This window comes from Rhea pennata, unplaced genomic scaffold (assembly GCF_028389875.1).
Source record: "Rhea pennata isolate bPtePen1 unplaced genomic scaffold, bPtePen1.pri scaffold_158, whole genome shotgun sequence".
Classification (NCBI taxonomy): Eukaryota; Metazoa; Chordata; class Aves; order Rheiformes; family Rheidae; genus Rhea; species Rhea pennata.
Genome location: NW_026907631.1, coordinates 1 through 57,026, shown reverse-complemented (window position 1 = coordinate 57,026; position 57,026 = coordinate 1). Strand labels below are relative to the sequence as shown.

The window sequence follows — 57,026 nt, the reverse complement described above, 5'->3', positions numbered from 1 at the left end:
CCAGTCCTTCCCAGTTGCTCCCAGTCCCTCCCAATTGCCCCTCAGTTGCCCCCAGCCTCTACCCTGTTGCCCCCAGTCCCTCGCAGTTCCCTCCCAGTTGCCCCCAGTCCCCCACAGTTGCCCCCTCAGTTGCCCCCAGTCCTTCCCAGTTTGCCCTCAGTCCCTCCCAGTTCCCTCCCAGTTGCTCCCAGTCCCTCCCAGTTGCCCCTCAGTTGCCCCCAGTCCCTCCCAGTCTTTCCCAGTCGCCCCAAACACCCTGAAGCACTGCAGAACCACCAAAACGCCTTTATTAGCCCCAAAAACAGGGGCCCGGACGCCTGGGTCCCTCCTGGCAGCGTCTGCAGGGCTGAGCCCCCCCCCCCCGGCCCCCGCAGGGACCCAGGCGTCCGGGGGGAGGGGGGGGGGGGAGCCTGGGACCCCCAGCCCTGCTGGGGGGGGGCAGAGGGGGTCCCCATGTCCCCAAGCGGGGGGGGGGCAGAGGGGGGTGCCTGTGTCCCCAGGGTGGGGGGAGTCAGGGGTCCCCGGGGGGGGTCAGAGGGGTTCCCCATGTCCCCAAGGAGGGGGGGGGCAGAGGGGTCCCCCTGTCCCCAGGGTGGGGGGGAGTCAGGGGTCCCCGCGGGGGGGTCAGAGGGGGTCCCCGTGTCCCCAAGGGGGGGGGGGCAGAGGCTCCCCAAGGGGGGTCCCAAAGCCCCACGGGGTCCCCATGTCCCCAGAGGGTCCCCTCACACTTCCCCCTGGGGGAGGGGGGGGGGGGAGGGTTTCCGGCTGTGTCCCCAGCACCCCTGGAAGGAGGGGGGGGGGGTCCTGGCACCCAGGGGGTGGGTGGGGGGTGCCAAGCCCCCCCCCCGGGGTGGGGGGGAGGGGGGGGGGGTCTCACCCGGCGCGGGCGGAGAAGAAGGGCAGCGAGCGGACGAAGGCGTCGAGGCGGCCCGCGGAAGAGCTCGCTCTGCACCGGCGCCCAGGGAGGCAGGGGGGGGGCTGCGGGGGGGTCCCAGCACCCAGGGGTGGCGGTGGGTGGTGGGTGGGGGGTCCCGACCCCCCACCCCCCCCCCCCGGGGGTTTTGGGGGGGGGGGGGGTCACCCTGCGCGGGCGGAGAAGAAGGGCAGCGAGCGGACGAAGGCGTCGAGGCGGCCGCGGAAGAGCTCGCTCTGCACCGGCGCCCAGGGAGGCAGGGGGGGGCTGCGGGGGGGGTCCCAGCACCCAGGGGTGGCGGTGGGTGGGTGGGTGGGGGTCCCCGACCCCCCCCCCCCCCCCGGGGGGTTTTGGGGGGGGGGGGGGGTCACCCTGCGCGGGCGGAGAAGAAGGGCAGCGAGCGGACGAAGGCGTCGAGGCGGCCGCGGAAGAGCTCGCTCTGCACCGGCGCCCGGGGGCCGCACAGCGGGTTCTTCACCACCAGCTCCACGAAGAGCTGCGGGCGGCGGCGGGGCGGCGGTCAGTTGCCCCCCCCCCCCCCCCCGCGACCCCCCAGACCCTTCCTGCCCCCCCCCCCCGGGACCCCCCAGACCTCCCCTGACCCCCCCAGGCCCTCCTTGCCCCCCCCCTGGGCCCCCCAACACTCCCTGCCCCCCCCAGGGCCCCAGACCCCTCTCTGCCCCCCCCTGCCCCCCCAGACCCCCCTCTGGGCTCCCCAGACCTCCCCTGACCCCCCTGGGCCCCCCCGACCCCTCCAGACCCCCCCCCCCACCCTCCAGGGACCCAAGTATCTGCCCCCCCCCCCACACTCCCAGTAGCCTCTTAACCCACCCTGGGGAGAGGCAGGGGGGCCCAGGCGTCCGGGTGGTGCCCTACCCCCCCCCCCCCTCGCCCCCACCCAGGGATCCGGGTGCCCCCCCCGCAGACTCTCGCCCACCCCAGGGGGCCCAGGCATCCGGAGACCCACCAACCCAAGGACCCAGGTGTCCAGGCACCCCCCACCCACAGGGGCCCAGGCGTCCCGGGAGCTCCCAGAGTGTCCCACCCCCCCCCCAGGGGGCCCAGGCGTCCGGGAGTGCCCACCCCGGGGCCCAGGCATCCCCATTCCCAGGGGGTTCCTCATTCCCGGGGGGGCGGTTTTGGGGGGTTCCTCGTTCCCGGGAGGGGGGTCCCATTCCTGGGGGGGGGGGGGGCGTTCTGGGGATGTCCCTGTCCCCGGGGGTGGGGGGGTTCCCCATTCCCAGGGGGCTGGGTTTTTTTTTTGGGGGGGGGGGTTCCCCGTTCCTGGGGCGGGGTTCCCTCTTCCCAGGGGGGGCAGGGAGGGTTTCCTTGCTCCCGGGGGGGGGGGAGGTTCCCCATTCCCGGAGGGGCTGGCTGGTTTTGGGGGGTTCCCCATTCCTAGCGGGGGTTCCCCGCTCCCGAGGGGGTCCCTGCTCTCTGGGGGGGGGGTTCCCCATTCCCGGGGCGGGTAGGGGGGGTTCTCCACTCCCGGGGGGGGGGTCCCTGTTCCTGGGGAGGGCACGGGGGAGTTCCCCGCTCCCTGGGGGGGGGGCTCCCCGCTCCCTGGGGGGGGTGGGGTCCCTGCTCCCTGGGGGGGGCAGAGGTGGCTTCCCACTCCCTGGGGGGGCTCCCCGCTCCCGGGGGGGGGGGGGGTGTGTGTGGTTCCCCGCTCCCTGGAGGCGGGTCTCCCCACTCCTGGGGGGGGGCTCCCCCGCTCCCTGGGGGGGCAGAGGGGGCTCCCTGCTCCCTGGGGGGGGGTTCCCTGTTCCTGGGGGGCAGGCAGGTGGCTCCCCCGCTCCCTGGGGGTGTTTCGTGTTCCCGGGGGGGGGGGCAGGGGGGGACTCCCCGCTCCCTGGGGGGGGCAGAGGGGGCTCCCCACTCTCTGGGGGGGGCAGAGGGGGCTCCCCACTCCCTGGGGGGCATACCCCGTTCCTGGGGGGGGCGGGCAGGTGGCTCCCCGCTCTCTGGGGGGGGGGGGCTCCCCGCTCCCTGGGGGGGCTCCCCGCTCCCTGGGGGGCGTACCCCGTTCCTGGGGGGGGCGGGCAGGTGGCTCCCCGCTCTCTGGGGGGGGGGGGGCTCCCCGCTCCCTGGGGGGGCTCCCCGCTCCCTGGGGGGCATACCCCCGTTCCTGGGGGGGCGGGCAGGTGGCTCCCCGCTCTCTGGGGGGGGGGGCTCCCCGCTCCCTGGGGGGGCTCCCCGCTCCCTGGGGGGCGTACCCCGTTCCTGGGGGGGGCGGGCAGGTGGCTCCCCGCTCCCTGGGGGGGGCAGAGGGGGCTCCCCGCTCCCGGGGGGGGTGTTTCCCGTTCCCGGGGGGGCTCCCCGCTCCCGGGGGAGGTGGGGGGGGGGGGCGCCGTGCTCACGTTGCTGTAGATGTGTGGTGCAGGGCGTCGCGGGCGGGAGGCGACGCCGAGGTCGGTGCTCAGCGCCAGGGCGCAGCCCCGTCGCCGTCTCGTAGTAGTGCAGCCGGTACTTGCTCGTGTGGAAGCACAGGAAGCCGTCGCGCCTGGCCGCTAAGGAGGAGCCGCCGCCGCCGCCCCCGGGACCCCCCCAAATCCCCTCGGGACCCCCCCACTGCCCCCCCCCCCACATCCCTGGGAACCCCCGGGGGGCCCCCCAAATCCCTGGGAACCCCCACGGCCCCCCCTAAGTCCCTCAGGACCCCCCCAAATCCCTCGGGACCCCCCCACTTGCCCCCCCCCACATCCCTGGGAACCCCCGGGGGGCCCCCCAAATCCCTGGGAACCCCCACGGTCCCCCTAAGTCCCTCAGGACCCCCCAAATCCCTGGGAACCTCCACGGCCCCCCCACATCCCTGGGAACCCCTGCGGGCCCCCCAAATCCCTGGGAACCCCCCACAGCCCCCCTAAGTCCCTCAGGACCCCCCACATCCCTGGGAACCCCTGGGGGCCACCCAAATCCCTGGGAACCCCCCATGGCCCCCCCCCCCACATCCCTGGGAACACTCCGGGGACCCCCCCCAACTCCCTCGGGACCCCCCAAATCCCTGGGGAACCCCCGGGGGCCCCCCAAATCCCTGGGAACCCCCACTGCCCCCCCACATCCCTGGGAACCCCCCACATCCCTTGGGACCTGGCACGGCCCCCCTAAATCCCTTGGGACCCCCCCTTGGCCCCCCACATCTCTGGGAACCCACGGGGGTCCCCCACATCCCTGGGAACCCCCCCCCACATCCCTCGGGAACCCCCGGCCCCCCCCAAATCCCTCGGGGCCCCCCCACAGCCCCCCCACATCCCTGGGATCCCCCACGCCCCCCCCCACATCCCTGGGCACCCTCCACGGCCCCCCTAAATCCCTCGGGACCCCCCGGAGCCCCCCCCCATCCCTGGGAACCCCCCGGGCCTCCCCCCAAATCCCTGGGATCCCCCACGGCCCCCCCCAAATCCCTGGGAACCTTCCACGGCCCCCCTAAATCCCTCAGCCCCCCCCAGGCCCCCCCCACATCCCTGGGAACCCCCCGGGGGCCCCCCAAATCCCCCCCAAATCCCTGGGAACCCCCCACGGCCCCCCCCCACATCCCCAGGGGGGTCCCCTGGCCTCCCTGATCCTCCTGGTCCCTGGGTTCCCCCCAATGCCAGGACGTCCCATGGGGGCCCCTCAGATCCCCCCCCCCAACCCCCAGCCCCCCCCCCAACCCCCCCCCCCCAAGGGTCCCCCCCGGGACCCCCGACCCCCCCCCTGACCCCCAGGCCCCCCCCCGGGACCCCCCCCCCCGCGAGGATACATGTCCGTGGGGCTCATCTTGGCGACGAAGGAGCGCAGCGAGAAGAGCATCCCGAACATCAGCTTGAACTCCTGCCGCACAGCGCTCGCACCCGGCCCGGCGCCCCACGGCGCCCCACGGCGCGCCCCATGGTACCCCACGGCCACCCCACGGGCCGCCCCACGGCCGCCCCACGGTACCCGCCAGCGCCCCACGGCCGCCCCACCGTGCCCGCCAGCGCCCCCACGGCCGCCCCACGGTACGTGCCAGCGCCCCACAGCCGCCCCATGGCCGCCCCACGGTGCCCGCCAGCGCCCCACGGCCGCCCCACGGTATGTGCCAGCGCCCCACGGCCGCCCCACTGTGCCCGCCGGCGCCCCACGGCCGCCCCACGGTATGTGCCAGCGCCCCACGGCCGCCCCACCCATGCCCGCCGGCACCCCACAGCCGCCCCACGGCCGCCCCACCGTGCCCGCCGGCGCCCCACGGCACCCGCCAGCGTCCTACAACTGCCCCACAGCACCTGCCGGTGCCCCCCAGCCGCCCCACCATGCCCGCCAGCACCCCACAGCACCCGCCAGCGTCCTACAACTGCCCCACAGCACCTGCCGGTGCCCCACGGCCACCCCACGGCGCCCGCCGGCGCCCCCCAGCACCCGCCAGCGCCCTACAACCGCCCCACAGCACCTGCCGGTGCCCCATGGCCACCCCACGGTGCCCGCCAGCGCCCCACGGCTGCCCCACAGCCACCCCATGGTACCTGCCGCCACCCCACGGCACCTTCCAGTGCCCCTCTGCTGCCCCACGGTACCCACCGTGCCCCATGGTACCTGCCGGTGCCCCTCTGCCACCCCCACAGTGCCCCATGATACCCCCAGCACCCCTCTGCTGCCCCACGGCCACCCCCCAGCACCCCATGGTGCCCCCCAGCACCCCTCTGCTGCCCCACAGTGCTCCGACGGTGCCCCCCCAGTACCCGCCCCGAGCACCCCTCTGCTGCCCCATGGTGCCCCCCAGCACCCCCAAGTACCCCCCCTACACCCCTCTACCACCCCACAGCCACCCAACAGTACCCCCCCACACGCCCCACAGCCGCCCCACAGCCGCCCCACGGCACCCACCTCCTCCTTGGGGATCCCGGCCTGCTTGCGCCGGTGCCACTCGCTGTAGTGGAGGCAGGTACCGTCGCGGGCGAAGATGTACAGGTTGTGCACAGTCATCTGGGGAGAACAACAACCGGACACCCATGGGTGCTGCCCCCGCGGCCCTCCCCGCTGCCCGCCGGCCTCCGGCGGGCGCCCCAACCCCCTCCCCGCCCCCTATTCCCAGTGCAAAACCAGTATGCCCAGGGCTGTTAGACCGCTAGTATTGCCAACCCCCCACCCCGTATCCTCCCAGTATCCCCCAGTACATCCCCAGTATGCTCTCACTATTCCTCAGTTCCCCCTACTATCCTCATTACACCGCCAATATTGCTCCAGTATCCCCAGTACACCCCCAGTATGTTCCCAGTATTTGCCAGTTCCCCCTACTATCCCCATTACACCCCCAATACTCCTCCAGTATCCCCAGTACACCCCCAGTACGTTCCCGGTATTCACCAGTTCCGCCTACTATCCCCATTACACCCCAATACTCTTCCAGTATCCCCAGTACATTCCCAGTATTCGCCAGTTCACTTTACTATTTCCTGTGCCCTCACAGTAACCCCAGTACATCCCCAGTATGCTCCCCGTATTCTCTAGTTCCCCCTACTATCCCCAGTGCTCTTCCAGTACACTCCCAGTACTCCCCAGTTCCCCCTACTATCCCCATTACACCCCCAATTCTCCTCCAGTATCCCCAGTACACCCGCAGTATGTTCCCAGTATTGTTCAGTTCCCCTTACTACCCCCAGTGCTTCCCCAGTACACCTCCGGTACGTTCCCAGTATTCCCCAGTTCCCTCTGCTATCCCCAGTGCCCTCAGAGTAACCCCAGTACATCTCCAGTAGGGCTCCCAGTATTCTCCAGTTCCCCCCTATTATCCCCAATATGCTTCCAGTACACCTCTAGTATTCTCCCAGTATTCCCCAGTTCCCCCTACTATCCCCATTACATCCCCAATACCCCCCAATACTCCCAGTACATCTCCAGTATACACCCAGTATTCCCCGGTTCCCCCTACTATCCCCAATGCCCCCCAGTACCCCCCAGTACACCCCCAGAATGCTCCCAGTACTCCCCAGTTCCCCTTATTATCCCATTACACCCCCAATGCTCCCCCAGTATCCCCAGCACCCCCCCAGTATGCACCCAGTATTCCCCAGTTCCCCCTACTATCCCCAGTGTCCCTCCAGTACCCCACCCATTATTACCGTTATATCCCCAAGATGCTCCCAGTCTCTCCCAGTTACCCCCATTACACCCCCAGTAACGCAGTACATCATCTGGTACCCCCCCAGTATGTCCCCAGTATCCCCATCACACCCTCAGTACCGCCAGTATATCCCCAGTACACCCCCAGGCACTCCCCAGTGTCCCCCCCCAGTATCCTCATTACACCCTCGGAGCCCCACCTACACCCCCAGCAACCCCGTTACACCCCCAACACAGCCCCAGTATCCCCCAGTTCCCCCCAGTATCGCCACTACGCTGCCAGTATCCCCCAGTAAGGTCCCTTTACGCTCCAGTATGCCCCAGTGCCCCCCATTACGCCTCCAGTACCCCGCTACAACCCCCCCCAAAGCTCCCCCAGTATACCCAAGCGCACCCCCAAGTAGCTCCCAGTACTGTCCCCCCCCCCCCCCCATACACCCCTGGGGTCATCCCAGTAACCCCAGTTACCCCCAGTACCTGCAGCCCCGTCTTACCTCGACCCCGCCGATCCCACTTCCGCCCGGCCCCGCCGCCACCGCCTCTTCCGCTTCCGCCCCGCCCGCGCCGCCCTCACTCAACATGGCGGCGGCTGCCCGGAGCGGAGGGGCGTGCCCAGAGGGGAAGGGGCGTGTCCAAGGGGAGGGGGCGTGTCCGTGGCAGCAGGGGCGTGTCCAAGGGGAGGGGGCGTGGCCCGAAGCCGTGACGGCCGGGCGAGCGGCGCCGTGACGCGCCTAGGGGGCGGGGCCTGCGGTTGGCGGGAAAGCGGCGGAGGGGCGGGGCCGGCGCCGGCCGCGTCACCATGGCGACCGGGGGGCCTGTGAGGGCGGGGGGCGCTGTGGGGGGCGGGGGAGAAATGAGGGGGACCAGGGGGAAATTGGGGCCTGGGGGGGGGGGTAAAAAGGGCCCTGGGGGGGGGGGAACAGCGGTCCTGGGCCGGGGGGGGCACCCAGGATTGGGGGGGGCAGAGGGGCGCTGAGGGAAAATGGCGCCGGGGAGGGGGGGGGAAATGGCGGCTGGGGGGGGGGCTCGGAGGGACCCCGGGGGTGCGGGGAGAGGGTTTGGGGTCCCGAGGGGGGGGGGGGTGTTGGGGTCCCCTATGGGGTGATAACCATGTTCCCCCTCCCACAGGGCCCCCCGCCCCGACCCAGAGAGCACCCCGGGGTGCTCGAAGGCGGCGCAGCCCCCCATGGAGCCCCGGTGAGTGGGGAGCAGGGCCGGACGCCTGGGTCCGTGGGGGGGCGGGGGGGGACACTCGGACGCCTGGGTCCGTCGGGGGGGGGCACTCGGACGCCTGGGTCCGTGGGGGGGCAGGGGGGACACTCGGACGCCTGGGTCCGGGGGGGGGGGGGCACTCAGACGCCTCGGTCCGGGGGGGGGGGCACTCGGACGCCTGGGTCCGTGGAGTGGGGGGTGCCCGGACGCCTGGGTCCGTGGGGGGGGGGGGGCGCTCGGACACCTGGGTCCGTGGGGGGGGGGGGGGGTGCCCAGACGCCTGGGTCCGTGGAGGGGGGGGCGCCCGGACGCCTGGGTCTGTGGGGGGGGGGGGGCGCCCGGACGCCTGGGTCCGTGGTGTGGTGGGCACTCGGACGCCTGGGTCCTTGGGGGGGGGGGGTGCCCGGACGCCTGGGTCCGTGGGGGCAGGGGGGACACTCGGACGCCTGGGTCCGTGGGGTGGGGGGTGCCCGGACGCCTGGGTCCGTGGGGGGGCGGGGGGGGACACTCAGACGCCTGGGTCCGTGTGGGGGCGGGGGGGGCCCTCAGACGCCTGGGTCCGTGGGGCGGGGGGTGCCCAGACGCCTGGGTCCGTTGGGGGGGGGGGGGTCACCCAGATGCCTGGGTCCATGGTGCGGGGGGGTGGCCCGGATGCCTGGGTCCGTGGTGGGGGGGGGGGCGCCCGGATGCCTGGGCCCCCAGCTGAGGGCAGCACCCAGACACCTGAGTTCTTTGGGGGGAGGGGGAGGGAACCCGGACGCCTGGGCCCCTGGGTGATGGTGGGTGCCCGGATGCCTGGGTCCGTGGTGAGGGGGGGGGCGCCCGGATGCCTGGGCCCCCAGCTGAGGGCAGCACCCAGACACCTGAGTTCTTTGGGGGGAGGGGGAGGGAACCCGGACGCCTGGGCCCCCGGGTGATGGTGGGTGCCCGGATGCCTGGGTCCCTGGGGGGTGGGCACCCGGATGCCTGGGCCCCTGGGTGATGGTGGGTGCCCGGACGCCTGGGCCCCTGGGTGATGGCAGTGCCTGGACGCCTGGGCCCCTGGGTGATGGTGGGTGCCCGGACGCCTGGGCCCCTGGGTGATGGCGGTGCCCGGACGCCTGGGTCCCTTCCAGGTGGCTGCAGGCGGCCGAGCGACGTCCTGGGCCTTCGGCACCACCGTGGGCCCTGGCCTGGGCCCTGCTGCAGGTGGGCGGGGCTTCCGGGGAGGGGCGGGGCTCCGGGAAGGGGCGGGGCTCAGGGGTGGGGCTCTGGGAAGGGGTGGGGGCTCTGGGAAGGGGTGGGGGCTTGGGGGCAGGGCTCCAGAAGGAGGTGGGGCTTAGGGTGGAGACGGGACACGGGAGAAGGTCCAGGGGGGGTGGAGCCTGCAGAAGGGGTGGGGCTTCAGTGGGGGGGTGGGGCTTCCAAGTGGAGGGAGGGGCTTCTGGAGGGGTGGGGTTTCCAGAGGGGGGTGGGTTTTGTGGGGCAGAGCTCAGGGATGGGCTCCTGGGGGTGGGGCTTGGGAGGGGGCGGGGCTTGGGGGCGTGTGGAGGCTCTGGGGGCGGAGCTCCTGATGGGGGGCGGGCCTTGGCTGGCACAGGCAGAGCCCGAGGACGGGGAGGAGCAGCCCGAGGCTGAGGGGCGGGGCCTGCTGGTGAGTGGGAGGAGCTTGTGCTAAAGCAGGGGTGGGGGTGGGGCTTGCTGCGGGTGGGTGGGGCCACGGTCCCCCCCAAAGGGGGTGGGGCTTGCAGGTGATGGGAGGGGCTCAGGATGGGGGTGTGGCCTGCCATGAGGGGGGTGGGGCTTGTTGAAAGGGCTGGGGTCCATGGGCGGCGGGGCTTGGTCGGGGGGCCAGCTGTGGGGGCGGGGCTTGGTGCTGTGGGTGGAGCCGGCAGCGGGGGTGGGGCCTATTGCCATTGGGTGGGGCTGGGGGCGGGGCTTGCGGTGGGGGGCGGGGCTTGTAGCTTGTGCCTGGGCGTGGGGGGGGGGAGGGGAGGATCCAGCCTGGAGCTGCAAGGTGGCCCCGGGGGTGGGGCTGCAGGGGGGGACGGGGCCTGAGGGTGGGGCGTGGCCTGCGGGGGGGGGCGGGGCCTGCGGGGGGCGGGGCTCAGCGGAGTGCCGGCAGGGTGAGCGGCGCCGGGGCGGCCGAGGTGGAGAGCGTCCGACGGCGGCTCCCCCAGCCTGGTATGGGGCAACTGGGGAGACTGGGGAAACTGGGAGGGCTGAGGGGAACTGGGGGCAACTGGGGGGGGCTGGGAGCACAGCAAAGGCTGTGGACTGGGGACAACTGGGGGAAGCGAGAGGACTCTGTGCCACGGAAACTGGGGGCATTTGAGAGAACTGGGAGGCAAGCGGAGGGAGCTGGGGCAACTGGGAGAACTGGGGGGGACTGGGGGTGATTGGGAGAACTGGGGGCAACCGCAGGGTGTTGGGGGCAGCTGGGGCTGGGGCCCGCTGGGGGGGCGTTGGGGAAGCTGGGAGTTTTAGAGGGCCAATGGGGGGGGGACCGAGGGGCTACTGGGGAGCAACTGGGGGGGGTTTGGGGACAGTGGGGGGGTGATTGAGGGGTGACCGTTGAGGGGGGGCAGTAGAGTGAGTGTGGGGGGGGCAGTTGGGGGGTGCCAGGGGGCAGCCGGGGGGGCTCTGAACTGTGTCCCCCCCCCCCCACCCCACACAGGGGACGGCGGAGCCCATGACTCCGGCGACAGCGTCTCGGCCCTGCTGCGGTGAGAGCACCCTGGGGTGCCCCCAGCCCCCTGGGGGACCCCCCCACCTCCCCCCCCCCAGGGGTACCTCCCCCCCTCCCCGAGATCCCCAACCTCACCCTGGGGTGCCCCAGCCCCCTGGGGACCCCCCACCTCCCCCCCCAGGGTACCTCCCCCCTCCCCGAGATCCCCAACCTCACACTGGGGTGCCCCAGCCCCCTGGGGACCCCCCACCTCCCCCCCCCAGGGGTACCTCCCCCCCTCCCCGAGATCCCCAACCTCACCCTGGGGTGCCCCAGCCCCCTGGGGACCCCCCACCTCCCCCCCCCAGGGTACCTCCCCCCTCCCTGAGATCCCCAGCCTCACCCCGGGGTGCCCCCAGCCCCCTGGGGACCCCCCACCTCCCCTCCCAGGGTACCTCCCCCCTCCCTGAGATCCCCAGCCTCACCCCGGGGTGCCTCAGCCCCCTGGGGACCCCCCCACCTCCCCCCCCAGGGTACCTCCCCCCCTCCCTGAGATCCCCAGCCTCACCCCGGGGGTGCCTCAGCCCCCTGGGGACCCCCCCACCTCCCCCCCCCAGGGTACCTCCCCCCTCCCTGAGATCCCCAGCCTCACCCCGGGGTGCCCCAGCCCCCTGGGGACCCCCCCACCTCCCCCCCGCCCCAGGGTACCTCCCCCCTCCCCGAGATCCCCAGCCTCACCCCGGGGTGCCCCAGCCCCCTGGGGACCCCCCACCTCCCCCCCCCAGGGTACCTCCCCCCTCCCTGAGATCCCCAGCCTCACCCCGGGGTGCCTCAGCCCCCTTTTTGGGACCCTCAGTGTTGCTCTTGGGTGCTCCAGGCCCCCCCCCCCAGCACCCCTTTACGACCCCCATTGCCACCCTAGGGTGCCCCCAGCAACCGCTATGGGATTCCCAGATCCCCCTTGGGATTCCTGACCCCCACCTCTGGGGGTCCCTGGGACCCACACGAGGACCCATGACCCCCTTGGACCCCCAAACCCACCTCTGGGTGCCCCAGGATACTTCACCCCCCCCAGGACCCCCATCCTCCCCACATAGCGGTGCTCCTGAGACCCCTATTGCTCCCTTGAGCCCCTTTGGGCCCCCCCCCAAGGTGCCCCCCCCCGCCCGCATCCCTGACCCTCTCCAGCGACCCACATCCCCTCTGGGTGCCCCCCAGGCCTCCCCCCACTCCCAGGACCCCTAACCCCCCCCCCAGGGTGCCCCCAGGACACGCCCCCCCCCATACCCCCACCCATGGGTGCTGGCAGGTCCCCAAAACCACCGTGTCGTCCCCCCCCCACACACACACTCCCCCGGGCAGGTCCGTGCCGGAGCCGCCCGATCCCGAGGACCTGCTGGAGCTGCCCTTTGACCTTGACCCTGATCCTGACCCTGACCTTGACCCTGACCTTGACCCCAGTCTTGACCTCAACCCCAGCCTGGCGCTGGCCCAGGCCTGGTCTGCCCTGCGCCAGGAGCGGGCGCGCCGCAAGGTGGGACGTGGCAGCGGGGGGGGGGGGGGGGTTAGGGGGTCGCAGGGGGGTGGGGACGGCTTCGGGGTCACCCGCCCCCCTCCTTTCGGGGAGCCCGTTTTGGGGCTAAACAAGGCGATTTGGGGTGCGCCAGCCCCAACCCGGGGTGCTGCCACTTGTGGCGTTCCCAGTTTAGGGGCAGTTCTGGGGACCTGGGGGCAGTTTGGAGGGCAATTTTTGGGGTCCCCAAGTAGGTTTGGGGGCAATTTGGGGGTCTTCCCCCCTTTTTTGGTCCCCATTTTGGGGTAAATCAGGGCAGTTTGAGGCAAGTAAGCCCCAAACCTGGACACTGCCACCCTGAGGTCTTTGCTGTGTCCCCCAGTTTAGGGGCAATTCTGGGGACCTGGGGGCAGCTTTGGGGGCAATTTTTGGGGTCCCCAGGCAGATATGGGGCAGTTTGGGGGTCTCCTGCCTTCTTCAATTCCCATTTTGGAGCAAAACGGGCCAATTTGGGGGTCATGAGTCCCAAACTGGGATGCTGCCGCGCTGGGGTCCTTGGAGCATTACCAATTTGGGGGCAGTTCTGGGGACCTGGGGGGCAGTTTGGGGGGGGTCAATTTTGGAGCCCCAGGTAGGTTTGGGGGCAGTTTGGAGCTCTCCCCCTTTTTCGGTCCCCGTTTTGGGGCAAAACAGGGCAGTTTTGAGCACGTAAGCTCCAAACCAGGACCCTGCCACACCAGGATCTTTGCAGCATCGCCAGTTTAGGGGCAATTCCGGAGACGCGGGGGCAGATTTGGGAGGCAATTTTGGGGTCCCTAGGCAGATCTGGGGCAGTTTGGGGGTCTCCTCTCCTTTCTTGGTGCCCATTTTGGGGCAAAACGGGGCGCTTTGGGGCACACAAGCCCCAAACCAAAGCACTGCCACCCCGGGGTCCTTGCGTCGTTGCCAGTTCGGGGGCAGTTGGGAGGCACCGGGGGTGGTTTGGGGGGGGGGGGCTGGGGGGCAGCCGGATCGGGGGGAGGGGCAGCCCCCACCCCCCAGCTCAGGCTGCCGTTTCGGGGTGGTTCGGGGCATTTTCAGGCCTGCGAGCGGCAGATCCGGGCGCTGCTGCTCCGCGTCGGGAGCCTGCGGCAGCGAGCGGCCGCCGCCGGAGCCGCCGAGAGGCGCCGGGAAGCCGTCGTGCGGCAGCTGGATCGCGTGAGCCGCCGGCGCGGGGCGATTCCCGGGAACGGGGCGATTCCCGGGAACGGGAACGGGGCGGTTCCTAGTATGAGACGATTCCCGGGGCCGTTCCCTGGTTAAGGCGTTTCCCAGGATGAAGTTCGGGATGAGACAATTCCCGGGAATAGGAACGGGTTGATCGCCGGGATGGGGCGATTCCTGGAAATGGGGCCAGGGCTTTTCCCGGGAATGGGGCCGTTCCCAGGGTGATTCCCGGAATAGGACGATTCCTGGGACAGGGCGATTTCTGGAAGGCGGATGGGGCAATTCCCAGGGATGGGGCAAGTCCTGGGACAGGATGGTCCCTGGGAATGGGGAGCCGTGGGGCAGCTGGGGGCCTTGGGCCGAACCGTGGGGCAGTTGGGAGACGCTTGGGGGGTCCGTGCGGCGGATCCATGGAGCAGTTGCGGGCCATGGGGCAGTTGGGGCATCTGTGGGGCAGTTGTGGGCCTGTGGGGCAGTCTGGGGATCCGTGGGGTAGATCTATGGTGCAATTGTGAAACCTGTGGGGGCAGTTGTGGGTTCCTTGGGCAGTTGTGCGTCCATGGGGCAGGTGCATGGGCCAGTTGTGGGCCCTGGGGCAGAGCTGTGAGGCAGCTGGAGCATCCATGGGGCAGATCTAGGGGGCAGTTGCGGGTCCATGGGGCAGTTGGGACATCTGTGGGGCAGATCTGTGGGCCCATTGGAGGGTCCATGGGGCAGGTGCGGGATCCATGGGGAAGTTGGGAGGCACCTGGAGGGTCTGTGAGGCAGATTCGTGGGGCAGTTTGGGGGCCTTATGGGGTGGTTGTGGGGCAATTGCAGGTCCGTGGGGCAGTTGAGGCATTCGTGGGGCAGGTCTCTGGGGCAGTTGCAGGTCTCTGGGGCAGCTGTAGCTCTGAGGGGCAGTTGGGAGATACCCGGAAGGGTCTGTGGGGCAGATCCGTGGGACAGTTGTGGGCTGTGGGGCAGTTGAGGGTCCCCATGGCGGAGTTGTGGGGCAATTTGGGGTTCCCTGGGGCGGTCGGGGGATCCCGGGGTGGAGCCATAGGGTGATCAGGGGTCCCCAGGGCGCAGCTGTGGGGCGGTTGGGGGTCCTGGGGGGTGGTCGAGCCTCGCGGGGGCGCAGCCGTGGGGCGGTCGGGGGTCCCTGGAGCGGTTGGGGCTCCCCAGGGTGCAGCCGTGGGGCGGTCGGGGGTCCCGGGGGTGGTCGAGCCTCCCGGCGGCGCAGCCGTGGGGCGGTCGGGGGTCCCTGGAGCGATTGGGGCTCCCTGGGGCGCAGCCGTGGGGTGGTTGGGGGTCCCTGGGGTGGAGCCATGGGGTGATCAGGGGTCCCCAGGGCGCAGCTGTGGGGCGGTTGGGGGTCCTGGGGGGTGGTCGAGCCTCCTGACAGCGCAGCCGTGGGGCGGTTGGGGGTCCCTGGGGCGGTCGCCCCGCCCCCCCCCCACCCCCCCCAGCGCGCAGCCGTGGGGCAGAGCCGCCGTGGGTCCGGCAGACGCTGGCGGCGGTGGCGCAGGGCTGGCGGCGGCAGGAGGCGGCAGCGGCCGCGGGGCTCCGGCGGCTCCGGGGGCAGCGCGAGGCGGCCGAGGGGCGGCGGCGGCAGCTCGCCCAGGTGGGGCCCAGGCGTCCGGGAGCCCCCCCCCGCAGGGGCCCAGGCGTCCGAGAATCCCCCCCCCAGGGGCCCAGGTGTCCGGGAGCCCCTCCCCCAGGGGCCCAGGCATCCAGGAATCCCCCCCCCCAGGGGCCCAGGCGTCCGGGAATCCCCCCCTCCCCCAGGGGCCCAGGTGTCCGGGAATCCCCCCCGCCCCCCCAGGGGCCCAGGCGTCCGGGAATCCCCCCCCCCCAGGGGCCCAGGCGTCCGAGAATCCCCCCCCCAGGGGCCCAGGTGTCCGGGAGCCCCTCCCCCAGGGGCCCAGGCATCCAGGAATCCCCCCCCCCCAGGGGCCCAGGCGTCCGAGAATCCCCCCCCCAGGGGCCCAGGTGTCCGGGAGCCCCTCCCCTAGGGGCCCAGGCATCCAGGAATCCCCCCCCCCCCAGGGGCCCAGGCGTCCGGGAATCCCCCCCTCCCCCAGGGGCCCAGGCGTCCGGGAGCCCCCCCCCGCAGGGGCCCAGGCGTCCGAGAATCCCCCCCCCAGGGGCCCAGGTGTCCGGGAGCCCCTCCCCCAGGGGCCCAGGCATCCAGGAATCCCCCCCCCCAGGGGCCCAGGCGTCCGGGAATCCCCCCCTCCCCCAGGGGCCCAGGTGTCCGGGAATCCCCCCCGCCCCCCCAGGGGCCCAGGCGTCCGGGAATCCCCCCCCCCCAGGGGCCCAGGCGTCCGAGAATCCCCCCCCCAGGGGCCCAGGTGTCCGGGAGCCCCTCCCCCAGGGGCCCAGGCATCCAGGAATCCCCCCCCCCCAGGGGCCCAGGCGTCCGAGAATCCCCCCCCCAGGGGCCCAGGTGTCCGGGAGCCCCCCCTCCCCCAGAGGCCCAGGCGTCCGGGAATCCCCCCCCCCCCCCCAGGGGCCCAGGTGTCCGGGAGCCTCCCAGTGCCCTCCCCCAGAAGGACCCAGGCATCCGGGGCTCCTCACCTATCCCAGCCCCCCCCCCCCAAGGGGGCCCAGGTGTCCGGGACTCTTTCCCCCCCCCCACCCCACTCCACCCCACCCCACCCGAGGGACCCAGGCATCCGGGACGCGTTCTCCCCACCCCCACCCAACCCCGGGCCCAGGCGTCTGGACGCTGGGGGGGGGACCCAGGCGTGCAGGACCCCTTTTCGCCCCCCCCTCCCACCCCCCAACTCTGAGGGCCCAGGCGTCCGGGTGCCCCCCCCACCCCGGGCCCAGGCGTCCGGGCGCGGGGGGACCCAGGCGTCCGGGCGCGCAGGAGGCCGCGTCGCTGCGGAGGCGCCTGGAGGCGGCAGAGGCTGAGCTGAGCCGGGAGCGGGCGGCCCGGGTGAGCCCCTTCCCAGCATGCCCTGGGGCCGCGGCGCGGTGACAGAGTGAGGGTGGGGCGTGGCGACGAAGTGGGGTGACAACGGTGCGGTGGCAAAGTGCGGTGATGTGGAAATACGGTGACAAAGTGGGGTGACACAACGTCACGGTGACAGAATGGGGTGACGCAGCGTGACGGAATGGGGTGACGTGGTGGTGCGGTGCCGGTGACAAAGCGGTGTGATGTGGTGGTGTGAGAGTGACGTGACGGTGACAAAGTGGCTCGACGCACTGACGTGACACAGCGCTCCAGCGAGGTGGTGACGGTGACAAAGCAGTGCGATGCGGTGACGCAGTGGCCTGGTGATGTGGTGACGGTGACAAAATGATGTGCGCTGACGCATTGACCTGGTGACACAGTAACATGGTTGTGCAGTGACACAGTGGCTAAAGGGTGTGGTGGTGCGGGGACACAGCGACGGGGTGGTCTGGTGACAAAATGGTGCGGTGACACGGTGACCCGGCAATGAGTTGACGTGGCGATGGGGTGACACAGTGGCGAGTGACACGACGCAGTGGGGAAACGTGGTGACGGACTTACGGGGCGAGGCAGTGACGTGGTGGGTGATGGGGTGACACAGTGTCGTGACACGGTGTTGGGGTGCAGTGCTGACATGGCAGTCAAGTGACAGTGACGTGGTGGCACAGCAACTTGGTTGGGTGACAGTGAAATTTTGTCCCGGTGTCACAGCAATCAGGTGACACAATGCTGTAGCGCTCGGGTGATGGTGGTGACGTAGTGATTGGGGTGACGTGATGACAGCGTGGCTGGGCGATAAGGTGACATGATATCACTGTATTGTCACAGGTGACAGGGTGAGACGGTGTTGCGGTGCTTGGGTGACAATGGTGATGTGGTGGTTGGGTGGTGGGGTGACACGGTGGCACAGTGTCACAGCCAGGTGATGCAACAGTGCTTTGATGCTTGGGTGACAATGGTGACGTGGTGATGTGGTTGGCTGATGGGGTGACACATCAGCACGGGTGGGTGACAGGCGACATGGTGACAACACCACGACTGGTCCAGACGGTGTCATGGTGATTGGGTGACGTGGCGACACTGTGGTTGGATGACGGGGCAGTCGGGTGATGGGGTGACGCGGTGATGTGGTTGGGTGACACGGGGACGGGATGGTCGGGTGACGGGGTGACGCGGTGACGCGGTGACGCGGTGGCCTGTCCCCAGGAGCAGGAGCGGGTGACGCTGCGGCAGGAGCTGGAGCAGCGGAGCCGGGAGCTGCGCGAGGCCCAGAGCCAGCACCAGGTCCCGGACGCCTGGGCCCCTTTTGGGGGGGGGGTGGGGATCCCCGGACGCCTGGGCCCGCCGTGCCACCCCCTCCCCCCCCCCACAGGTGGCAGCGGAGCAGCTCCAGGCCGAGGTGACGTCGCTGCGGCAGGAGCGGGACCGGCTGCAGCAGGCGCTGCGCGAGGTGACGCGGGGACACGGGGGGGACACGGGGGGGGACACACCAGGGCGAGGGGGGACACGGGGTGGCACGTGGCGGTGGCACGTCCCCATCCCGTCCCCGTGCCATCCCGAGGAGGGACACTGGGGCGAACTGGGAGGCGCTGGGGTCGCTGGTGTCCCCATGGTGATGACACGGGTGTCCCCTGTGTCTGTGATGGTGACACGAGTGTCCCTGTGTCCTAGTGGGGGGGTGACACAGGTGTCGCCATGGCAGTGACACGAGTGTCCCCGTGTCCCCACGATGGTGACGCTCCTGTCCCCGTGGTGGTGACATGCGTGTCCCCGTGTCCCTGTGGGGGTGACACAGGTGTCCCCATGTCCCCATGGCAGTGACACGAGTGTCCCCGTGTCCCCACGATGGTGACGCTCGTGTCCCCGTGGTGGTGACATGCGTGTCCCCGTGTCCCCGTGGGGATGACACAGGTGTCCCCATGTCCCCGTGGCAGTGACATGAGTGTCCCTGTGATAGCGACGTGAGTGTCCCCATGTCCACGTGGGGGTGACACAGGTGTCCCTATGTCCCCATGATGATGTCACGAGTGTCCCCGTGTCCCTGTGGGGTGACGCCTGTGTCCCTGTGTCCCCACGATGGTGACGCATGTGTCCCCGTGGCAGTGACACGAGTATCCCCGTGTCCCCATGATGGTGATGCGTGTCCCCACGATGGTGACACGTGTGTCCCTGTGGGGGTGGCACAGGTGTCCCCGTGGCAGTGACACGAGTGTCCCCGTGTCCCCACGATGGTGACGCTCGTGTCCCCGTGGTGGTGACACGTGTGTCCCCGTGTCCCTGTGGGGTGACACGTGTGTCCCTGTGTCCCCACGATGGTCACGCTCGTGTCCCCGTGGGGGTGACACGCGTGTCCCCGTGTCCCCACAATGGTGACATGTGTGTCTCCGTGGGGGTGACACGCGTGTCCCCGTGTCCCCGGCCAGGCTGGCGCAGCCCCACGCGGAGCCGCAGGCGGGCGCCCGCCCCCCCGAGGCCCCACGAACTCGTCTCGCCGCCCGGCGGGGCCCAGGCGTCCGGGCGGCCCCTCGCCCCGGGGGGCCCAGGCGTCCGGGCGCCCCCTCTGCAAGGGACCCAGGCGTCCGGGAGCCCCCTGCCCCCCCCAGCACCCTAACACCCCCCGGTGACAACCTCAACGGGGGGCTCCCCGGACACCTGGGCCCCCTTGGAGGCCCCCCCCTCGGACGCCTGGGCCCCCCCGGACACCTGGGCCCCCTCGGATGCCTGGGCCCCTTCAGATGCTCCCCCCCCCCGGGACGCCTGGGCCCCCCTGGATGCCTGGACCCCCTTGGATGCCCCCCCGGATGCCTGGGCCCCTCCCGGACGCCTGGGCCCCCCCCCCCCCCGGACACCCCTCCGGATTCCTGGCCCTGACTCCGTCCTGGGGTGATGGTGACGAACGTGTGTGTGTGCGTGGGGGGGGTCACGGTGCCGTTTTGGGGGTCGCCGTCCCCGTTTGGGGGACATCGAGGCCATTTTGGGGACACGGAGCCGGCCGGGGGGGGGGGCGTCCCCGTTTTGGGGGGGGATTGGGGCTGTTTTGGGGCTCCTGTTTCGGGCTCTGAATAAACTTTGGCGTTTTGGGGGTTTTTTTTGTTGCACCCGGTTCCGTGTCCCCACGTGTGTCCCCACGCGTGTTCCCATGTCCCCACACGTGTCCCATGTCCCTGTGTCCCCATGTGTGTCCTGTGTCCCCACACGTGTCCCCACACGTGTTCCCACGTCCCCACGCATGTCCCCATGTGTGTCCTATGTCCCCATATGTGTCCCGTGTCCGTGTCCCGTGTCCGTGTCCCCTGTCCCCGTGTGTCCCATGTCCTGTGTCCCCATGTGTGTCCCGTGTCCCCGTACCTGTCCCGTGTCCCACAGCCATGTCCCCTGTCCCCATGTGTGTCCCGTGTCCGTGTCCCTGTCCCCGTGCGTGTCCCGTGTCCCACAGCCGTGTTCCCTGTCCCCATGTGTGTCCCGTGTCCTGTGTCCCCATGTGTGTCCCGTGTCCCTGTGCGTGTCCCGTGTCCCACAGCCGTGTCCCCTGTCCCCATGTGTGCCCCATGTCCATGTCCCGTGTCCCTGTGCGTGTCCCGTGTCCCACAGCCGTGTCCCCTGTCCCCATGTGTGCCCCATGTCCATGTCCCCTGTCCCTGTGCGTGTCCCGTGTCCCACAGCCGTGTCCCCTGTCCCCATGTGTGTCCCGTGTCCGTGTCCCCTGTCCCCATGTGTGTCCCGTGTCCCACAGCCGTGTTCCCTGTCCCCATGTGTGTCCCGTGTCCGTGTCCCCTGTCCCCGTGCGTGTCCTGTGTCCCACAGCCGTGTTCCCTGTCCCCATGTGTGCCCCGTGTCCGTGTCCCCTGTCCCCGTGCGTGTCCTGTGTCCCGCGTCCCCACGTCCCGGCCCCCGGGGCCCGGCCAGCGCCCGGGCGCCGGGACGTGAGCACCACCCCTTGCACACGCGTGTCCCCTCGCACACACGTGTGCCCCCCCACCCCCCCCATTCCCCCCACCCCTCTAGTCCCAGCCCCCCCGGCACCCTCCCCCGCTTCGTTAAGCCGCTTACGCTAACGAGCCCAGGCCGGGATTAGCCGCCCCCCCCCCCCCCCCCGCCCCGGTGCCGCTGCCCCGCGCCGACTCGCACACGCAGCAGCGGCGCCGGCACCGCCGCAGCCGGGACCCAGGCGTCCGGGGGGGGCCCCCGCCCCCCCGGCCCACGCCCTGCCCCCCCCGCCAGGTAAGGGCCCCCCGCGCCGCCCCCACCCCCACCCCCCGACCCGGACGCCTGGGCCCTCTCCTGCTACCCAACCGGGACACCTGGGCCCCCCCCCCCCCCGCCCGACACCCAACCCGGCCGCCTAGGGCCCCCACCGCAGCCCGGACACCTGGGCCCTGGCTCGGACGCCTGGGCCCACACAACCTGGTGCGTGTGTCCCTGCCCCGGACGCCTGGGCCCCTTTTGATGCACCTGGGTTCCGGCATCCGGACGCCTGGGCCCCCCACCTCAGATGCCTGGGTCCCTCTGCCCGGACGCCTGGGGTCCCTGCCCAGACGCCTGGGCCCCTGCCTGGACACCTGGGCCCCCATCCAGGGTCTGCTGCCCGGACGCCTGGGCCCCTGCCCGGACACCTGGGTCCCCACCCGGGCTCCCTGCCCCGGACGCCTGGGCCCCCCACCCAAGGTCCCTGCCCCGGACGCCTGGGCCCCTGCCCAGACACCTGGGTCCTGGGTGCAGGCGGATGGGGCTCCCTGCCAGGCGGGGGGATTAGTCGGGGGAGGGAGGCGGTTGCACACGCGTGTGCCCAAGGAAGTCACGTTGCACACGCGTGTGCGCCGGGCACGGCGGGGTCCTCGCACACACATGCCTCCCGGGCGTGGCAGGTCCTCACACACGCGTGCGGGCCAAGCGCTGCGGGTCGACCCTTGCACACGCGCGTGCGCCGGGCACGGCGGGGTCCTTGCACACGCGTGTGCCATGGGGGGGGGGGGGGATCCGGCCCGCGAGGGATGAAGGCGCCAGGAATAGCCGGGCGCCGGGATTACGGCACCGCCTGACCCCGGGCGGCCCCGGCGCGGGCGGGTCGGGATGGGGGGGGGCACACGCGTGTGCGGGGCGACACGCGTGTGCGTGGCAGCACGCGTGTGTGGCCCCCTGCAGGGCCAGGCCCCCCCCCCCCACAAGATGCCCCAAGGACTCCCTGTTTCCCCCCAGAACCCCCTACACTTGCCCCAGGACCCTCCCATTTACCCCAAGACCCCCCCCCCCAGTTGCCCCAGGACCCTCCCAGTTGCTCCAGCACCCCCCCAATTTACCTCGAGACCCCCCCAGTTGCCCCATGACCCCCCCTCCTTTACCCTAGGGCCCCTCTGTTTACCCCAGGGCCCCCAAATCTGCCCTTGACACCTTCAAATTTACCCCATGGCGCCCCCCCAAGGACCCCCCCAGTTGCCCCAGGACCCCCCCAATTTACCCCAGGGACCCCCCCCATTTGCCCCAGGACTCCCCCCGTTTATGCAAAGACCCCCCCAATTGCCTGAGGACCCCTCCCATTTACCCCAGTACCCCCCAGTTGCCCCAGAGACCCCCCCCTGTTTACCCAAAGACCCCCCCCATTTGCCCCAGGGACACCTCCGGTTGCTCGAGGACCCCCCATTTGCCCCAGAACCCCCCATTTACCCCAGGACTCCCCCCCGTTTATGCAACGACACCCCCCATTTGCCCCAGGGACACCCCCAGTTGCCCCAAGACCCTCCCCATTTACCCCAGTACCCCCCTAGTTGCCCCAGAGACCCTCCATTTACCCAAAGACCCCCCCCATTTACCCCAGGACCCCCCCAGTTGCCCCAGGGACCCCCCCATCTGCCCTGCCCCCCACCCGCAGCCACCCCACATGTTGTTGCCCCCCCCCTCCGGTTAAGCCGGGTTTAATCGCCCCAGGCTGGGCTGGGAGGGGGCACGGGGAGGGGGGGAATTAAACCGCAAGGGCTGATGGGATTGAGGTTGCTCACCCCATCCCCCGCGCCGGCCCTGGGGGCCCAGGCGTCCGGGCGCCCCCATCTAAGGGACCCAGGTGTCCCCTGTCCCCTCTCCCCTCAAAGGGACCCAGGAGTCCAGGTGCCCCCCCCCCACCCCGCCATCCACCAGCGGGCCCAGGCGTCCGGGTGCCCCTATTCCCCTCCCCCCGCCCCTGCCAAAAGGGACCCAGGTGTCCGAGAATTCCCCCCCCCTCCCACCCCCAACCCAGGGGGCCCAGGCGTCCGGGCAAGTCTCCTCACCCGCCTGTCTTGCAGGTGGCGCCCGGGGTGTCCCCACCCCACCCCACCCCACCCCCAGCCCGCCATGGTGGCTTCGCCGTCCCCTCCCGCCGGCCACGGCCCCTGAGGGCGCGAGGACCCTGCCCGGCCTCGGCGCCGGCCAGCCGGACCATGCGGCCCCACGGTGACATCATCGGCCCCGGTGACATCATCACCCGCGGTGACATCAGCTCCCACGGTGACACCTGCCATGGTGGTGTCTCCCCTGGTGACATCCCCCACGATGACTTTGCCTCTGGTGGCTTCTGCCACGGTGGCATCTCCCGCAAGGGCCTCTTGTGCGGTGGCAATTCCCACGGTGACATCATCGCCCACAGTGGCATCTCCCACGGTGACAACTTCCACAGCGACATCTCCCCTGGTGACATCTCCCATGGGGACATCTCCTGCAGTAGCATCTCCCACAGGGACATTTCCCGTGGTGGTATCTCCCACAGTGACTTGGCCCACGGTGGCATGTCCCACAGTGGTGGCATCTCCCATGACAGCACCTGCCATAGTGGCATCTTGCATGGTGGCAACTCCCATGAAGACCCTGCTCATGGTGGCATCTCCCATGGTGGCGTCTCGTGTGACAGCATCTCTCACAGTGGTGGCATCTCCCATGGTGATGGCATCTCCCATGATGATATTTCCCATAGCGCCATCTCACATGGTGGCATCTGCCATGACAATGTCTCCCAAGGTGGCATCTCCCATGGTGGTGTCATCTTCCGTGATGGCATCTCCTATGATGGCATCTACCGTGGTGGCTTCTCCCACGATGGCATCTCCTCTGACGGCGTCTTGCACGATAGTGGCATGTCCCACAATGGTGGCATCTCCCTTGGTGGCATCTGCCATGATGGCACCTCCCGTGACAGCACTTCCCATGGCGGCACCTCCCACGGCAGCACCTCCCATGGCAGCACCTCCCATGGTGGCACCTCCCACGGCGGTGGCCTCTCCCATGATGGCATCTCCCAGGACGATGGCACTTCCTGCACCGTTGCCTCCCGCAGTGGTGGCACCTCCCATGGCTTCCTCCTCCGCCTTTCCAACCACCCCCGGTGGCCTCACCACCTCCTCCTGCTGCTGCTGCTCCTCCTCCTCCCACCCCCTTCACAAGGGGCCACCTTCAAGGTGGGGGTGATGGGTCCCTGGAGCTGTGACCCTCTCCTGTCCCGGGCCCTGCCCGACGTGGCCTCCCGCTTGGCCGTGGCCCGGCTCAACCGGGACCCGACGCTCAACGAAGGCTACTGGTGGGACGCGGTGGTGCTGCCGGAGGCGTGCGTCACCCCCCAGGCCGTGGCGGGGCTGCTCAGCGCCGAGCGTTACGCCACGGGGCTGGTGGGACCCCTCAGCCCGGGGGCTTGCGGGGCCGCGGGGCTCCTGGCCGCTGCCTGGAACAAACCTTTGGTGTCCTGGGGGTGCATGGGGGCCCCCGAAGGGTGGCCCACCCTGGCACCGCCGCTGCCGGCCCCCGCCGGGCTGCTGCACGCCGTCCTGCGCTTCTTCCGCTGGGCCCACGTGGCCGTGCTCACCGCCCACCACGACCTCTGGCGCGAGGTGGGGCAGGGCCTGGCCGATGGGCTCCGGGCCCGGGGGCTCCCCGTCACCGTGGTCACCTCCACCGGGCCCCACGAGGACGAGGCCCGCGACGCCCTGCGGCGGGTGCAGCGGGCCGACGGCGTCAGAGGTGCGGGCGGTGGGGGGGGGAGGACGGGGAGGTGGAGGGAGGGCGGGAGGAGGAGGATGGGATGGAGGAAGGAGGGATGGATGGAGGAGGTGAGCATGGATGGAAGGAGGCAGGATGGAGAGAGATGGAGGTGATTGGGAGAAGGAGAGCTGGAGATGGAGGAGGTGGGCATGGATGGAAGGAGGCAGGATGGAGGGAGATGGAGGTGGTTGGGAGAAGGAGAGCTGGAGATGGAGGAGGTGGGCATGGATGGAAGGAGGCAGGATGGAGGGAGATGGAGGTGATTGGGAGAAGGAGAGCTGGAGATGGAGGAGGTGGGCATGGATGGAAGGAGGCAGGATGGAGAGAGATGGAGGTGATTGGGAGAAGGAGAGCTGGAGATGGAGGAGGTGGGCATGGATGGAAGGAGGCAGGATGGAGGGAGATGGAGGTGGTTGGGAGAAGGAGAGCTGGAGATGGAGGAGGTGGGCATGGATGGAAGGAGGCAGGATGGAGGGAGATGGAGGTGGTTGGGAGATGGAGAGCTGGAGATGGAGGAGGTGGGCATGGATGGAAGGAGGCAGGATGGAGAGAGATGGAGGTGATTGGGAGAAGGAGAGATGGAGATGGAGGAGGTGGGCATGGATGGAAGGAGGCAGGATGGAGGGAGATGGAGGTGGTTGGGAGAAGGAGAGATGGAGATGGAGGAGGTGGGCATGGATGGAAGGAGGCAGGATGGAGGGAGATGGAGGTGGTTGGGAGAAGGAGAGCTGGAGATGGAGGAGGTGGGCATGGATGGAAGGAGGCAGGATGGAGGTGGTTGGGAGAAGGAGAACTGGAGATGGAGGAGGTGGGCATGGATGGAAGGAGGCAGGATGGAGGTGGTTGGGAGAAGGAGAACTGGAGATGGAGGAGGTGAGCATGGATGGAAGGAGGCAGAATGGAGGTGGTTGGGAGAAGGAGAACTGGAGATGGAGGAGGTGACCATGGATGGAAGGAGGCAGGATGGAGGTGGTTGGGAGAAGGAGAACTGGAGATGGAGGAGGTGGGCATGGATGGAAGGAGGCAGGATGGAGGGAGATGGAGGTGGTTGGGAGAAGGAGAACTGGAGATGGAGGAGGTGGGCATGGATGGAAGGAGGCAGGATGGAGGGAGATGGAGGTGGTTGGGAGAAGGAGAACTGGAGATGGAGGAGGTGGGCATGGATGGAAGGAGGCAGGATGGAGGGAGATGGAGGTGGTTGGGAGAAGGAGAACTGGAGATGGAGGAGGTGAGCATGGATGGAAGGAGGCAGGATGGAGGCAGATGGAGGTGGTTGGGAGAAGGAGAACTGGAGATGGAGGAGGTGACCATGGATGGAAGGAGGCAGGATGGAGGTGGTTGGGAGAAGGAGAACTGGAGATGGAGGAGGTGGGCATGGATGGAAGGAGGCAGGATGGAGGTGGTTGGGAGAAGGAGAACTGGAGATGGAGGAGGTGGGCATGGATGGAAGGAGGCAGAATGGAGGTGGTTGGGAGAAGGAGAACTGGAGATGGAGAAGGTGGGCATGGATGGAAGGAGGCAGGATGGAGGGAGATGGAGGAGGTGAGCATGGATGGAAGGAGATGGAGAAGTTGAGCATGGACCAGTGGAGAAAGAATGGGTGGAGATAGAGGAATTGGACATGGATGGATGGATGGAGGAAGGACAGATGACAAAGATGGGCATGGCTGGATGAAGGAAGGATGGCTAGAGACGGAGATGTTTGGGTGAAGAACAGCTGGAGATGGCAGAGGTGGACACGAATGAAGGCTGGGTGGAGATAGAAGAGGTGGCTATGGACGGGTGGAGAAAGGATGAACGGAGAAGGTGGAAGTGGGCTTGGGTGAACGGAGGAAGGATGACTGGAGATGGAGATGCTTGGGAGAAGGATGGCAGGAGATGGCGGTGGCACGCTTGGGCGGCTGGCCCAAGGCCGGCTGAGGGCCGCGGCGGGTGGCCAGGGCGGTGGCCGAGGTGGCCCACCCCCGCGGCTCACCCCGACCCCGGCCCGGCCGGCAGTGGTGGTGCTGTGCATGCACTCGGTGCTGCTGGGCGGCGAGGAGCAGCGGGTGCTCCTGGAGAAGGCGGAGGACATGCGCATGACCGATGGCACCTACGTCTTCATCCCCTACGACGCCCTCACCTTCCCCCTGCCCTACCACCGCGTGCCCTACCCCATCCTGGCCAACAACACCAAGCTGCGCCTGGCCTACGACGCCGTCCTCACCATCACCATCGACTCGCCCGAGGTGGACTTCCACGAGGCCCTGCGCCAAGCCCAGGAGGCCTATGAGATCCCCGGCCACATCGACCCCACCCAGGTGCGTGGGGACGTCACCGCGGGGCTGGGGTGGGGGTGGTTGAAGCCATCAGGGTGCTGAGGTGGACGTGGTTGATGGAGAACGTGGCTGGAGGGCTTTGGGTGAAGGTGTCCATGGCCTCTTGGTGCTGGAGAGAGGGGACTGTGGCCAATGGGAATGGAGTGGAGGTGGCGGTGGCCAATGGAAGTTGAGCAGAGATGACTATGGCCAGTGGATGTTGAGTAGAGGTGACTATGGCCAACAGGACTTGAGAAGATGTAGCCAACGGGAGCAAGGTGGAGGTGGTCATGGCCAATGGGGCTGAAATGGAGATGACCCTGGCCAATGGACATCAGGTAGCCAAGACTGTGGTCAGGGGGCATTGGGTGGAGGAGACAGTGGCTAACAGGTGGTGGGCAAAGATGATGGCTGTGGCCAATGGGACATGTGGAGAGATGACCATGGCCAATGGGAGCAGAGTGGAGATAACCATGGTCAACAGGAGCAGGCTGGAGGTGGCCACGGACAGCAAGAGCAGGGTGGAGATGACTGTGACCAAGAGGAGCAGATTGGAGGTGGCCATGGCCAACAGGAGCAGGGCGGAGTTGATTGTGGCCAACAGGAGCAGGCTGGAGGTGGCCACGGCCAATGGGAGCAGGTCAGAGATGACCATGGCCAACAGAAGTGGAGGTGGCCATGGCCAGCAAGCTCATCACGTGGGTACCACCACGGCTGCCCTCAAGGTCCCTCCTGAGACCGCCCTCCAATTGTCCCACAGGTCCACCCGCTCTTTGCCACCATCTACAACTCCATCTTCTTCCTGGCCAAGGCGGTGGAGGCCACGCGGCGCGCCGGGCGCTGGGTGATGGGCACCAGCGTGGCTGAGCACGCCCGGGACTTCAACCTGGAGGGCTTCTGCCAGCCGCTGGCCGTGGACGAGGACGGGGACGTCAGCGTCCCCTACGTGGTGCTGGACACGGACGGCAAGGGCGACCAGCTGCGGCCCGTCTACGGGCTGGAGCCGGGCACGCGGGGGCTGCGCTCCCTCGGCCACAGCGTCCACTGGCCCCACGGCGCCAGCCCCGGCACCGACGCCAGCTGCTGGTTCGACTCGGGCGCCATCTGCAACGGGGGTGAGCGAGCGTCGCCCGTCCCGTTGCCTTCTCCAGCTCCTCGTTGCTCGCTCTTAGGGCGTCCGCGTCCATCCGTCCCTCTGGCCTCGTGCAAGGCCTCTGTGTGTCTGTCCGTTCATCCATTCATCTCCCCATCCATCCATCCATCCATCCATCCATCCATCCATCCATCCCATCTCTCCATCCATCTGTCCAGCCATCTCCTCATCCGTCCATCCATCTGTCCATCTGACCGGCCATCCATCCCTCTGTTCTCTTACAAGTCCATTCATCCATCCATCCATTTCTCCATCCCTCCACCCATCTGTCCATCCCTCCATCAATCTATCTTCCTATTTCTTCTTTCATCGTCCAACTGTCTCACCATCCATCAATCCATCTCTCCATCCATATGTTCAACTCTCCATCTATACATCCATCCATCCATTTCTCCATCCCTCCTTCCATCTGTCCATCCACCCACCCATCCATCCGTCTCTCCATCTATACCTCCCTCCATCCGTCTGTCCCCCATCCCTTCTTCCATCTATCCATTCCTCCTTCTATCATCCATCCACCCATCCCTCCTTCCGTTAGTCCATCAGACCCTTCCTTCTCTCTCTTCCTTCTCTCTCCAGCTCTCTGCCCCATATCCTGTTCTCACTAGGGCCAGCTGTGGGTGGCCATGGGTGGCCGTGGCACATGTCGGTGGCCATGGGTGGCCCCTGATGGCCACGCTGCCCCCTTCACCCTCTTTCCTCTCTCCCACGCAGGCATGGATGCCAGTTTCGTCCTCCTCATGTTCACCCTCGTCTGCGCCCTCATCATGGCGGGGGCCGCCCTCGCCTGCTTCATCAGGTGGGTGCCACCTCATCAGGGTCCTCGGGGTGGCTGGAGACAAAACTGGCCTCTCCCATGACCACCCACTGCTGTGTCCCTCTCCCCCCACCTGCCACAGGCGCCGCATCCAGCAGGCCCAGCTGATGAAGGGGCCCAACAAGATCATCCTCACCCTGGAGGACCTGACGTTCATCAACACCCAGAGCAGCAAACGGGTGAGCGATGGGTGGGTGGAGGGTCATGGCTGTGCTGCCTTGGGGTCCCCAGGAGGGTCTGGAAGGGAGAGCTGTGGCCCAACAGCTCTTTCCATGGCCAGGCTCTGCCTTGGGAGGAGATTGCCAGGCTGGTGGGTCCCCCATGGGTGACGTGTCCCAGTGGGTGATATGTCCCTGTGGCCTGATGTCTCCCCCATGGCCAGGCGCTGCCTTGGGAGGAGATTCATGGGCTGGTGGGTCTCCATGGATGGTGTGTCTCCATGGGTGACAGGGCTACATGGTCTGGTGTCTCCCATGTGGCCAGGCTCTGCCTCAGAAGGAGATTGATGAGCTGTTGGATCTCCATGGGTGCCACGTCCCCATGGGTGGCAGGTCCATGTGGCCTGACATCTGCCTCATGGCCAGGCTCTGCCCTGGGAGGGAATTGATAGCCTGGTGGGTCTCCACAGCTAATGTGTTCCCATCTCCTGAGGTGTGCCCATGGCTGTCATGCCCCCCCCCATAGCAAGACATGTCTCACGGCCACATATGTCCCCATGGGTGATGTCCCCATGGCTGCCACATTTGCATATGTGACATCACCATGGCCAGACATATCCCCACGTCCTGAGGACGTGGCTGCTGCATCCCCATGGCCAGATATGTCTCATGGCTGCCACATCCCCATGGGTGATGTCTGCATGGCCAGACACATCCCCACATCCTGACATGTCCCCACGGCTACCACATGTCTATAGGTGATGTCCCCATGGCCAGTAATCTCCCATGGCCAGATGTGTCCCCATGGCTGCCCCATCTCCATGTGCGATGTCCCCATGGCCAGTCATGTCCCAATGTCCTGACATGTCCCCATGTCTTACCATGTCCCCATCTCCTGATGCGTCCCCAAGGGATGGAGTGATGTCTCCATGGCCAGACATGCCTCTGTGCCCTAACATGTCCCCAGGACCAGACATGTCTCCATGTTCTGATTTATCCCCATAACCAGATGTGTCCCCAGGGCTGCCACATCTCCATGGGTGACATCCCCAGAGCCAGACTTGTCCCATGGCCAGATGTATCTCCATGGTGATGTCCCCGTGGCCAGACACGTCCCTGCACCCTGACACATCCCCATGGTCAGACACGTTTCCACGTCCTGATGTGTCTCCATGGCTGCCACATCTCCATGGGTGACTGCCCCATCGCCAGACAGGTCCCATGGCCAGACATGTCTCCATAGGTGACAACCCTATGGCCAAATATGTCCCATGGCTGGAGGTACCTCCATGAATGACATCCCCATGGTTGACTGCCCCATCACCAGACACGACCCATGGCCAGATGTACCTCCACGAGTGACATCCCCGTGGGTGACGTCCCCATGGCCAGACAAGACCCCTGGCCAGATGTACCTCCACGAGTGACTTCCCGTGGGTGACGTCCCCATGGCCAGACACGACCCATGGCCAGATGTACCTCCACGAGTGACGTCCCCGTGGGTGACGTCCCCATGGCCAGACACGACCCCTGGCCAGATACGTCCCTCTTGTGGCTGACGTCCCCACGTTCCGCGATGTCCCACGTCCTGACGTGTCCTCTCCCCGTGCCGCAGGTGGACGAGAGCCGCGCCAGCCTGGCCAGCCGCAGCGGCGCCGACGCCAAGAGCATCCGGAGCGTCACCGCCGGCCCCGAGGCCACCAACGTGGCCATCGCCGAGGTAACCGCCTGTCCCACCACCGTCACCCCGCGCCCCGTCCCCGCAACGTCCCCTACCCCCAACCTCCCTCCACGTCCCCCCCCCTTCGCCCCGTCCCCCACCACCACCACCACCACCATCCTTCCTCGCCACCGGGGTCGCAGGGCAGGGCCACCCCCGGCCGGGAACCGCGTCCCGGCTGATTGACGGCCGCCGCCCCGGGGTGATTGACAGCTGTCGGGCTGTGATTGACAGCCGCCGGGCCCTGCTTGACAGCTGCCCTTTCCCCCAGGGAGCCGAAAAGCCGCCGGGGAACGGCCACCTTCCCCTCCTCCTCCTCTTGTTTAACCAGCAGGGCCTTGTCGCCTCCGTGCAGGTAAGTCCCCGTGGCCCAAAAAGCCACGGTTTCGCCCCAAAAGTGTGTCCCATCCATCCCGCCCCGCGTTGAGGTGGGAGGCGGGGGTATAAGGGAAGGGGTGATAAGAGCGGGGGGTGCAGGGGGGGGGGGATTTGCCCCCTCCCAGCGTTGTGGGGTGAAGGACGAGGAGGAGGAGGAGGAAGAGGCGAGCGGGGATTCTCCAGCGGCTCGTAGGAAGGTTGTGCTCGGCCCCCCCCCATCATGTCCCCACCCCACCCCACCTCATCCACCTCCTCCCTGTCCCACCCCCCCACCACCACCACCCCACAGCACCCTCGGGCTCCTCCCCAGCCCCCTGCCGCCGTCGCGTCCCCACCTGCCGGGGGGGGGGCACCCACGGGTGCCCCGGCTGAGCCCGTCGCCCTCTGTGCCCCCCCAACCCCTCAACCCCTGCAGGGCGACTGGGTCTGGCTGAAGAAGTTCCCCGGGGACCAGCACAGCGAGGTGAAGCCGGCCACCAAGTTGGCCTTCTGCAAGGTACGGTGGCTGCAGAAGGGCCACGGGGAGCACCCAAGGGTGGGCCATGGCTGGGAGGGGGGATGGATGACGATGGTGGGCCATGGGGGACAACGCCAGGCCACGCGGCCATGGCGGCAACGGGCAATGCCAGGCCACGGTGGGGACCACGCCAGGTCACACAGCTGTGGTAGCAATGCCAGGCCATGGTGGGACAACACCAGACCACAAGACTCTGGTGGCAATAGGCAATGCCAGGCTTTGGTGGGGACAACAGCAGGCCACGTGGCTCTGGTGGGAATGTCAGGCCATGCAGGGACAATGACAGACCATGGTGGGGACAACACCACATTATGTGGCCGTGGTGGCCACGGACAACACCAGGCCATGGGAGGGACAAGGACAGACCATACGGTCACGGTGGCAATGGCAGGCTTGGGGTGGGGTGGGGGGGGGGGAGGACACGTGGCCAGGCCCCGGGTTGGCCCCGGCCCACGCGCCCTCTCACCGGGGCAGCTGCGGGACCTGCGCCATGAGAACGTCAACCTCTTCCTGGGCTTCTTCCACGACTGCGGCATCTTCGCCATCGTCTCGGAGCACTGCTCCCGGGGCAGCCTCGAGGACCTGCTCCGCAACGAGGACATGAAGCTCGACTGGATGTTCAAGTCCTCCCTCCTCCTTGACCTCATCAAGGTGATGGCGGAGCCCAGGCTGCCAGGACGTGACAGTGACCATGGTGGCAGTGGCTGTGATGGCGGCCACGGTGGTGCTCAGAGGGGCTGTGGTGGTAGAGGTGGCTGTGGTGATGATCATGTGGCTGTGGTGCTGATGGCCATGGTGCAGGTTGTTGTGGTGGCCACTGTGGTGGCCATGGTGGTAATCATGATGGTCTGAGAGGTGGTGGTGGCTGTGTGATGATTGTGGTGGCCTTGGTGGTGCTGGTGGCCACAGGGGAGGCCATGGCAGTGACACTGCTGGTGATCACGATGGCCTCAGTGGTCGTGGTGACGAGGGTGGTGGTGAGGGCCATGGCGGTGATGGTGATGGTGAAGATGGTGGTTGTGGTAGTGGTCACAGTGGCCTGAGTGGTGGTGGTGGCAGTGGTGATGATGATCTGAGTGGTGGTGGTGGTGCTAGTGGCCATGGTGGTTGCCTGGTGATGACCATGGTGGTGATCATGGTGACTGTGGTGGTGATGGTGGCTGTAGTGCTGGTTGTGGAGGTGCTGGTGGCCATGGTGGTGGCTGTGGTGATGATTACGATGGTGGTGGTGGCCATGGTGGTGATCATGGTATCTGCAGTTTTGGTTGTGGCTGTGGTGCTGCTTGTGGAGGTGCTGGTGGCCACAATAGTGGCTGTGGTGGTGGCCACGGTGGTGATCATGGTGTCTCTGGTGGTGACGGTGGCCATGGTGCTGGCTGTGGTGGTGATGACCATGGTGCAGGTCATGGTGCTGGCCACTGTGGTGGCCATGGTGGTAATCATGATTGCCTGAGAGGTGGTGGTGGCTGTGGTGATGATCATGGTGGCCTTGGTGGTGCTGGTGGCCATGGGGGAGGCCGTGGCACTGCTGGTGATCACGATGGCCTCAGTGGTGGTGGTGACCAGGGTGGTGGTGAGGGCCATGGCGGTGATGGTGATGGTGAAGATGGTGGTTGTGGTGGTGGTCACGGTGGCCTGAGTGGTGGTGGTGGCAGTGGTGATGATGATCTGAGTGGTGGTCTTGGTGGTTGCCTGGTGATGACCACAGTGGTGATCATGGTGGCTGTGGTGTTGGTGGTGGCTGTGGTGCTGCTTGTGGAGGTGCTAGTGGTCACGGTGGTGGCTGTCGTGGTGGCCACGGTGGTGATCATGGTGTCTGTGGTGGCTGTGGTGCTGTTTGTGGAGGTGCTGGTGGCCACCGCGGTGGCTGTGGTGGTGGCCACGGTGGTGACCATGGTGTCTGTGCTGTCGGTGGTGGCTGTGGTGCTGCTTGTGGAGGTGCTGGTGGCCACGGCGGTGGCTGTGGTGGTGGCCACGGTGGTGACCATGGTGTCTGTGCTGTCAGTGGTGGCTGTGGTGCTGCTTGTGGAGGTGCTGGTGGCCACGGCGGTGGCTGTGGTGGTGGCCACGGTGGTGACCATGGTGTCTGTGCTGTCAGTGGTGGCTGTGGTGCTGCTTGTGGAGGTGCTGGTGGCCACGGCGGTGGCTGTGGTGGTGGCCACGGTGGTGACCATGGTGTCTGTGCTGTCAGTGGTGGCTGTGGTGCTGCTTGTGGAGGTGCTGGTGGCCATGGCGGTGGCTGTGGTGGTGGCCACGGTGGTGACCATGGCGTCTGTGCTGTCGGTGTTGGCTGTGGTGCTGCTTGTGGAGGTGCTGGTGGCCACAGCGGTGGCTGTGGTGGTGGCCACGGTGCTGACCATGGCGTCTGTGCTGTCGGTGGTGGCTGTGGTGCTGCTTGTGGAGGTGCTGGTGGCCACGGCGGTGGCTGTGGTGGTGGCCACGGTGCTGACCATGGCGTCTGTGCTGTCGGTGGTGGCTGTGGTGCTGCTTGTGGAGGTGCTGGTGGCCACGGCGGTGGCTGTGGTGGTGGCCACGGTGGTGACCATGGCGTCTGTGCTGTCGGTGGTGGCTGTGGTGCTGCTTGTGGAGGTGCTGGTGGCCACGGCGGTGGCTGTCGTGGTGGCCACGGTGGTGACCATGGTGTCTGTGCTGTCGGTGGTGGATGTGGTGCTGCTTGTGGAGGTGCTGGTGGCCACGGTGGTGGCTGTGGTGGTGGCCACGGTGGTGACCATGGTGTCTGTGCTGTCGGTGGTGGCTGTGGTGCTGCTTGTGGAGGTGCTGGTGGCCACGGCGGTGGCTGTGGTGGTGGCCACGGTGGTGACCATGGTGTCTGTGCTGTCGGTGGTGGCTGTGGTGCTGCTTGTGGAGGTGCTGGTGGCCACGGCGGTGGCTGTCGTGGAGACGCTCACGATGCTGGTGGTGGCCACGGTGGTGGCCGCGACCCGATCACGGTGACCGTGGCCGCGGTTGCGACGACGACAACGACGACGGCGGCGGCGGCGGCCGTCGGGGCTCCGGTGGACTCCGTCGGGGCGGAGGGTGGCGGTGGGGGGGGGGGGGGGTCCCGTGGGCGCCGGCGGGTGCCGACGGGCGGCCCTGGCGCAGGGCGTGCGCTACCTGCACCACCGCGACGTGGTCCACGGGCGCCTCAAGTCGCGCAACTGCGTGGTGGACGGGCGCTTCGTGCTCAAGGTCACCGACCACGGCTTCAACCAGCTGCTCGAGGCCCAGCGGGTGGTGGCCCCGCCCCTCCAGCCCCACGGTGAGGGCGGGGCTTCCGAGGGGGGGGGGGGCGGGGCCTCCGGGCGGGGAGCCCTCTGCGAGGGGGCGGGGCCCTCTGGGAGGGGGCGGGGCCCCTTGAGGGGGCGGGGCCTCTGCAGGGGGTGGAAGCTCTGCACCAGTGGGGGCCTCTGCAGGGGGCGGGGCCTCTGCAGGGGTGGAGCTTTTGCGGGGGGGGGGTGGGGCCTCTGCAGGGGGCGGGGCTTCTGGGGGAGCAGGGCTGGGGTGGAGTGTAGGGCTGCCGGGGTGGGGTGGAGGGGCGGGGCCTCTGGAAAGGGGCGGGGCTTGTTAGGGGTGGAACCTCGGGGTGGGGCCTCTGGGTTGGGGGCGGAGCAAAGGGCCCGGGCTGTGGGCGTGGCCTCTGATCGGGGGGGCGGGTTGGGGGCAGGGCTTAGTCTGGCTGGGGGCAGGGCCTCGGGGGATGGGTGAAGGCAGGGACTCGGGGCGGGGCGGGGCTGCTGCGTGGCAGGGGGCGTGGCCACTGCAGGGTGGAGGGGCGTGGCCCATTGGGTGTCTTTGGGTGGGGGCGTGGCCAAGGGCGGGGGCGTGGCCAGTGGGATGGGCGTGGCCAAGAAGGGGGGGTTCGGTCTCCAGTGGGGGGCGTGGCTAGGGGGCACGGCCACAATGGGGCGGGGGCGTGGCCAATAGAGGCGCGCTGCTTCAGCGGGGGCGTGGCCGTGGCAGGTGGGGGCGTGGCCGGGAGGGAGAGACCGCGTGCCCGCAGCGGGGAGGGGGCGTGGCCAGGGCGGGGGCGTGGCCAGGGGGAGCGGGCGAGTCCACGGTGTTGGGAGAGGGGGGCGTGGCAAGGGCGGGGGCGTGGCCGAGGGGGAGCGGGCGAGTCCACGGTGTTGGGAGAGGAGGGGCGTGGCAAGGGCGGGGGCGTGGCCATGGGGAGCGGGCGAGTCCACGGTGTTGGGAGAGGGGGGGGGGCGCGGCCAGGGCGGGGGCGTGGCCAGGGGGAGCGGGCGAGTCCACGGTGTTGGGAGAGGGGGGGGGCGCGGCCAGGGCGGGGGCGTGGCCATGGGGAGCGGGCGAGTCCACGGTGTTGGGAGGGGGGGGGGCGCGGCCAGGGCGGGGGCGTGGCCATGGGGAGCGGGCGAGTCCACGGTGTTGGGAGGGGGGGCGTGGCCAGGGCGGGGGCACAGCGGCAGCAGAGCGGGCGGGGGGGGGGAGGGGCGTGGCCAAGAGGGAGGGGAGCCCGCGGGGAGGGGGGCGTGGCCTGCGTCGGCGTCGGCGGCGGGGGGGGCGTGCCCACGGTGGCCCCGCCCCCAGAGCGGCTGTGGACGGCGCCGGAGCTGCTGCGGGAGCCGGCGCTGGAGCGCCGCGGCACCACGCGCGGTGACGTGTACAGCGTGGGCATCATCATGCAGGAGGTGATCTGCCGCGGCGCCCCCTACTGCTCGCTCGGCATGGCCGCCGCAGGTACCGCCCGCGTCGCCCCGGCAACGGCCCCGCCCTCGCCCTCGCCGTCGCCCCGGCAACGGCTTCGCGCCCGCGCGCGGCCCTCCCCTCCCCCCCCCACCCCCCACCCCGTCGCCCCGGCAACGGCCTCGCGCCCGCCCTCGTCGCCCTGGCAACCGCCCCGCCCTTCCTAACGGCTGCTTCCCCCCCACACACCCCCCCGCCCGCCCAGTCATCCAGGCAACGGCCCCCCAGTCAGGCCAGTAACGGCTCCCAGTCACGCTGGTAACATCCCCCAGTCACGCCAGTAACAGCCCCCCAGTCAGGCCAGTAACGGCTCCCAGTCACGCCAGTAACATCCCCCAGTCACACCAGTAACAGCTCCCAGTCACACCAGTAACGGCTCCCAGTCACGCCAGTAATAGCTCCCAGTCACGCCAGCAACAGCTCCCAGTCACGCCATTAACAGCCCCCCAGGCATGCCAGTAATAGCTCCCAGTCACGCCAGTAACGGCTCCCAGTCACGCCAGTAACAGCCCCCCAGCCACACCAGTAATAGCTCCCAGTCACGCCAGTAACAGCTCCCAGTCACGCCATTAACAGCCCCCCAGCCACACCAGTAATGGCTCCCAGTCACGCCAGTAACAGCCCCCCAGGCATGCCAGTAATAGCTCCCAGTCACGCCAGTAACAGACCCCAGCCACACCAGTAATGGTTCCCAATCACACCAGGAATAGTCCCCCAGTCATGCTAGTAATGGCTCCCAGTCACACCAGTAGCAGCCCCCTAGTCATTCCAGTAATGCCCCCCAGTCATACCTGTACAAGCCTCCTTGTTGTGCCAGTCACACCAGTATCAGCCTCCCAGTCATGCCAGTACCAGCCTCCTAGTCACTCTGGTCACACCAGTATGGGCCTGTCATACCAGTCACACCAGTACGGGCTTCCCAGCCATGCCAGTCATGTCAGTCTTGCCAGTATGGGCCTCCCGGTCCCACTAGTATGGGCTTCCCAGTAACACCAGTTATGCCAGTAACATTAGTCACACCAGTCACACCAGTCCCAAATGCCACCTGGTCCTGTTAGCTGGCGCCTGGGACCCCCCCCATTGACCCCCCCAGGTCACCCCAAGCACCCTGGACACCCCCAGAACCTCCCAAACACCCCTGGACCCTCTACTGACACTCCTAGGACACCCCAGTCACCACTGGGATTCCCATAGACGTCCTCAGGACTCCCCCGGACACCCTAGGACCATCCTAGAAGCCCCCCAACCACCCCTTGGACTCCCCAAACACCCCTGAGACCCCCTAGTGACACTCCTAGGACACCCTCAAACACCCCAAGACCACCCTAGGACCTTCCAACCACCTCTGGGGCCCCTCAAACACCCTCAGGCCCCCAGCAGGCCAGCTGCCCTCTCCAGGCTCGGCCCTCCTCCAGCTGCTCCCGTGCCTCGGTTTCCCCCAGAGATCATCCAGAAGGTGGAGAAACCCCCACCACTGTGCCGGCCCTCGGTGTCACTGGACCAGGCGCCCCTCGAGTGCATCCAGCTGATGAAGCAGTGCTGGAGTGAGCAGCCCGAGAGGCGCCCCACCATTGACCAGATCTTTGACCAGGTTGGTTGGGTGTATGGGGCCACCTCGTGGTCTCTTTGAGATGATATGGACTTAAACTATGGGAATATGGGGCCACCTCATGGTCTCCATGGGGTGATACGGGCCTGAGCCATGGACTTGAGGGTGTGTGGGGCCACCTCTCTCTATGGGGTGATATAGACCTGACCGGTGGGGTGTGTGGGGCCATCTCATGGTCTCTGCGGATTGATATGGGCCTGGGGGTCACCTGAGCACCTCCGTCCCCCCTAAACCCATCTCCCTCTTGCCCCCGGGGTAGTTCAAGAACATCAACAAGGGTCGGAAAACGAACATCATTGACTCCATGCTACGCATGCTGGAGCAGTACTCCAGCAACCTGGAAGACCTCATCCGCGAGCGCACTGAGGAGCTGGAGATTGAGAAGCAGAAGACCGACAAGCTCCTCACCCAGATGCTGCCCCCGTGGGTCCTGGGGGCTAGGGAGGGTGGCTGTGGCTGGGAGGGAGAGGGCAGATGGGCCTGGCTGTAGCCCTATAGACCCCATGTGGTTCCTTGGGACTTGTAGGGGTAGATGTGACCATGGGGGACAGGATGGGCTAGCTGTGGCCTTAGAGATCCCATGTTGGTCCATGGGAGAGGTTAGATGTGGCTATGAGGGGCAGGTTGGGGTTGACCACGGCCCATTGACTCCACATGTGTCCATGGGGCTGGAGGGGGTAGTCACGGTCACAGAGCACAGGTTAAGATTGCCCATGGTCCATTGACCCCCATCCAGGTCCCCTGAGATGGGGCATCAAGATCTCGTGGTCCCCATCCCTGTGGTCTCCATGGCCACGGTCGGTTGGTGGCTGAAGATCTGCATGGGACAAGAGAATCTCCCTTGGTGGTGGTAGGGAGAGACTTGGGAACCCCCTGGACACCTTGTAGCACTGGTGGCCTTGTGGGGACACCTGGGAGTCCCCACTGAGCCCTAGTGTCCCACTGTATCACGGCAGGTCAGTGGCTGAGGCGCTGAAGATGGGCACCCCCGTGGAGCCTGAGTACTTCGAGGAGGTAACACTCTACTTCAGCGACATCGTGGGCTTCACCACCATCTCGGCCATGAGCGAGCCCATTGAGGTGGTCGACCTCCTCAACGACCTCTACACCCTCTTTGACGCCATCATCGGTGCCCATGACGTCTACAAGGTGAGGGGGCCACCACCTGGCACTAGTGGCCGTGGCCCCATGGGACATGGCTGGCCTTTGGCCACCTCTCCCAGCAAACATGGGATATGGCCACCAAATGGACATTTTTGGGGGCCCTCATGGTCCTTTAGTGATATCTGTAAGGTGACTTAGCCACCCCGTGGCACTGATGGCTCCGTGGGACCTGTCTGGGTTGTGCCACCTCACTCCCTCACATGGGACAGAGCCACCAAACAGATGTGGTTGGGGGTTCCCATGGTCCTTAGTGACCTACCTATAAGGTGTCTGGTGGCCCTGGTGGCCTCAAGGGACATGCCCATGCTATGGTCACCTCTGTCCCTGTCCCTCACAAACTAGGGCTGTTGCCACCCTTGGTCATGGCCATGCTGGACTGTAGGTGGGGAGGTCCTGGGGGGCGGGAGCACACCCCGTTGACGTGGCCCGTGGCCCCCTCCGCAGGTGGAGACCATCGGGGACGCCTACATGGTGGCCTCGGGGCTGCCCAAGCGCAACGGGAACCGCCACGCCGGCGAGATCGCCAACATGTCGCTCGACATCCTCAGCTCCGTCGGCACCTTCAAGATGCGCCACATGCCCGAGGTGCCCGTGCGCATCCGCATCGGCCTCCACTCGGGTAAGGCCCCGCCCCCTTCCCTGGACACGCCCCCTCCCCTTGGCCATGCCCCTTCCGGCCTCGTCACGCCTGGCCTCATCCCCTACATGGCCAATGCTCAACCTGGTCAATGATCAACATGGCTGACGTTCAAGATGGCTGACATTCTTCAGCCATGGTCTCCTGACACGCCCCCTCCCTCGAGGCCACGCCCCCTCTTGGCTGAGCCCAATCCTTGCCCCACTCCCTATTGGCCCCGCCCTACCCAGCCATTTCACCCCTTGGCCAATACTCAACATGGCCGATGCTCTTTGGCCATAATCCCCAGATCCACCAATCCTGGCCACCACCACCCCATGGCCACGCCTCCTTTGTGGTCAAACTCCCTCATGGCCACACCTATCATTGGCCACGCCCACTCCTGACCCCGCCGCCTATTGGCCCCACCCTGCCCTGCCATGTCACCCCTTGGCCAACACTCATCTTGGCCAACATTCTACGGCCATGGTCTCCTAACAATCCCTCATGTCCACACCTCCTCATGACCACGCCCCCTCAACGGCCACACCCCTCCATGACCACGCCTATTCAGGGGTCACACCCAACCCTGGCCCCACCCCTTCTTGGCCCCGCCCCACCCAGCCACGTCACCCCTTGGCCAAAAACTCGGCCAATGTTCTTCAGCCATGGTCCCCGGTCACCCCCTCCTGGCTTTGCCCCCCCCGGGCCCCTCCCCCTCGGTGGCCACGCCCCCTCGGTGGCCCCACCCACCTCAGTCCCCACCCCCACCCCGGCACCCCGCAGGGCCCTGCGTAGCTGGGGTTGTGGGCCTCACCATGCCGCGCTACTGCCTCTTTGGCGACACCGTCAACACGGCCTCCCGCATGGAGTCCACCGGCCTGCGTGAGTCCCGGCGGCGCGCACACGCGTCCGTGTGTCCTCACACGCGTGTCTGTGTCCCCTGCACGCGTCCCCCAGCGAGTTGTGTGGGGATTTGGGGACATGCGACATGGGTGGGACACGTGGAGACACGGTGGGATGCAGGGACATGGGGTGACAAAGGGGAACACGTTGGGGGGCGTGTGGGACATGTGAGGGGACATAAGGGAGGACGCAGGGGATTTGGGGGAACACAGGTGACGGGAAGGGACATGGTGTCCACGGGGACACAGGACATGGGAGACATGGAGGACATAGGGGGACACAGGACATGAGAGGACACAGGGGACATGGGGGACACATGAGGACATGGAGGACCGTGAGAGGACATGGGGTGGCAGGGGGACATGGGAACACCCAGGAGGTCACAAGAGGCCACTGGGTGACACAGGGTGACCCGGGAGGACCCAGGGTGACACGAAAGGTCATGAGGTGACCCAAAACGACATGGGAGGACCCAGGAGGATTTAGGAGGCCACGGGGTGACCCAGGAGGCCACGGGGAGACTCGAGAGACCACGGGGTGACCCAGGAGGCCCTGAAAGCTCCTGGGTGGACCTGGGAGGGACTCGGGGAGATACGGGGGGACCCAGGGGGGACCCGAGGGGACCCAAGGGACTGGGTGTCCCTGGGCGCCTACGCTTATGGCCCCGTGGCAGCCTACCGCATCCACGTGAACGTCCGCACCGTCACCATCCTCCACGCGCTCAAGGAGGGCTTCAAGCTCGACATCCGGGGCAAGACGGAGCTCAAGGTACCCCCCGCTGCCCCCAACTGCCCCCCCGCTGCCCCCAACTGCCCCCTGCTGCCCCCCTGCTGCCCCCCAACTGCCCCCCAACTGCATGCTAGCTCCTTATTGTCCCCCCAGTTAGCCTCTTATTTGTCCCGCAAACCCTTACTGCCCCTCCTGGCCCCCTTATTGCCCCTCTGGTTCCCTTATTGCCCCTCTTTCCTCTCTTATTGCCCCTCTGCCTCCCTTATTGCCCCTCCTACCCCCCTTATTGCCCCTGTGGTTCCCTTATTGTCCCTCTTTCCCTTCTTATTGCCCCTACTCATTCTCTTATTGCCCCCCTGCCTCCCTTATTGCCCCTCTGGTCCCCTTATTGCCCCTCTTTCCTCTCTTATTGCCCCTCTGCCTCCCTTATTGCCCCTCCTACCCCCCTTATTGCCCCTCCTCATGTTTTCATTGCCCCCCTTGTTGCCCCCGGGACTGACGTTTCTCACCCCGGCACAGGGCAAAGGTGTGGAGGATACGTACTGGCTCGTGGGCCGGGAGGGCTTCAACAAGCCCATCCCCACCCCCCCAGACCTGCTGCCTGGGTGAGCCGGACGCCTGGGCCCCTGGGCTGGGAGGGGCACCCGGACGCCTGGGTCCCTGGGATAGGGGGTGCCTGGACGCCTGGGCCCTGAGGATGGGGGAGTGGAGCCCACCTCGAACACCTGGGTCCCTGGGGGGAATGGGAAGTGGGGCAGAGCATCTGGGTCCCTTCCGGACACCTGGGACCCTCCCGGACGCCTGGGACCCTCTCGGACGCCTGGGCCCTCTCTGTCCCCAGTGCCAGCAACCACGGCATCAGCCTGGACGAGATCCCGCCCGAGCGGCGCCGCAAGCTGGAGAAGGCCCGGCCGGGGCAGGTGCCCAAATAGCTGCGGGCTGAGGTGAGCCCCGCCCCCTCCTGGCCACGCCCACAGCGCCCAGGCCACGCCCACAGCACTTAGTCCCCGCCCACATTTGCCAGATTCCACCCAGTCCGGTCTGGACTCGCCCTCTCCAGATCCCAGTAGCTCTTCTCTAGCTCCACCCACTCCCCCAGCCCCCTCCTGGCCACGCCCACACCGGCCAGGCCACGCCCACACGAGCGAGGCCCCTCCCATTCCCCCCTGGCTTGCCAGGCCACGCCTAGGTCTCCAGGACACACCCATTCCCAGCAAAGCCCCGCCCACTCCAGTCTGGTCCCTCCCACTCCACCCAGGCCCCGCCTGATTTGAGAAAGCCCCGCCCACTCCTGCTAGACCATGCCTACTTCCCACAGGCCCCACCCACTCTGGCCAGGCTCCACCCCCTGCTTGGCTGAGCCAATTCTGGCCACTTTGGAACTCCCCCTTCCCTGGCCTGAGGGTATTTGCATCTCATTAATATGCATAGTGTGGGCCCCACCTCCTCGGGGGTGGGTGGATGGTCTTCCTGGCTATAGAGCCAGCCAATGGCAGGCCTGAGGGGCTAGTGCCTCTCTAGCCACCCTGCCTGCTTCTCTATGGTTTGCCCATGCCTCCCAGTCTCTGTTGAATCCTCCAGACCATCGAGACAGTGGCTAGAATGGCCCCCAGAGCCACTCTGTGCCTTCATGATGCCTTACTCTCTATGGTTCACAGGGGCCTGCTAGAACTGCCAGAGTTTGGAGTCCTCCAGACCATAGAGACCTGTCCCCAGGGCGACCTCCATAGAGCCACTCTGTGCCTGTGTGCAGCCCTTCTCTATGGTCACAGAGCACATCTCCAATGGAGGCCTTGGAGTCCTCCAGACCACAGAGGTGGGGCTGGAGGGCCCCTCCCCGGAGCCGCTCTGCACCTCCATGGAGCCCTGCTTGGCGGCCCCCTCACTGTGAGCATAGAGACCGCCGAGCTGCAGCTAGAGTGGCCCTTCCACAGAGCCACTCTGCACCTCCCCGGTGCCCTCCCCACGCTCTATGGTCCCCCTTTCCCGGCTCTCCTGTGACCACGGAGCCCCGCGCCCAGAGCGGCGGCCTAGCACGTGCCCCAGGGCATTGTGGGACTTGGGCCCATGAGCCCGGTGCATCATGGGATGCTGACCGCCATCCGGATTGCTGCAGCTGCTGCCGGCCCCGGGGCATGATGGGAGCCGGCTTGGCCTGGGCCCACCCTTGGCCTTCCTCCAGGAGCATCATGGGAAGGCAGCCCAGGGGCATGATGGGACATGGGGGGGGGGAATACCCATCTGGCAGTCAAAAATCCCCCCCTTAAAGGGATTTTCCCCCTTCTTAAAGGGGCAGAACTGGCAGCTGGGGGGCTGGGGGGGGGGGACGGGCACAGATTTTAGTCTGGGGAGGCAAAATACTCTTAAAGGGGCGGGCGGGAGCGCACGGCCCCATGGGAGTATTTGTCTGCCGACAAAAAAAAAAAAAAAAGGCTCTTAAAGGGGCCCTTAAAGGGGCGGCGACCCGACCGCAGAGCCCATAGTTGTCCGTAGACAGAAAATCGGTCTTAAAGGGATGGCGACGGGGGCTGGGGGCAAAAAAAAAAAGGGACTTAAAGGGGGGGGGGTGTAGGGGGGGGAAACTTCTTAAAGGGACGGGCTCTCCCGGCAGCCCTGCTCTTAAAGGGGTGGGCGGCCATATTGGATGACCCCTGACCCCACCTGCCCACCCCCCCGGGGAGGGGGAGGGGAGCGGAGGCGCTTCTTAAAGGGGCGGCCGTCCGCGGTGTCGGTACCTGGCTCTATGCTTAAAGGGGCGGGTGTGCGCCGGCTTCCCCCCCCCCCCCCCGCCCGCCATGTTGTGTTCGTCTCCCCCCCCCCCCACCCCCAAGTAACCTGTTCTTAAAGGGATGGTTGCGTCAGCCATCTTGTCGCCACCTCCGGAATATTTGTCTGTAGACAGAAAAACGCGCTTCCCCTTAAAGGGCTGCTCCCAGGCGGCCATCTTGTCCTTGCACCTTGGGCTGGGGGGCACTTAAAGGGGCGGTGTGCGGGGGGGCTATGTTGAGTCCCCCAGGGTGGAGAGGGCTCCCGGTACCCCCCGTTCCCTCCAGTTCTCCCAGTTCCCCCCCCAGTTCTCCCAGTTCCCCCAGTTCTCCCAGTTCACCCCAGTCCTCCTCAGTTTCCCCGGTTGCTCCCAGTCCTCCCAGTTCCCCCAGTCCCTCCCACTTCCTCCCAGTCCCCTCAGTCCTTCCCGATTCCTCCAGTCTCCTCCCAGTTCCCCCCAGTCCCTCCCAGTTCCCCCTAGTCTCCTCAGTCCTCCCAGTCCTCCTAGTCCTTCCCAGTTCTTCCGGTCTCTCCCAGTTTCCCACAGTCTCCTCAGTTCCCCCCAGACCTTCCCAGTGCCTCCAGTCTCCCCAGTTTCCCGCAGTCTCCCCAGTTCCTCCCAGTCCCTCCCAGTTCCCCCTGGTCCCCTCAGTCCTCCCAGTTCCTCCCAGTCCTTCCCAGTTCCTCCAGTCTCCCCAGTTTCCCACAGTCTCCTCAGTCCCCCCAGTCCCTCCCAGTTCCCCCTAGTCCCCTCAGTCCTCCCAGTCCCTCCCAGTCCTTCCCAGTTCCTCCAGTCTCCCCAGTTTTCCCCAATCTCCTCAGTTTGCCCTCGTCTCTCCCAGTTTCCCCAGTCTCCCCAGTCCCTCCCAGTTCCCTCAGTCTCTCCAGTCCCTCCTAGTTCCTCCCAGTTCCCTCTAGTCTCTCCAGTTCCCTCAGTTTCCCACAGTCCCTCCCAGTCTCCCCAGTAACTCCCAGTCCCAGTTCTCCCAGTTCCTAGGTCTTCCCAGTTCCCCCTGTCTCCCCAGTCCCCCCAGCCCCCCCAGTCTCCCAGTTCCTCCCAGTCCTTCACAGTTCTCCCTAGTCTCAACTTCCCAGTCCTTCCCAGTTCCCCCATCTCACCAGTTCCCCCAGTCCCTCCCAGTGCCCCCAGTTCTCCCAGTGACCTCAGTTCTCCCATTTCCCCAGTCCCTTCCAGTTCCCTCAGTCTCCCCAGTTCCCCCCCAGTCCCTCCCAGTTCTCCCTGGTCTCCTCAGTTTTCCCAGTTCCTCCCAGTTCCCCCAGTTCCCCTCTCCCCCTTCCCCCGCGGGCCCAGGTGTCCGGGCGGGGGGGGGGGGGGGCACGTGGCCCGGGGACCAGGTGACACCTCGCCCCTCCCCCCCCCCCCCCCCCCCGCCACCTCCGGCCATTTGTCCCCGCCCCGCCCCCCCCCCCGGGCCCATTTGGCACCTCCCGCCCCCACCGGGGGCCCAGGCGTCCGGAGGGGGGGGGGGAAGAGGGGGCATCACTCCCCCCCTCCCCCCCCCCCGCGCCTGGAATTACACCGGGGGCCCAGGTGTCCGAGTGAGGGTTTGGGGAGGACCCAGGTGTCCGGTGGGGGGGGGGGGCCCAGGCGTCCGAGTGGGGTCTTGGGGGTTGCACTGGGGGCCCAGGTGTCCGGGGGGGGGGGGGGTGGAGGGAGCCCAGGCGTTTGAGGGGGTCTGGAGGGCCCAGGAGTCCGGGTGGGGTCACGGGGGAGCCCGAGGTGACTGGGGGGGGGGAGTCTGGGGGGCCCAGGAGTCCAGGTGGGGTCACAGCGGGGGCCCAGGCGTCCGAGTTGATTATTTGGGGGGGGGGCACAGCACTATCCCCCCCCTCACACTGCAAAAGGGGCCCAGGAGTCCGGGCAGGATTCGGGGGGGGGGGGGGAGGGGGGCAGGTGTCCGAGTTGGATTGGGGAGGGGGGCAAAATACCCCCATTGCACGGGGTGGGGGTGGGGGGCAGGCGTCCTGGTGGGGGGCCCAGGCGTCCGAGTGGATTATGGGGGGGGGGAGGGGGGAACCACATCCCCCATTGCACCAAGGGCCCAGGCATCCGAGTGGGGGGGGGAGGATTTCGGGGGGGGGGGCACAGCACTGCTCCCCTCATTGCACCGGGGGCCCAGGCGTCCGGGAGCGACTTGGGGGGGGGGGCAGGCGTCCGAGTGCATTTTTTTTTGTGGGGGGGGGGGAACCACATCCCCCATTACACTGGGGGCCCAGGCGTCCGAGCGGAGGCCGGGGGCGGAGGAGTGGGGGGAGGGGGAGGGAAGGGGGGGGGGGGGCTCCGGGCAGCCCCAAATCGCCGCCAAACGAGCCCAAAAGGCCGCCGGCGCCCCTCCCCCGCCCGGCGCGCGCTCTGGGAGAGCCCAGGCGTCCGGGCTCCCAGGGACCCCCCGCCACTTCACACCCGCTTCCCAAGCCGGCGAGGGGCCCAGGCGTCCGGGTTCCCAGGGTCCCCCTCCCCCTCGCGCCCGCCGCTTTTCCCACGGGGAAGGGGGCCCAGGCGTCCGGCGCGGACGCGTGCGGGATCAAAGAGACCCGCGGAGAGGGGGGGCCCAGGCGTCCGGGAGGCCTCGCGTGTGTGCCCACCCCCTCCCTCCCCCCCTCCTCCAGCCTGCAGCGGACCCAGGCGTCCGGGCGGCTCCGGTCTAGGGCTCCTGGTGCTCCCAGTATCCCCCACTGTCCCAGTGCTCCCCTCGTGCTCCCCCTGTTTCCAGTATCACCCCAGTTCCCCCCAGTGCTCACCCAATTCTCTCCCAGTGCTCGCAGTATCACCCCAGTTCCCCAGTATCCCCCTAGTGCCCCCCAGTTTCCCCAGTGCTTCCAGCATTCCCAATGCCCTCCCAGTGCTTCCCAGTTTCCTAGTATCCCCCCAGCTCTCCCAGTGCTCCAGTGCCTCCCAATGCCCTTCCAGTCCCCCCAAGTTCACCCAGTCCCTCCAGTTCCCTCAGTCTGCCAGTCCCCCAGTTTTCCCATTTCCCCCCAGTGTCCCCCTGCTCCTCCCAGTCCCTCCAGTTCCCTGCAGTCCCCTCCCTGTTCCTCCAGTTCTCCCAGCTCCGAGTCCCCATTTCTCCCAGTTTCCTCATTTCCCCCCAGTTTCCCCAGTCCCTCCAGTTCCCCCTGTTCCTTCAGTTCTCCCAGTTCCCCCAGTTCCTTCCAGTTCCCCCAGCTCCTCCCAGTCCCTCCAGTTCCCCAGTTCCGCTGTTCTTCCAGTTCTCCAGTTCCCCAAGTTGCCCATTTTCCCTCCAGTTCCCCCAGTTCTCTCCAGTTCTGCCAGTTCCTCCAGTTCCCCCAGTTACTCCCAGTTCCCCATTTCCTTCAGTGCCCCCTGTTCCCCTCGTTCCCCCCCAGTTCCTCCCAGTCCCTCCAGCTCCCCCAGTTCCTCCCAGTCCCCCAGTTTCTCCATTTCTCCCCAGTTCCCCCAGTCCCCTTAGTTCCTCCCAGTTCCCTCATTTCCCTCAGTGCCCCAATTCCCCAGTTCCCTCCAGTTCCCCCAGTTTTACCAGTCCCCCTGTTCCCCCATCCCCCCAGTTCCTCCCATTCCCCACCAGTGCCCCCATTCCCCCCATCCCCCCCCAGTTCTCCCAGTCCTCCCAGTCCCCCTGCCCCCACTGACGACCCAGGCGTCCAAGCCCCCCCCCCACCGGGGGTGGGGTGGGAGTGGGGGTCGCGGTGGGCGGAGCCACCGGCGCCCATAAAAGGGGCGGCGGGCGGTGGGGGCCGGTGGGGCTCAGACCCGCTGTGGCTCGGCCCGGCTCGGCCCGCATCGGCCCGGCTCGGCCCGGCACCATGAGCAGCGCCGCGGAGCCCCACGGCGACAGGAAGGTAACGGCCGCCCGGTCCCCCTCCCCCCCCAAAAAACTGTCCCCCTTAGCCTGGCCTGGATCGGGTTTGGTCAGGTTCAGCCCAGATCGACCCTGGTCCGGTTCAGCCTGGATCAACCCGGTTCAGTCCTGACCCAGATCGGCCCGGTTCAGCTTGGGTCGGTCTGGATCAAGCTTGGCCTGGTTCGGTCCAGATCTGCCCTGGTCCGGTTCAGCCTGATCAACCTGGTTCGACTGCAGCCTGGTTCAGCCCTGGCCCCAGATTGGCCCAGTTCAGTCTGGTTCAGCCCGGTTTGGCCCTGGCCTGGTTCGGTCCAGTTTGGCCCAGATTGACCTGGCCCGGTTCAGCCTAGATCGACCTAGTTCAGTCCTGGTCTGGTTCAGCCCTGGCCCAGTTCAGCTCGGGTCAGTCTGGATCAAGCTTGGCCCAGTTTGGTCTGGTTCGGCCCAGATTGGCCTTGGTCCAGTTCAATCTGGATCGACCCAGTTTGACCCTAGCCCAGTTTGACCCAGTTCAGTCCAGTTTGGCCCAGATCAACCTTGGTTCGGTTCAGCCTGGATCAACCCTGTTCAGCTGTTCAGCTGTGGCCCAGATCGACTTCGTCCCGTTCAGCCTGAACTGACCCAGTTCAGTCCTTGCCCAGTTCAGCCCTGGTCCAGATCAAGTTGGTCTGGATTAGGCTTCACCCAGTTTGGTCTGTTTTGGTCCAGATTGGCCCTGGCTGCCATCAGCCCTGGCCTGGGTCAGTCCAGATCAGTCCTGTCCCAGGTCAGTCCGGTTTGGCTGGGGTTGGTCCAGATCAAGCTTGGCCCAGTTCAGTCTAGTTTGGCCCAGATTGGCCCTGGTCTGGTTCAGCCTGGATCAACCTGGTTCAGTCTTGGCCTGGTTTGGTCCAGTTTGCCTCGGATCGGTCTGGATCAGGCTTGGCCTAGTTTGGTCCAGTTTGGCCCTGTTCAGCCCTGGCCCAGTTCAGTCTGGATCAACCCAGTTTGGCCCTAACTTGGTTTGACTCAAATTGGCCCAGATCAGCTTGGTTTGGCTTGGGTCAGTCCAGCTCACACTTTGCCTGGTTTGGACCAGATCAACCTGATTTGGACCCAGCTTGGCTCAGTTTGGTCCAGTGTGGCCCAGATTGGCCTTGGCCCGGTTCAGCCCTGGCCCAGGTCAGCCTGGTTCAGCTCAGGTCAGTCTGGATTGGGTTTGGCCTGGATCAGCCCAGTTTGGCTCTGGCCTAGTTTGGTCCAGATTCGTCCGGTCCAGCCCTAGCCCCATTTAGGTTGATTCGGATCAGGCTTGGCCCAGTTTGGCTCTGTTTGGCCCAGATCAACCTGGTTCAGCCCTGGCCCAGTTCAGCCCCATCTGACTTGTCCCTAAACTGGCTTAGCCCAGTTTGGCCCAGTTCAGCTCTGGCCCTGTTTGGCTTTGGCTTGATTGAGTCTGGATCTGCCCAGTTTTGCCCAGTTTGGCCCGGTTCAGCCCAGGCCCAGTTCGGCCCAGTTTGGTTCAGATTGGCCCATTTCAGGTTTGGCCCAGCTGGGTCCAGTTACCACTTGGTCCACTTCATATCAGTCCAGTCCAGGCTTGTGTCCCAGTTCACGCGACCTTGGTGTGGCCCAGTTTGGCCTAGTTTAGCTTGATTCAATCTAGTTTGGTTTGATCCGCTTCAGCTCAGTTTGACACGGTTCAGACTCGGATCAGTCCAGCTCGGCCTGGTTCAATTCGGATTGGCCCAGTTTGGTCCAGCTTGGCCCAGTTCATCTAACCCAGCCCAGGTTTGTCCTGACTCAACCCAGTTCAGCCCAGTTCAGCCCAGTTTGATTTGTTTTGCCTGAACTGGCCTTTGTCCTTGCCAGCCCAGTTCAGCCAGGCTTGGTTCAGTTCAGCACAGTTTGGCCCAGTTTGAACCCAGCTTGGTACAATCGAGTCCTGGCCCAGGTCAAACCTAACCTGACCTGGCCCAGTTTGGTCTTGTTTTACCCAGTTTAGCCCAAATTTGACCTGGCCCAGTTTGGCCTCAACCCAGCTAGCACAGTTTGGCCGAATTTAGCCTCAAATCAACTTGGCCCAGTTTGGCCTCAACCAGATTTGACCCTGTTCAGCTCAGTTTGCCCCCAATGCAACTAGCCTAGTTTGATCCAGTTCATCCCAATCAGCCTGGTTCAACCCCAGCCCAACCTGGCCCACTTCAGCCTGGTTTGCCCCAACCTGGCCCACTTCAGCCTGCTTTGCCCCAACCTGGTCCAGTTCAGCCTGCTTCAACTCCAACCAGACCTGGCTCAGCCCCATCCCACCTTGCCCAGTTCAGTCTGGTTTGGCCCCATCCTGACCCGGTGTAGCCCAGTTCACCCCCATCCTGACCCAGTTTGGTTTGTCCCAGTTCAACCCAAACCCTACCCAGCCCATTTTGGCTCCATCCCAACCTGATCTGGCTCCCAACCCATCCTGACCCGGTTCAGCCCAGTTCGGCCCTATCCTGACCCAGTTCGATCCCAACCTGTCCCAGTTCAGCCTCACCGCGACCTGACTCGCTTGGTCCCTAGCCCGGTTCGGTTCGGTTGCGCCCTGGCCTGAGCGGTTCGGCTCGGTCGTGGCCCGGCCCGGCCCGGCTCTGAATCCCGCCTTCACTCCGGCCCTCGGCTCTGTCCCTCTCCCTCCCGCTCCCTCCCGGGCAGCTCCTGAAGCCGCTCATGGAGAAGCGTCGCCGCGACCGCATGAACCGCAGCCTGGACCGGCTCCGGCTGCTGCTGCTCTCCGCCACCCGCGACGAGGTGAGGCTCTGGCGCGACTATCGCGGCGCTATCGCGGCTCTATCGCGGCGCTATCGCGGCTCTATCGCGGCTCTGGCGCGACTATCGCGGCGCTATCGCGGCTCTATCGCGGCGCTATCGCGGCTCTATCGCGGCTCTGGCGCGACTATCGCGGCGCTATCGCGGCTCTATCGCGGCGCTATCGCGGCTCTATCGCAGCTCTGGCGCGGCTATCGCGGCTATATCACGACTATCGCGGCGCTATCGCGGCTCTATCGCGGCTATCATGGCTCTATCACGGTGCTATCGTGACTATCATGGCTCTATCACAGCTCTATCGCGGCTCTATCGCGGCTCTATCGTGGCTCTATCACGGCTCTATCGCAGTGCTATCACGGCTCTATTGCGACTATGGCTCTATCACGGCTCTATCACGGTTCTATCGTGACTATCATGGCTCTATCGCGGCTCTATCGCGGCTCTATCGCGGCTCTATCACGGCTCTATCGCAGTGCTATCACGGCTCTATTGCGACTATGGCTCTATCACGGCTCTATCACGGTTCTATCGTGACTATCATGGCTCTATCGCGGCTCTATCGCGGCTCTATCGTGGCTCTATCGCGGCTCCATCACGGTTCTATTGCGGCTATCACGGCTCTATCACAGTTCTATCGTGACTGTCATGGCTCTATCGTGGCTCTATCACGGCTCTAACACGGTTCTATCATGACTATCATGGCTCTATCGTGGCTCTATCGCGGCTCTATCACGGCTCTATCACAGCTCTATTGCGACTATTGCGGTGCTATCGTGGCTCTATCACGGCTCTATCGCGACTATGGCTCTATCGCGGCTCTATCACGGTTCTATCGTAACTATCATGTCTCTATAACGGCTCTATCGCGGCTCTATCGTGGTTCTATCACAGCTCTATCGCGACTATCATGGCTCTATCGCGGTTCTATTGCGGTTCTATTGCGGCTATCACGGCGCTATCACGATTCTATCGTGACTATCATGGCTCTGTCGCGGCTCGATCGCGGCTCTATCGCGGCTTCCTCGCCGTCAGCGCCTCGTCATCGCGCCAGTCGCCTCCCCTCGAAGGCCGCTTCAACGCGGCTTCACCGCCGTCATCGCCCCCTCCCGCGGCACCATCGCGGCACCATCGCGCCTCCCCCCCCCCCGCCACCACCGCCGCTGTCGCGGTGTTACATGTGTCCCCCCCCGCCTCTCTCTCGCTTCCCCCCCGACCCCCCCCCACCCAGCGCCTCCGAAACCCCAAGGTGGAGAAGGCCGAGATCCTGCAGAAGACGGTGCAGTTCCTGCGGGCGCAGCCGCTCTCAGGTCGGTGCCTCGGTTTCCCCCTGCCGTAACTGCACCCAGGAGCCCGTGAGGCTTCTCGGGTGGCTCCTATGGGGTTGTGCGGGGGCCGTATCCTGCCCCACACCGTGCCTGAGAGCATCCGGGACCCCATGGGTCTCCTCGGGTGGCTCCTATGGGGTTGTGCAAGGGTTCCATCCTGCCCGACATCCCGACATGGTGCACCCAGGACCCTGTGGGGCTTCTTGGATGGTCACTATGGGGTTGTGCAAGGGCCGTATCCTGCCCTACTCCCATGTGAGGCACTCAGGACCCTGGTGGGCTTCTCAGGTGGCTCCTATGGGGTTGTGCGGGGGGCGTATCCTGCCCCATACCCCACATGAGGCACCCAGGACACCATGGGTCTTCTCAAGTGGCTCCTAGGGGGTTGTGCAGGGGCCGTATCCTGCCCCACACCCCACATGAGGCACCCAGGACACCATGGGGCTTCTCAAGTGGCTCCTAGGGGGTTGTGCAGGGGCTATATCCTGCCCCACACCCCACATGAGGCACCCAGGACACCATGGGTCTTCTCAAGTGGCTCCTAGGGGGTTGTGTGGGGGCTATATCCTGCCCCACACCCCACATGAGGCACCCAGGACACCATGGGTCTTCTCAAGTGGCTCCTATGGGGTTGTGCAGGGGCCATATCCTGCCCCATACCCCACATGAGGCACACAGGACACCATGGGTCTTCTCAGGTGGCTCCTATGGGGTTGTGTGGGGGCCGTATCCTGCCCCATACCCCACATGAGGCACCCAGGACACCATGGGTCTTCTCAGGTGGCTCCTATGGGGTTGTGTGGGGGCCGTATCCTGCCCCATACCCCACATGAGGCACCCAGGACCCCATGGGGCTTCTCAGGTGGCTCCTATGGGGTTGTGTGGGGGCCGTATCCTGCCCCATATCCCACATGAGGCACCCAGGACCCCATGGGGCTTCTCAGGTGGCTCCTATGGGGTTGTGTGGGGGCCGTATCCTGCCCCATACCCCACATGAGGCACCCAGGACACCATGGGGCTTCTCAGGTGGCTCCTATGGGGTTGTGTGGGGGCCGTATCCTGCCCCATATCCCACATGAGGCACCCAGGACCCCATGGGGCTTCTCAGGTGGCTCCTATGGGGTTGTGTGGGGGCCGTATCCTGCCCCATATCCCACATGAGGCACCCAGGACCCCATGGGGCTTCTCAGGTGGCTCCTATGGGGTTGTGTGGGGGCCGTATCCTGCCCCATACCCCACATGAGGCACCCAGGACACCATGGGGCTTCTCGGGTGACTCCTATGGGGTTGTGCGGGGGCCGTATCCTGCCCCATACCCCACATGAGGCACCCAGGACCCCATGGGGCTTCTCAAGTGGCTCCTATGGGGTTGTGTGGGGGCCGTATCCTGCCCCACACCCCACATGAGGCACCCAGGACACCATGGGTCTTCTCAAGTGGCTCCTATGGGGTTGTGTGGGGGCCGTATCCTGCCCCATATCCCACATGAGGCACCCAGGACCCCATGGGGCTTCTCGGGTGACTCCTATGGGGTTGTGCGGGGGCCGTATCCTGCCCCACACCCCACATGAGGCACCCAGGACCCCGTGGGTCTTCTCAGGTGGCTCCTATGGGGTTGTGCAGGTGCCACATCCTGCCCCACATGCCCCTGGGAGACAGCCAGAGCCCCATGGGGCCTTTTGAGAAGCCACTATGGGGCTGGCGCGGGGGGCGCGGGGCGGCGCGGGCCCTCACGGTGTCTCTCTCCGCCACAGAGCCCTCGGCGACGGCGGAGCTGTTCCTGCGGCGCTACCGCAGCGGCTACCGGGAGTGCCTGGCCCGCGCCGCCCGCTTCCTGCAGGCCGCCGGCCCCACGGACGCCGGCCCCACGGACGCCCCCCGGCCCCCCGGCGGCCCCCGCTCGCCCCCAGGCCGCCACGGACTGGCCCCGCCGCCGCGGGCCGGGTCCGCCTGTCCCACGTCCCCCGGTTACCCTGGTTACGGGCCCGGTTACCCCTGTTACGGGCCTGCGCTGGGGCCTAGGCACAGGCCCGATGGCGGCCCTGGGTGCGGCAACGGCCTCCGTTGCCCTGGAGATGGCCCCCGTTACCTTGGTGACAACCCCCGGCACCCTGGAGATGGCCTTGGTTGCCCCGGAGATGACCCCGCTTGCCCCGGTTACCACGGTCACAGGCCTGCTCTGGGGCCTACACCCAGGCCTGACAAGCCGCAATGGCCCCCATTGCCCTGGCGATGGCTCCGGTTGCCCTGGAGACGGCCCTGGTTACCCCGGCAACAACCCCCAGTGCCCTAGAGACAGCCCCGGTTGCCCTGGAGACGGCCCTGCTTGCCCCGGTTACCACGGTTACAGGCCCGGTCTCGGGCTTGCTCGCAGGCCTGACAACAGCTACGGCCCCCGTTGCCCCGGCGATGGCTCTGGTTGCCCTGGCGACGGCCCCCCGCGCCCTGGAGACAGCCCCGCTCACCTTGGAGACAGCCCCGGTTGCCCCGGCGACAGCCCCGGTTACCACGGTTACCGGCCTGCTCTCGGGCCTACTCACAGGCCGGACGGCCCCGGTTGCCCCGGCGACAGCCCTGGTTGCCCCGGAGACGGCCCCACCTGCCCCGGTTGCCCCGGTTACGGGCCTGGTCTGGGGCCTAGTCTGAGGCCTAGTCTGAGGCCTAGTTTCGGGCCTAGTCTCGGGCCCGACCACGGCGTCGGCCATGACACCCGCGTCGGCCATGACACCCGCGTGGGCCACGGCCCCAGCCAGGAGGACTCAGGGCGCCGGTGCGCCAAGGCGGGCCGGGCCGGGGCCGGGGGGCCGCCGGGGCCGCCCCGGCGCGTCTGGAGACCCTGGCCCTGACCCCCGGGCGCCTGGGGAAGGGTCCGCGGAGGGGTGGTGGGTGTCCTGGGAGAGGGGCTTGGACTGGTCTACTGGGAGGGAGGCCCTTTTTTTACTGGTGTACTGGGAGAACGGGAATTTGAATTGGTTTACTGGGAGAACGGGCCCCTTTTAACTGGTCTACTGGGAGAACGGGAATTTGAACTGGTCTACTGGGAGAACGGGCCCTTTTTTAATTGGTCTGCTGGGAGAATGGGGAATTTGAACTGGTCTACTGGGAGAATGGGCCCCTTTTAACTGGTCTACTGGGAGAATGGGGAATTTGAACTGGTGTACTGGGAGAATAGGCCCTTTCTAACTGGTATATTGGGAGAATGGGCCCCTTTTTACGGGTCTACTGGGAGAATGGGGAATTTGAACTGGTCTACTGGGAGAGAAGCCCCTTTCAAGTGGTACACTGGAAGATGGCGAATCTGAACTGGTGTACTGGGAGAATAGGCCCCTTTTAACTGGTTCACTGGAGAAAAGGATATTTGAACTGGTCTACTGGGAGAAAGGGAAATCTGAACTGGTATACTGGAGAGAGACCCCTTTTAACTGGTCTGCTGGGAGAAAGGCAGCTTTTAACTGGTATACTGGGCAGACCAGGGGGTAACTGGTACACTGGGAGGACTGAACTTCACTACTGGGTATCCTGGGAGAATGGGGGGGGTTTAACTGGTAGACTGGGGAGAAGGCCCCTTTTCACTGGTATACTGGGAGGACATGGCTTTCCAAGTGGGATACTGGAATGATGGCGGCTATACTGGGAGTGAGGCATTTTTTCACTGGTACACTGGGAAGAAGGTGGGGTTTTGACTGGTCTACTGGCAACCCAGCATCTGCTCTTGCTCATATACTGGGAGAAATCATTTTTAACTGGTATACTGGGAGGCAGGTGGCTTTAGCAGGTATACTGGGAGGAAGAGGAACTTTTGCTTAGTACACTGGGAGGATGGCAGTTTTCACTGGTTTACTGGAGGATGGCAGTTTTTTACTAGTTCACTGGGAGAAAAATTTTTTTTTACGGGTATATTGGGAAGAAGGGTTTTTTTTTACTGGTATACTGGGAGGAAGGAGAGGTTTTTACTGGTATACTGGGAGGACAAGGGACTTCCCTGCTTCAGAACTGCCCCTATTTTACCCCAGACCCAGAGTTAATTCAGATTTCCCAAACAGAAGGTTTCTACCCCAAAATGCTGCCCTGGTCCCGGAGGCTCCTTCCTGCCTGAGGGGGTTCCCAGTCCTAGCTGGGAACTGGGAGAACTGGGAAGGGCTCGGGGGGCGGGGGGGAAGGAAGGGATTGTGGAGGTGGTTCGGGGCTCCCAGGGTTGGTTTTGGGGTGAATAAAGGGCATTTTGGGGCTCCGTTAACACTCTTTTTCCCCTCTATGGGCGTAGCCTTGGGGGTCGGCCAGCCCGACTGCAAAACTGGGGGGAAAAGGGGGGTGGGAAGAGGGGGTGGGGAGGGGGAAATTGCTTTTTTTGGTTATTATGACTTTTTTCCCCGCCTTTCCTGTAATTGTTTGTATCCCCTGCTCCCTTTTTTCCTGGATTTCTGGGAAAAGAAGAAAAACAATTTAATACAGAATTTGAGGCATCCTGGTGGTGCCTGGCTCCTTTGGGTGTCGGTGGGGGGCCCTATAGGAGACCCCAGAGCAGTCCCCCCTCCCTGTTGCCTATGGGGGGTCCCTATAGGGTGAGGAGTGCCTGGTCCCTATGGGGGGGGTCTATATAGGATTTCTGGGGTTCCTACAGCTCAGTCCCTATAGGGCAGGGCGGGTGGGTCCCTAAAGGGGGTCCCTATGGGTAATACCTATAGGACAGGGTGGACGGGGTCCTGGGGAGGGGGGTCCTTATGGGAAGGGTTCCTGTAGGGGCAGGGTGTCCCTGTGGGAGGCCCATATAGGGTGGGGCCCTATAGGGCAGGATGTCACAAGGGGCTGTCCCTATGGAGGGGGTCCCTATAGGGCAGGATGTCTAGGATCCTTATGGGGCAGCTCCTATAGGGCATGTGGGTCCCTAGAGGTGTTCCCCTGGAGGGTCCCTATGGCGGGGGGGAGGAGGGTCCCTATAGGGCAGAAGTCCATGGTCGCTATGGGGGATGGGCAGGGACAATCTTTACGGATGGTCCCTATAGGGTGGAGCGTGCAGCGCCCTC

At 66.7% G+C, this 57,026-nt stretch overlaps 3 protein-coding genes and 1 long non-coding RNA gene across 4 annotated transcripts; 3 read left to right on the top strand and 1 right to left on the bottom strand.

Annotated features, from left to right (window-relative positions):
- Positions 1 to 837: 837 nt before the first annotated feature.
- Positions 838 to 7,524, bottom strand: TRAPPC1 (trafficking protein particle complex subunit 1). The gene is given in 6 exon segments (XM_062600922.1): positions 838 to 1,409; positions 3,274 to 3,342; positions 3,344 to 3,416; positions 4,656 to 4,726; positions 5,756 to 5,854; positions 7,486 to 7,524. Coding segments are annotated over 5 exon segments (441 nt in total). The 5' UTR covers positions 7,486 to 7,524; the 3' UTR covers positions 838 to 1,280.
- On the top strand, positions 6,137 to 13,564 carry LOC134154208 (uncharacterized). Its single transcript, XM_062600924.1, has 9 exons — positions 6,137 to 6,227; positions 6,380 to 6,552; positions 6,628 to 7,283; positions 8,120 to 8,188; positions 9,319 to 9,391; positions 9,783 to 9,836; positions 10,860 to 10,908; positions 12,213 to 12,384; positions 13,444 to 13,564. Exons 1-9 carry the CDS (start codon positions 6,137 to 6,139, stop codon positions 13,562 to 13,564), a joined length of 1,458 nt encoding a protein of 485 aa, XP_062456908.1.
- A 1,571-nt stretch (positions 13,565 to 15,135) lies between these two features.
- LOC134154209 (uncharacterized) lies at positions 15,136 to 19,437 on the top strand. Its single transcript, XR_009961350.1, has 5 exons — positions 15,136 to 15,175; positions 16,427 to 16,495; positions 17,720 to 17,797; positions 17,886 to 17,963; positions 18,937 to 19,437. It is a non-coding gene; the product is annotated as an uncharacterized LOC134154209 (long non-coding RNA).
- A 3,486-nt stretch (positions 19,438 to 22,923) lies between these two features.
- Positions 22,924 to 43,579, top strand: GUCY2D (guanylate cyclase 2D, retinal). The gene is made up of 20 exons (XM_062600923.1): positions 22,924 to 24,490; positions 26,510 to 26,811; positions 27,569 to 27,923; positions 28,676 to 28,760; positions 28,861 to 28,957; positions 30,552 to 30,656; positions 30,928 to 31,011; positions 31,450 to 31,530; positions 32,026 to 32,202; positions 34,657 to 34,813; positions 36,103 to 36,252; positions 37,701 to 37,849; positions 38,127 to 38,290; positions 38,824 to 39,016; positions 39,476 to 39,650; positions 40,434 to 40,532; positions 41,227 to 41,321; positions 41,802 to 41,887; positions 42,124 to 42,226; positions 42,941 to 43,579. The coding sequence occupies exons 1-19, from the start codon at positions 22,924 to 22,926 to the stop codon at positions 42,212 to 42,214; spliced, it is 4,212 nt and encodes a 1,403-aa protein (XP_062456907.1). The 3' UTR covers positions 42,215 to 42,226; positions 42,941 to 43,579.
- The last annotated feature ends 13,447 nt before the right edge of the window (positions 43,580 to 57,026 follow it).

What these genes read in the sequence shown, in the direction of transcription:
- LOC134154208 (XM_062600924.1), top strand. Translation starts at nt 6,137, where the DNA reads ATGTTCCCAGTATTTGCCAGTTCCCCCTACTATCCCCATTACACCCCC. An exon ending in GCTTCCCCAGTACACCTCCG is followed by an intron (nt 6,553 to 6,627) that starts GTACGTTCCCAG and finishes CATCTCCAGTAG; the next exon opens with GGCTCCCAGTATTCTCCAGT. An exon ending in TACGCTGCCAGTATCCCCCA is followed by an intron (nt 7,284 to 8,119) that starts GTAAGGTCCCTT and finishes CCCCTCCCACAG; the next exon opens with GGCCCCCCGCCCCGACCCAG.
- GUCY2D (XM_062600923.1), top strand. Translation starts at nt 22,924, where the DNA reads ATGCGGCCCCACGGTGACATCATCGGCCCCGGTGACATCATCACCCGC. An exon ending in CCCGCCCCTCCAGCCCCACG is followed by an intron (nt 34,814 to 36,102) that starts GTGAGGGCGGGG and finishes CCCCGCCCCCAG; the next exon opens with AGCGGCTGTGGACGGCGCCG. An exon ending in GCTCGGCATGGCCGCCGCAG is followed by an intron (nt 36,253 to 37,700) that starts GTACCGCCCGCG and finishes GGTTTCCCCCAG; the next exon opens with AGATCATCCAGAAGGTGGAG.